At 39.2% G+C, this 72089-nt stretch overlaps 1 protein-coding gene and 1 long non-coding RNA gene across 2 annotated transcripts in view; one reads left to right on the forward strand and one right to left on the reverse strand.

The window, feature by feature from the left end:
• LOC138741976 (lectin-like) overlaps positions 1-4596 on the forward strand; it is an 11305-nt gene extending 6709 nt beyond the window's left edge. Inside the window, exons 3-5 of the mRNA XM_069896173.1 lie at positions 508-648; positions 757-862; positions 4315-4596. Of these exons, the coding sequence (XP_069752274.1) occupies positions 508-648; positions 757-862; positions 4315-4394 (327 nt within the window). The 3' untranslated portion in view covers positions 4395-4596. The remainder of the gene's footprint in view (positions 1-507; positions 649-756; positions 863-4314) is intronic.
• Positions 4597-23771: 19175 nt separating this feature from the next.
• LOC138741686 (uncharacterized) lies at positions 23772-33413 on the reverse strand. The gene is made up of 4 exons (XR_011343661.1): positions 33328-33413; positions 28017-28080; positions 25895-25917; positions 23772-24455 (listed from the first exon to the last, which is right to left on the reverse strand). It is a non-coding gene; the product is annotated as an uncharacterized lncRNA (long non-coding RNA).
• Between the last annotated feature and the right edge of the window lie 38676 nt (positions 33414-72089).

Genomic DNA, 72089 nt, shown 5'->3' on the forward strand with positions numbered 1-72089 from the left:
TTTAGATCAATCATAATTTTATTCACTTCAATTAAATCCCCACCTTTGATCCAAGAAATTAACGCCAGCCTGGAAAATCATTCATGGTCATCAAATTCCCCAGCACTTGTAGGTTTCTTCTGTTTTTCACATCCTGCCTGGAGTGCAACATTTGGAGCTGACCACAGTGGACAGTGATTGAACTAGTAAATTATACAGTTCTTGAATAACTTCTCTACTTTTATATTCTCAGCCTCAGAAGACAAAGACAAGTATCATTGTGTCTTTCTAGTCCCTCTATCTATCTGTCCTGGTTCTTCATGGATCTGTGGGCATGCATTCTATTTCAGTTCCTCTACAACTATAATTTTGCTCTCAATATCAGTAATATTTACCAATTTTGTAATTATGGGGTAGTTATAGTGGCTTATAGAGAGTGCAAATAAACTACTGACAAGTGAAATTTCCTCAGGTTTGGTGAATGAAGAATTGTCACCTTATATTAAAAGAATACATTTCCTTTGTTAGGTGTACTGTCAAAACCTTGTATCCGGTGGCCACCTTGCTTCAATACACAGCAAGAAAAATAACGATTTTGTATTAAACTTAGTGCAAAAGGAGAAAAGCTCATATCAAAAATTTTGGATTGGGAGCTCTGATAAATACAGGGTGAATATAACTCATTGTTACAGAAAATTTAAAACACATACATTTAATTTTTTTAAATTCTGATAAATTTCTTCATTTTGTACCTCTTGTTCCCCTCTTCTAATGTAGGATGGTATACAACTTTGGACTGATGGATCCAGATGGGATTATCACAACTGGCTCATAGGAAGACCCATTGCTGGCTTACGGTGCATTGCCATGAATCTACTTCAGGGTACGATGTTTTCTTGGTAGATTTCAGGTTTATTGTCAGAGTACATACATGACATAACAGACAACCCGGAGATTCTTTTTTTCCTGTGAGTGAGGCACCTCTTATTGGCAGTGCAAAAAAACTGTACACAATATACACATGTAAATAAATAAAGAAATGTAAACAAACTGACTTCAATACAGAGAAACAACAAATAAAGTATAAAAGTAAGAGTAATATTTCTTTTATTGTAATAATGAAACTTGTGTTCTTTTATAACAACTATAATTTATTACCTTTAGAACTCACAACCTCATGGAGGCATCCATTATGAATCTACCCTAGCTGCAACAACTCATCTCTGACTCCCTCTAGTGGTCAGGATTATAATTAGCACTCTATCATTATATATCCTTTCCTTGAGATGTTTTATCTAATAACATCACAAATTAATACAGTATTAATTTCAATTTAAAGTTCAACTCAAACATCAGCAGCACAAACTTTTTAAAGTGTGCTGTTCTTTTTCCTTTAAGGATTCAGTCTGTCAGGTGCATTGATATTGCATGTGGATCTTTTTAACACAGGTGCTTGTTTTGGCTCTGCTGGTCCATTATTTGTTTAGCACTGGTGGTGCTGGAACCTGCCTCAGGGCATGCACTACTGGCTGTACATCCTCTTAACTGTATCTTATAGGTGAATGGTAGAACTCCAAATCCCTTGAAGATGTCAGGAAATTGATCCAGTATTTCCTGTACACGGTTCTGTGCACTGTCACTTTTAATGTGGTTCACACTCTTAACTAGGCTTAATTTTTCACATGCTTTGTCACCAAGCAGTGATTCATGTCCATCTGGGATTACTATGAACCTTAGGTGGTTATTTTTGATTTTCACCTTGAGTTTGCATGTTCCTTTCATGTCAATTCTCTGTCTATTGTATGCTTTGAGCTGTACAGGTTTTACATGGATGTATGGCTTTATCTTCATTGCGCTGATGTCGCACTCACAGATCAAATTGACCTTTGCTCCTGTGTCCAGCTTGAAAGGAATATTTGTTCCATTTGCATGTAATGACACAGACCACTTGTCCTGTTCGACTCTGTCATGCTTGGCTGTTCAGTGTTTTTTGGTTTATAATCTTTCTGCGCTACCATACCAATGAAAAGTATATCACTGAGGGCAGTTTCTTCTATAGTGTGTACAGTGTGCATGCTTTCACTTCTGTTTTGTTTCCCTTTGGAAAAACATTGCTTTGCATAGTGATTCTGCCCTTTGCACGTATTACAGGCTTTTCCATAGGAGGGGCATTGTTTAGGTGTATGTGGAGTTCCATGTCGCTTGCACTTGAAAGTCTCTCCACCTTTTAGTTGTTTCCTATATCTCATTTTTTGTTTGTGTGGATATGCACTGAGGCAACGGCTATGCGTTTGTTTTTGCTGGCTTTTGCACCCTCACAGAGCTAATTCACTGGCGTGGCATATCTTCACATCTCCAGCAAAGGTAAGCTCTGTCACTCGCAACAATCTCTCTCTCACTTTCTTATCAATAACCCCAAACACAATTTGATCATGGATAATTGAATCTTGCAGTGATCCAAAATTGCATGTTCTTGCTTTTAATTTCAAGTCCATTAAAATAGTATCAAAGCTTTCTCCCTGCAGCTGCATTTGCAAGTAAAACATGCATCTCTCGAATGTTTCACTTTTCTTTGGTGAATAGTGTTTATCAAACATCTCGATAACCTTGTCAAATTTCCCCTGGTCTTCTGCCTCAGGAAAAATAAATGTATTGAAAACTCTAGTGCTTGAGTCCCACCAAAGTAGGTAGCAGTGTAATTTTCTGTGCAACCAGCTTTCTATCAAGTCCAATGGCTTGCAAGTTTAGCATGAATCTTTGTTTTAGTAACCTTCAATCATTAATATTTCCAGTCCAATTTACAGCATCAGGAGTCTGCACACTTTCCATTTCTCTGCTGAGTCTCACTCCTGGTACCATGTGGTTTCTTTTATTGTAATAAATAAACTTGGTTTTGTTATTAAAAAAAACTATATTTATTAGCTAGAACACACACTGACAATACCTCATGGAGGCATCCATTTTGAATCTACCCAAAGTGCAACAGCTCATCTCCCAACTCCCTCTGGTGGTCAGGATTAGCACTAGCACTTGCACACTATCAGTACACTTAAATGGGTCCCTGATTGAGTTTATTGTTGACGAGGCTGATGGTGGAGAGGTAGCGGTTGACTTGAACCTGGTGGTGCAAGTCTTAACATTGAACATTACAGCACAGTACAGGCCCTTCGATCCTAGAAGGAAAATGTAATAAACTTTTTCTAACTCATAACCATTTATCTTTCATCCATGTGCCTACTCTAAGAGTCTCTTAAGTGCCCCTGATGTTTCAGTTTCCATCACTACCCCTGGAAAAGCACTCCAGGTACCTACAACTCTCTCTGTAAAAAAAAACACACCTGATTCCTCCGCTAAACTGTTCTTCACTTTGTAGAGATGTCCCCCAGTGTTTGCTATTCCTGCCCTAGAAAAAAGGCACTGACTATCCACTTTATCTATGCCTTTCACAATCTTGTAGACCTCCATTAGATCTCATCCTTCTTCACTCCAAATAGACATGTCCCAGCTATGCTAATCTTGCTGAGTCTCATGGCACCTATACCTCTTTCTTAAATGTAGCTAATCTACATGGACAATTCCACCATTGGTAATAAAATGTCATGCCTGCACCTGTCTCTGTGATTGTTTTCTCAAGAGTTGCCAGGTATGAATGTACTGGAATTAAATATTCATAGCAATGCTGGCAAACCCCTGCTCCAGCTTCAGCAGAAGATTTAAATAAACTTTTAAGAAATTATATTATCTGACACATACTCCATTTGATATGTGGCATATCAAGTTTGAGCTCCATCCTGATCTCTGGCGCTGCTGGTGAGGAGGTTGCATATTTTCTCCATGAGGTTTCCCTGATTGCTTCAATTTCCATCCACATCCTAAAGATACAGTCGTTGGTAGGTTAATATAGTCTGCATGGATGACAGGAGATGAGAGAGAGTGAATTATTGAGAAATGAACAGAGGAATTGTATAGATGGAGCAGGATGATGCCTCCCTATCATCGTAGGTCTTAAGGAAACAAGAAAACATAGGATATGTAAAACTTCCAATGTTTTCATTGACCACAAACTTTATTGAAACTAATACCATTTTTTAAAAAAAATTGCTCTTCCCTATCCAAAGGCAGAGTTCATAGAGGATAAGGTTGCACAACTACAGAAAGCTGCCAGCTTCCCAAATCTAATACAGATTCAATGCTGTTTCATTTTCAGTGCACAGGAAGAGGAGATGCTATTCAGCCCTTTGAACCTGTTAACAGAGAGTAAGCTCAGGGGGCAATTCTGCTCTTGTTTTAAAGATGCATTAATTGGAGATGTTGTAATTCTTTCTTATATTTCAGATTCTGGCTTTTGGAGCGATGAGGAATGTATAATCCACAAATATCCATTCATCTGTGTATCCCACACAAAGTATGATTAGATGCAGAACCAATGTGTGAAGTCTGTTGATCCTGGTTGTTTCCAAATAGCAGTTAAAGCTTCTTGCATTTCATTTGCTATCACCTTACATAATTTTAAAATGAGAAATGTGCACAGCTGTTTAAAAATCATCAACATACCTGACCACTATACAATTATGTCTTCCTTACCTGCTGTTTACCTTCAATTCTTGGTTTAATAAACCAAAAGGTTCATTACATTAAGTTTGTTTCTTATGAAAAGAAGAAGAATATTTACCTGAAAGAGCTTAATCAGTAGCCTTGCTGAAAAGACTGGTCTGAAGTATTTGCTCAATAAACGGAGAAGACAATGTCATTACAATTTGGAAATTCTATTCTCTTGGTTTATTCAGCACAGTAATTAGGAGACTAAGTGTGGAGAGACTTCGTTCGGCCAGGATTGATGGAGCAGTTGGGTGGGGATACAGGGAAGGTCACTAGGAGCATGGGTAATGTTGAAGGTTAATGGGAAGGCAGCAAGTTCACACCGGATTTATTGTTTTTTTTCTGGTCTATGAGCCACATTTTTATCTTTCCTACAATTCCATCTATGGGAAGATCAGAATATTATTTAAATGGCAAGCAATTGCAGTACGCTGCCATGCAGAAGGACTTGAGAATAGTTGTGCATGAATTGCAAATGTTGATTTGCAGATGAAGCAGGCAATCAAGAAGGAAAATGGCCTTCATTAGTAGAGGGATTGAATTCAAGGTTTTGCTGCAATTGTGCAGGGGAGTGATGAGACATCAGCTGGGGTACTGTATGCAGTTCTGGTCTCCTTACTTGAGGACGGATGTACTGGCTTTGGAGATGTTGCAGAGGAGGTTCACCAGGTTGTTTCCAGGGATCAAGGGGTATTTAGAATAATGAGAGGGAATTTTATAGAGACATATAAAATTATGAAAGGCATAGATAAGATAGAGGTAGGTAAGTTGCTTACATTGGTAGGGGAGAGCAGAACTAGAGGACATAACCTCAAGATCCTGGGTCGTAGATTTAGGATAGAGATGAGGAGGATCTGCTTTTCTGAGAGCGTGGTGAATCTGTGGAATGCGCTGCCCACTGAAGCAGTGGAGGCTCCCTCATAAAACATATTTAAGACAAGGTTGGATAGACTACTACATAGTAAGGGAATTAAGGGATATGGGGAAAAGAACAGGTAGGTGAAGATGAGCTCAACAGGCCTACTCCTGGTCCCATTTCTTATGTGCTATGATCTAAGATATTCCCAAGGGAGTTGCAGGTTGGAGGACGCCACTTCATTTGTTGAATGCTAAAAATTGTGGGGTTCTTTATGAAAACCAAATAATGTATATGATGACTTTCCTCCCACCACCCACACCCCAATCCCTCCATGATGGATCACAGTTGACTCATTCATCAACTCCCCGTTGATGTTACTCAAGCTGCACTAACTGTAGAGATGGTGACGAAGAATCACAATGCCTTTGAGCAATCCCCAGATGCTGCAATCGCAAGGCACCATTTCTCCTAGCATGTCTATTTTAATTTCATTAATGTATGGAATTAATTTTATTTATTTTTAAAATATAAATCTGCTTGACTATATTGCGGGTTTCATAAATGGAGGAAACCAGAGGAACCATCTCCTGAAAAGCTCTATCTGGTGTCCCTAGCTGGTCTCCTGAGGCACACAGGTATGCATCCTGCCAAGCACTGTGCTGTAAATTAAGCCAGGGGCTCTCTCCACAGGCTCTTCAGCTTCAGCCTCTTCCCTGGAGGCCACAGTGGAGATGTTTAGAGAAAATATCTTTCACAGATTGATGCACTGCAAACAATTAGACATTAGGTTCAATTCAACCTGGTCTCCACTGCTCCACCACTATCTTCCGGTTTGTGAGACTTGTCATACCCTCATAAGGCTGGTGCAATTAGAGAGCATCCATTATAAAAGAAATCCACATCTAAAGAGTATTTCATCTTTTTTCCTGCAGGTGGCACTGCAATATCAATTTCCTGTCTCACCTGCTGCTGCTCTCATTGCAGACCCTTTCCCAAAATCGCCAATATGAAATTGGAGACCAAAAACTTCCTGTGGTTTCAAGGTCACAGTCGTCACCACATCAGTAAAAAGCAGTTTCAGCCAACGAGAGTGTAAATACAACTTAAATTTGGAGTGAGGGCTTCAATGGAGGAAATAATCCACATTTTAGAGAATTTGAATTTTGATAAACTGCATAATCTAGTGAGGGCATTGAGGGCACAGTATGGTCCATCTGGTGGATGGACAGATCCCCCAATTGTTTGAAAAGTCAAGGGAGCAAGGTGTTTGCAAAGTTGGGAGTAAAGTCGTTCCTGAGAGTTGGAGGATCGCTAAACCCAAAAGAAGATTTTTAATTTAATTTAAAAAAAATTAAAACATCACTGTAACAGGCCTTTTTGGCTTATGCTCCTCAATTATACCCAACCCCCACAGTATGATTTTGAGCAGCAGGAGGAAACCGGAGCCCTCGGGGAAAACCCATGCAGCCACAGGGAGGAGGTACTAACTCCTTACAGAGAGTGGGTGAATTCAAACCCCTGTCCTGATCACTTGCACTGTAACAATGTTGCACTAACTGCTACACTAACTGTGCTGTCCCTTTTGAAATAGAAATATTATTAATATGGGAAGTACGAGAGTGCAGGAAAAGCAGAGTAGAAAGGTTGTATTTTATGTAAAGAGAAGTTCTGCTGGGAACAACTCACCAACATTTGGCTTCCAGCAATGGGATTCTTTCACTTGCTGTTTGAGGATGACTTTCAGAAAGTCATATTGATACCTAAACAAACAGCAAGTATCCTTAGAAAGGTTCTTCATAGTTTGATGTCAAAGACAAGAGCAATCAAGTAGGGTTTACTCACAAGATAGTGCTATTGAGGCCCACCATGCAACACCTCAAAGATTCAGTAAAATCATTAATTGCTGGAAAGTTCTATTTGAATTCCTCGTGCTTTTAACTGGGTAATAGCTTTGTGACCATTAAAGATGGACAATAAATGCTGGCATTCTCCAGTAACTTCCAGAACCCATGAATGAATAACCTTCTAAAAACTTGTCGAAAATTAGAGAGATCTTTTTTAGGTCCTTAAAAATTACATGTTCACAACACCAATAAAATATGTCAATCCCTCTAAATAATAAAAATAGAAATTCCAAGAATACACTCACCAATAGTCTATATTATTCCTGCAAGATTTAATGTTACACTTTGAGAGAAAGGCTAGCATTCCATTTGCCTTACTAATTGTCTGCCGTACCTATGTGCTAACTTTCTTTTCATGGAGAACACCCATGTTCAAGCAACACTCTGAGGTCTCTCTCTGTTTTAAAGAAATCTGCTTTTGTACTCTTCTAACAAAGTGGACAACCTCACATTTCCCGATTTATTCCATCTGCCACTTTTTTTCTAATTTGTTTCACCTTTCCATCTCCTTTTGCAGACTGCATGCCCATCACAATTTGTTCTCCCATCTCTTTTTTATTATCAGCAAATTTGGCAACAAAGCACCAGTTAAGAAATCCTAAGTCCAGACAACTGGGCATTATCAGTCAGTTCTAGTTGCATCAAAGTGTTGGAATTTGCAAAGGTTTCTGTCTTCCTTATGAGTGAGGTGTGGGGAGTAGTGACCAGCAGCTTGGCTGTTATAATTTGGCCCTTGGAATAACATTACATCCTTTAGCTTTAATAAAAGCTGGTTCTTCTGCGTGAACAACAGCTGTTTTTCAAACTAATGTAGTTGAAAATCCTGCCAGTGGCATATTTTAGGCATTCTCTCACTACTGACATCATTTGAGTGAGTTTTGAACCTGAGAAATTCAAAATTCTCAGTCACAGTAAAGAGATGATAGTTCAAGTTCATTTATTTATCATCTGATTGTACCAGTACAACCTAACAAAACAGTGTTTTCCACTCCAAAACAGTGCAAACATACATACATACAAACAAATGATATGAATACATAGTACATATGTTAAAATAAATATTATTAATAAACAGTAGAGTCTCAGACAGTTGTTTTAGTAGTTCAACAGTCATCCATCAATCTCATTGCCTGTGGGAAGAAGCTGTTCCTCAGCCTGTTGATTCTGGCTCTGATATTTCTGTATCTCTCTCCCAGCGAGAGTAGCTGGAAGATGCTGCATGCGGGGTGGTAGGGGGTCCTCACAGATTATTTGAGCCCTCTTGAAACAATGATCCTGGTGAATCATGTCAATGGGGAGAAGGGAAATCCAGGGATCCACTTTGCCTCTTTTATAGTCCTGTGGATTGACCTCATATGAGATGCTCTACTCAGCAACCGTACCACACACTATGATGTAGCCGGCCACATTGTTCTTGATAGAGCTCCTGTTGAAACCTGACAGAATGGTGGCCGGTAGCCTTGCCTGCCTAAATGTCTAAGGAAGTGAAGTTGCTGGGGTGCCTTCCTGACAAGTGAGGAGATGTTATGTGTCCAGGATAGGTCACTTCTTAATTAGACTCCCATGAACTTGCAGCCCTCCACTCTCTCCACTCCTGAGTTTGGTCATCTATTTCCTCCTCTTGTCCAAGTTGAGACTCAGATTGCTATTTTTGCACCATTTCACAAAATCTTCCACCTCCTTTCTATAGTGTGACTCATTGTTGTTATTGATGAGGCCAACTACTGTCATGTCATCTTCAAATTTTTGTCCTTGTTGGAGCTGGATGTGGTAACGCAGTTGTGGGTCAATAGCATGAACAGGAGAAGGCTGAGCACACAGCTGTAAGGTGCACCAGTACTCAGTGTGATGGTGCTCAACGTTCTCTTGCTAACCTGGATTAGGAAGTCCAGGATCCAGTTACAGATAGGGATGTTGAGCACCAGTAAGGTCAGCTTCTCTTCCAGCAACTAGGGATGATGTTGGGTTCTTTGTTGTTCGTCATTTATATTAATGATTTGGATGACAGGGTGGTAAATTGGGTGAGTAAATATGCGGACGATACCAAAAGAGGGGGAGTTATGGATAGTGAGGAGGATTTTCATGGACTACAGAAGGATTTGGACTGTTTGGAACGGTGGGCTGAAAGGTGGCAGATGGAGTTTAATGTAGATAAGTGTGAGGTGCTGCATTTTGGGAGGAATAACCAAAATAGGATGTATGCAGTGAAGGGGAGGGCATTGAGGAATGCAGAGGAATGGAGGGATCTTGGAATAACAGTTCAGTGTTCCTTGAAGGTGCATTCCCATGTAGATAGGGTGGTGAAGAAGGTTTTTGGTATGCTGGGCTTTATAAATCATAACATAAAATATAGGAGCTGGGAGGGTGACGTTGAGACTGTTTAAGGCATTGGTGAGGCCAGGTTTTGAGTATTGTGTGCAATTCTGGTCTCCAAATTATAGGAAGGATATAAATAAGGTTGAGAGAGTGCAAAGAAGGTTTATGAAAATGTGAGGGTGTTGGAGGGTATTGGGCAAGGGAGTAGGTAGATGGAACTAGTGGAGTTTCATGTAGATTGGTGCGGGCTAGAAGGTCCGATATGGCCTGTTTCCACACTGTAAATTGTTATTTGGTTATAAATGCCGAACTGAAATCAATGAACAACAGCCTGACATATGAGGCATTGTTTTCCAAGTGCATCAGGATGGAGTGGATGGACAAGGCTATAGTATCATCAGTGGACCGGTTCCATTCATAGGTGAATTGAAATGGATCCAGTGTCTCTGAGAGGTACATTTTGGTACGTTCCATCACCAGACACTCAAAGAATTTCATAATAGTGGAGGTCAGTTCCATTAAGTGGATGTTGTTGAAGCCTGTTATCATCACCATCTTTGGTACCTGGATGATGTGTCTCTGTCAGCTCAACCACCCTCTGAAGATCAAAAACTTTTTGTTTCAGGAGTCTCTGCATTATGTACCTGTTTGACTCTATGTAAGAGTCCCAGATGAGGTCCTCAGCATTCTGGGCAGTCACACGCTCTGCATCATGGCTTGATTTGGGTAATTTATTAGTGTGAATAATTGGAGTAAAATTCTCACAGGATCCAATGTAATTTTTACTGGGAGATGTTAGACAAATTAAATCTAAGTTAAACTTGAATATGTATCAAATAAAATTTGTTCAAATTTCTTTGGCAATGACTAGAAAATGTATTGCTATAACTTGGAAGTTGGATATTGATTTGGGAATGGATAGATGGCATGCAGAAGCTCGGAGTTGCATTCCACTTGAGAAAATTACTAATAATTTATAAGATAAGTATCATTTTTTTGTGAAATATAGAGCCCATATTTACAAACTGTTGGTATTAACATTTAAATGAATCTCGAACATTCCCTTTCTCCTATTGACCTCTATGAATATGTACATAAATTTAAAATATTGAAAAGTGAAGTGCTCCTGTTGAGCTTTTCTTGTCCCTTTTCTTTTTCTTTTTTTAGTTTGTAGGGGTGATGCATGATCAATTACACAAAGACTGAAGTTGCCAAAACTGAAGGGTTTTGTTTGTAAGAGATGGACAACATCCCTATGTTGGTCGCTCACACTGACCCAGACTCAAACTGGGGGAAGGCTTGTGGCATGACAGCCTTTATGGGGAAGAAAAGAGAGGAGTCATGAGCTCGCCGGTGAAAGCAAGGCCAACCAGGAAAGGTCATGTTATTTATATATGACAAGTATGTACAATAGTGGTTTCACCACCATGGGATTGGGAGAGGGGAGTGGGGGGGGGGGGGGGGTGGGGAATTTAGAGGAGAATTTTTTCTTTCTTTTGTATTTTCTACATCTTTTTTAATATAAAGAACCACATCTATTTGGATTAAGTTTGAAATATTGTGATATGTTTGTTAAGTGGTTTTATATTAAATAATATTTTTTAAAATTAAAAAAAGGTTCTGCTTAACAGCACTGTTGATGACTGTTTCCATAACTTTTTCAATCATTAAGAACTGACTGATTGGATTATAATTTGACGAATTGGATTTAGATCTGATTTTTGTGAATTGGGAAAGCCTGTGTAATTTTCCACTGTAAAGTACATGGTTGGTGAGGCAGATAGCACAGTGCCTTTACAGCACCAGCGATCAGGACCAGGGTTTGAATCCCATGCTATCTGTAAGCAGTTTGTACATTCTCCCCATGTCTGCATGAGTTTTTTCCCGGGAGCTCCAGTTTCCTTTCTCCATTCGAAATGTTCCAGAGGTGAAGGTTAATTGGGTGTAAATTGAGTGACATGGATTTGTGGGCTGAAATGACCTTTTACTATGCTGTATGTCTAAAAGTTAATGCTAGTTTTGCAGTTATACTGGAACAGTAAACCCAGAGCCACTAATCTATCGAGGAGCCTAGGTCTTCCGTATTAGAGCTGAGATGGATCCATGATTTCTTTTATATCCCGTACCCTCAGCTGATTCAGCTCTGCTTCTACAGAAATGTATTCTACAAGGATGGAAATTTTCCAACAAAATAAATTCATGCTTTTTAATGTTACCCATGGAGGCCTTTTTCGGATTGTATTTCACCAGATTCCTCTGAAATTCTTTATTACCTAATTCCACATCAAAATCAATACCATGGTGGATTTTATGCGATGATTCACTGTTCCTTCTATCTTAAAGCCATTAATCTCCACTCGCTGCTGAGAAAACCACACAGCAATTAAAATGCCAGCCTGCAAGAATAGTCTGTAATTCTACTCTGCTAGTAAACACCATGATTATCTAAAGCTAACCCTGCCAAGATTTGGAGCCTATAAATATTTATCAATAACGTGAATGAAAGCTTCTGCAAAATATTTCCTGACTGCATATTAGTCTTTCTTACAGATGTTGCTAGATTAAATATAGGTCATGTTTAGTGCATGTCAACAGAATTTAGCCATTAAGGAAACTATTTTGAAATCAGTTAGCACTAATCTGCAAAGGTAAGGAGCAAGAACAATCTGTTCTGACTTGGATGAGGTTCAGTGAATCGGGAGAAAGAATAGTAAAAGTCTGTACATTGTGGATTTCCACAAATGTTCCCTTTGTTTCTAACCATTCAGATTATAAATTGTTAATTGAAGAACATACCATTCTGCTGATAATGGCCAAGCAGAAACATAATGGAGCAAAATTGCATGGAGTCTGCTTGCTGAACCCAATTGGACCTGAGGATCTTATACTGCCAGACAGCCTGGTGTAACTATGAAAGGTAAACATGGGCTCAGCTAAAATACCATTTCTAGATCATCAAGATACAAAATTATATTAATCTCAGACTTTTTCAAAACTTCAGATGTCATCAAAGATTAGAGAGGAACAGATAGTGTAGTGCTGCTATAGAACCAAGGAACCCAGGTCAGATCTGGCACTGTCTGTAAGGAATTTATACATCCTCCATGTGACTGTGTGGGAATCCTCTGGATGTTTCAGTTTACTCCCACATTCCAAAGATTGTATTAGTTGGTAGGTTAATTGGTCAAATGGGTGCAATGGCACACCACTGGCTTGAGGGACATAAGGGCCTGTTACCATGCTGTATCTCTAAATTTAAAAAGAAATCCCATGGCTATTTCTTAAACCAACTATTGCTCCACCCATACCTCCACCATCAAACAAGCCAATGGTCATGTAGTACATTTCAAAAAGTTGCCAGTCTTGTGATGTACAACATCCGCCTTCCTGCAAATATTCCAGCCTCACACACCCGTGCAATACTGAGAATGGCACATCTTCAGATTCAGAAAGCTTGAACACAACCTTTCTGACTCTGAAGCAGAAACATCATCACTGAGATAGTTATTTCTCTGCTCTCTCCTGCAAAATAATATAATTCATAACTGTCTGATACCCCTATCTTGGATAATGTCTGGCAGTCTTCATTTCATTGCATGTTGATAAACCCAGTATTCTATCATTGTATTTGTGTGCTTTGCTTTAATGTCTTTTAACTATTATATGCAAACATTGAAAGTGATCAGTCTATCATTATTGACTGGTCTCTTTCCAAACTTCCCTCTGACAGCTCACTGCCATTCACTAATTCCAAGGCAATTGTTCTTATTATTAAATTCTTTATTTTTGTTGGTGCTGTTTCAGGCAGCATGTCTGTACAGTTGTTCACTAAACCTTAATCCTCTTTAAGTCTCCTGTGACATCCACTGGCTCAACTGTTGTCTGCAAATCTGGCGTGCCTACTTTTGAGTGAAACACGAAAGTCTCTGGATGCTGTGATTGTAGTAAAAACACAGAAATGCTGAAGGAACTCAGCAGGCCACATGACATCCATACGAGGTAAATATATAGTACCAATGTTTCGGACCTGAGCCCTTCTTCAATGTACAAGCAAATAGCAGGCAGGCGTCAGAATTCAAGACTAGGAAGAGAAGGGCTGAAGAATGGGAGGGGGGAGGAGTACAGACCAACAGGACAAAAGGTGTTAATTGAATATGACAGGAGGAAAGGTGAGAATTGATTTGATTCTGTGAAAGGAGACAGAGGGAAATGGGAAGAGAGAGAAAGAGAGAGAGAGAGAGGAATGGAGACATGGGGAAGAAGATGGGGGTGTGAGCTTAATGAAACCAGAGAAGTCAATGTTATTGCCATCCATTTAGAGGGTTTAGTTCCTCCATTTTTTAGGTGAATCAGTCTGGCAGTGCATGAGACCATGGATAGATGTGCCAGCAAAGGAATGAGACAGGGAATTGAAATGGATGGCCACTGGGAAATCCACGCTATTGCGGTTGATCCATCCAAGGTGCTTAATGAAGCAAGCTCCCAGTCTGCACCTAGTCACTCCAATGTGGAGGAGATCATCACATGCAGTACGTTTGATTTTGATATCTGTTCACTAGAAAATGTATCATCATTTAATGTAACAACTAAAAAATACATATGAAACATTTGTTGCGGTATTAACAGAAATAACACGTCATAGATTGGAAAATATGACAGGCTGGCACCAAAGTGTTGATTGTGCTACATTATTGGAATTTTAATTAATTATATTCAAAACAACAGAGGTTCAGTATAGCAGAATGTAGACAACACTTTTTCAACAGTTTGACGAGATGGGACAAATTTCACTGCACAACGAAGATTTTGTTTCCTGAAACTTTTGGTGTGTTTTATGGAATTTGGACTGCTGATCTCAAAAATCACCTTAGAATTTTCCTATCACCTATCATTTTTTTTAGATTTAACCCATCTTTGTGATTTCCTGTCATATTTTAAGTCGACTAGCATATAGCCACAAAGCAAGCTGTTTTGGTCAGTCCAGGCATGCCTGGACAGGCACTCAGTGCAAGTGCTTTGCAAATGTTATCTTAGGAGGAAATAGCTTGGAAGGCATTTAAAAATGTTGCTGAGAATTTTCTTGGCAACGACAGAGCACCAAATTACATCCAGCTGATTGGCAACATGCTTCAAGCAGACAAAACTATGAAGTGCAACATGTCATTCAAAAATAATTTTCTCCATTCGCACTTGGACTACTTCACTACTGATCTTGGTTCAATCAGTGACAAACATGGTGAAAGGATTCACTAGGACATTATGATCATTGAAAAGTAGTATCAGGGCAACTGGAATCCATCAATGTTGGTCGACTATTGTTGGACGCTGACATGAGAGGCATCAGATGCTGAGTACAAATGAAAATCAGCAGCAAAATATTTTGAGGTCAGTTGAACTAACGCAATGTGTCAACATCGTTACGCAATTAAACATGCTAAATTCAATAAAAGTTAATTTAATTTAATGTTTCTCCAATTTCCTACATGAGACAGCAAATCTGAAATTATCTTTGCATTCAGCTTGAAGTTGTCTATTATAATTCACAATTTTTCTTCAGAAACAAAACTTTATTTGTCAGTGGCATATATGTATGAGAGATTTAAGTGACATTGTCCTTCCCTGCGACTGGCATTTGTGATCCATTTTGAAGCCAACTTTCATCTACAGCATGCAACATCCAATTTTGGTGCACTTTAATTCAAGTTCAAATTTATTATCATCTGACTGTATATATACAATCTGACAAAACGGCATTTCTCTGGGCAATGGCACGCACACATACATGAGTGCAAAAGTCTGCAGTAAAAACACAATGAAACTCATCAGGTCGAAAACCTTTTTTGTTCAGGCTCCTGCCCACATTTTGCCTGCACCTTGATGAAGGGCTCAAACCTAAAACATTGGTTACGTATCTTTATCTTTGCTCTATAACCTGCTGAGTTTCTCCAGCATTGTGTACATATATATAAAATGCACAGTGCATAATAACACATTATATACATGAAGATATTTTAAAAGAATATATAGAAATATTTTTGGATGATTTATTTGTTTTCAGGATTCTGTTCATCAGTCACACAGCTTGCAGTAAGAAGGTATTTCCCAGCCTGGCAGTGCTCATATTAATGCTCCTGCGCCTCCTTCTTGATGGTAGTTGGTCAAAGATGCTGTGGGCTGAATGGAAAGGATCTTCTCTAATTCTTTGAGCCCTCTTTAAACAATGCTCCCAGTAAATGTCGTTAATAGAGCAAAGGGAGATCCCATTGATCTTCTCAGCCATTTTGATGATCCTCTGATTTGACTTCAGGTTTGATGCTTTGCAGCTACCACACCACACAATGATGCAGCCAGACAGGAATTGTAGTGTAAAAAAGTTGTCAAGATGGCAGCCAGTAGCCTTGCCCTCCTTAAACTCCAAATAAAGTGTAGGCATTGCTGTGCCCTCCTGACTAATGAGGAGGTCCAGGATAGATAGTCTTTTACCAAGGAACTCAGTGGTCTTCTCTCTCTCCATGATGGAACCATTGATGCATAATGAACAATGGTCGAGCTTCATCCTCCTGAAGCCCACAATCATCTCCTTTGTCTAGTCCATGTTGGGACTTGGGTTATTGTTTCCACTCTATTTTTCAAGCCGCCCAACCTTCCTTCTGTTGTGATGAGGTCAATTATTGTTGTATCATTCATAAACGTGAAGATTGTTGGAACTGAATCTGGCAGTGCAGTCATGAGTCAGCATCGTGAACAGTAGCAGTCTGAGCATATCAGCCCTGAGGTATGCCAATGCTCAGTGTAATAAGACAAGGTTTTGCTACTAGGCTAGACTAAATTGGTCTTTTGGTCAAGAAGTCTGGGATGCAGTTGCAGAGAAGGGTGTTGAGAACCCGTAAGGACAGTTTATCCACTAGCCTCTGAGGTTAAAAACACCCCTGCTCTGCAACAATGTACAGGTGGAGTTTCTGTAAGGGCTCCTCCATTACTGCTTCCAGCTTGTATGTAACTATAATGCTTGGATACCATCCAATGTCCCTGCATATTCTTGGCAAGACATGCGTCTATATTTTGATTATTCAGGTTATTCTGCACTTGTGCACATTCTTATCAATAAGAGAATAAAAAATCAATGAATCCAGTTCCAAAGTTAAGAAGATCCCATAAAACCAGATAATGCACAGGAGTGTAAATATATCTTATTTGAAAGTTTGTTAATGTATCAGCAAGATATTTTAAAATAGAGCTTGAGATTTTGTCAATTATGCTGCATTTGCTTGAAGAATAAGATACGGAGTATGATTTACAGTATGGTACGATTTATAAATGCCAAGAAAACGTTCATATACTTCTCTTTAGTTGCATGACATGTGTCTTACAAAATCACCTTTTTTAAGCAGAGGGAATATCCAATGATGTTCACTAAAAATGATTCTTGATTACAACATGAAAATCCTTTTCATCAAAATAAATCTAAACCTGATCCTTGTCAGATTTGTACCAATAAAATACAGCATAATGAATTCATAGAGACACAATTCTACAAGATGGAAAACTGCAATGTTTAATTCCTTTAATTCTGGAAAATCATTTTAATAAAGGTACAAGACACTGCTCCCTACTTCTCCACCAATGGCTTCCAGCTTCATTCTTTCGTCCCTTTGGTTTATATTATATTCAGACCATCAATGTGTTTAACGGGTAAGTCACTTGATTCAAAGAGCGATTATGAATGAGCAAGGTTGGCATTCCGTGGACCAAATACATATAGCAACATGGGCAGATAGATTTCTCACAATCAGTGATCAGCAAACAAAACTTACGAGGGTTTTCCACTATTGGGTAAGACGGACAAGAACAGAATAATTTGGGTCATTAAAGTTTTACAGTCTATTAAAAGCAGCAGAAAAGGTCAAGAGCATGGCAATGTTCTAAATCCCAAAATAGTCTGTGCTTATATAGGAATCAGCAATGTGGTTTTTAACTGTGGTAAATTTTACTGCACAATTATATTTGTTGTCCTCTATATTCAGGAAGAACATGCAATGCTAATGGAATATGTACCAGTCAAGAGAAAATTAATCATAGATCTGAGAAGAAGGATTCACTAATGCCCCTTATTATGAGCAGCAAATAATCTGCTAAGGAACTCTGCAGGTCTGGCTGCATCAGTGGAAGGAAAAGAATTGTTAATAACTTGAGCCGGAATCCTTAATTGAAGGATTAATACTTATAAAGAATCACTTCTGGATAACCCCTGTAATCCAGAATTTAAGTAACTGGCAGCCTCAAAAGTATCGCAGAAAATGAATAGGTGAAAAATATATAAGTTTAAAATTGGCGTGCCTCGCTGTTAGTTCGCCAATCATACAAGCCACCATCTCAAGTCACTGGCATCTAACAATCCCCATAGATGCTGGATACCAGGGTTTTATTGTACAATGTATGTGATGTTCCTGAATTTATAAAAGATTGATTTAATATTTTAAGTTGCAGCACTGATTTGTTCTTTAGTCAGTTCTGTTTAGTTTGAATATGTTGATATTTATTCCTGTTACCATGGTGCCTCATTCTATCATTCATTGAAGTCAACTTAAATGCTAATTTAGTTTGATGAGAGTCTTTTTTTAACCTTTTGGAAGATTCACTTCCCTTTCTCTTTTGAACATGCTTATAATATGTTAATTACTTTGGACTGACATTAAAATCTCTCTGGAGAGCAAAGTGTGTTTGCATGGTGATTCAGTCTCAGCGGTTATTCAGAAAAGTAGAAATTTGAATAGATAATGACTACGTCAGCCTTCCTTCTTCACTCTTGCCCCAATCCGACTTCAGTGTCTTGCATTACATTTTTGACATGTCTATACTTGGCGTCCATTGGTCCGTCCATTTTTGTATTTCCTGACTTCTGTGATTTATATCTGTTGATACAAAGCAAAGTCCCACCTTAGAGTTGATGGATTGATACCAACTTAAGCTATTATGTTATATTGTTACAAAATATAATATCTTAAAGTGGTACTAAGATGCAGACACAAGTTGAAGAGGGATATCACAATAAAGGCTAAAATGAATGCGAGTTAAATTCAGCTCTGGAGACCAGTTCAGAAAAACCCACAATACACTAAAGCTTGTTCCTGTCTTTATGGATGTTGCACTCTGTGAGGGTTTATATGTTTTTAATGATGTAATAGTATTGTGTATATTTTTGAATTGGTTTCCAAAGCACATTTGTGCCAATAAAAATATCAAACCTTCACAAAAAACCTATTTGTACAATAAAAATTGGAGAGGGCTTTGTACTCAAAAAAACCATGTTTGAAATTGGAACTTTCTCTTCTACATGAGAAAACATCAAGAAAAGATTTAAGTTGACCCTATTATATGATCTTATCATTTCACATTTGTCATCAGGTATCTTTAAGAACTTTGCAAATTATAACTTTGACCATATTATTAGTGGCTCACCCAATTAAAACTAATTGATTGTGGTTCATGTGGGAGGTGATGCTGCGGCTTTTTAAGGCATTGGTGAGGCCGGTTTTGGAGTACTGTGCTCTGTTCTGGTCTCCAAATTATAGGAAGGATATAGATAAGGTGGAGAGGGTGCAGAGAAGGTTTACCAGTATGTTGCCTGGCTTACAACGTCTAGAGTATGGAGAAAGATTAAGGAAACTGGGACTTTAGTCATTGGAACGTAGACGGTTGCGAGGCGATTTGATAGAGGTATTTAAAATTATGTAGGGAATAGATAGACGAGACGTGAGTAGCCTCTTTCCCCTGAGGGCAGGGGAGGTTGGAACAACGGGGTATGTTAAGGGTAAGGGGGAAAAACTTTAGGAGAAATGTTAGAGGATGCTTCTTCACTCAGAGTGGTGGCAGAATGGAATGATCTTCCAGAGATAGTGGCGGCAGGGTCCTTTCTGTTATTTAAGAGAAGGTTGGATGTGGATATGAAGGAGTTGGAGGGTTATGGGTGGAGAGCAGGAGCTAGTGGAGTTGTTCAAGTGAACTGGCACGGACTCGAAGGGCCGACATGGCCTGTTTCCGCGCTGTAAACTGTTCTATGGTTCTATGGTAATGATGGATTGTGATCATTACTCTTCAGAACTATGGAAGTATAAAATATAGTTTTAAACTCATGAGTGACCAATAATCTTATATTCCAAAACTGATATTTTTTCAGCCAATATTAAAGCCAAATTTTGATTTAAATATATGTAGTTCATTCCACAGGAACAATTATTCACAAAATAGACTACATATGCAATTGGTTTAAATTGGTTTATCTGTTCATTTATATTTAAATTTTAAATGCAAACATACAGCATGCTACCAAGTCCTTTTGGGCCACAAGCTCATGCTGACCAATTACACCCAATTAACCTAACTCCCATGTGTTTTGAAGAGGGGAGGAAACTGGAGCACTCGAAGACATCTCAGGCAGACACAGGGAAAATGTATAAACTCCTTACAGACAGTGCCGGATTCGAACGCGGATCAGTGGCGCTGTAACAGCATAGTGCTAACCGCTAAGCGAACTGTGCCACCCCTAATATGATAACAGTTACATTCCAAAGGAAATTTAGAAGTAGAAAACTTGACTGACAGTGAGCTATTTTATTGCTGGAGGTTAAACAAATAAAATATTTACATTACAACATATGTGCAGCAAATGATGTTGTCCAATAAGGCAGGGAAATAAATGTTTCAAAAGCAATGAAAACAAAAAGACTAGAAGCACTCAGGCTAACCTGCATCTATGGAAGGCAAATTGGAGTTGATGTCTTAAGTTGATGAAGAAATCAAAATAGTTTTTAAGTTGGTGACAGTTTACTTATGATAACACAAAGACTTTACGTTAATTATTTGAGATTGATATCCTTTTCCTTAAACAAGTGATATTAATACAACAAAAAAATATCCTCAGCTCTAACAACTGCCACCTTACCACTCCAGTGATCCAGGTTCAATCCCGATTTCTGGTACTGCCTGCGTGGAGTCTTCCTGTCCTCTCTGTGACTCTTGGGTGCTCTGGTTTTCTTCCATGGTCGAGAACCATGCAGGTTGGTATGCTGCTCCAAAAGTGTAGGTAAAATGTAAAACCTGGACAGTCAGTGGAGTGTTATGAGAATGAAGTGGGGATATGGGTGCCTGATGGTTGGTGTGGACGGGATGGGCCAGAGGTGTGTTTCCACACTGCATGAATCTATGAAATAGCATGAAATGGGACCTGCTGAGGATCTGCAGAATTTTCAGTTTTATTATATTGGAACGGCTCACCGGAGGCTTAATTGAACTGGCTTGGGAGGTTCCAAGTGATGTCATGACATTTGAATGTGATGACGTCATTTGGAACATGGGGGTTCTCAAAAGTTGCAGGTGACTGTTTGAGTAAATTACTTTTATTGAACGCGGTGGAGGTCCGCGGTAGGACTTCTCTGTTGTGTTCCATGTCATTAAGAATCATATAGAAAGGGAAGTATGATATATTTTAGGACAATGAAAAATAATTTTGTTTAGCTACTATTGTCATAATTTAAAGGTCACCATCCAATTGGCCACAAAATTTTTATTTAAAGTATTTCCCAAAGGAATTCTGCAAGTGGCTAGTGGAGTTCTTCTAGTGAACCGGTGTGGACTCGAAAGGCCGATGTGGCCTGTTTCCACTCTGTAAATGGTTATATGGTAATATGGATGTCCCAGGCAGGAAATAAATATAAAGACCTTGGACAAGGCTGGGATGCAACACAGAGTGGAAAATCTGAGTTGGAAGGAAGAGTGAGCTGCAGGATGCAGAGCCTGAGGTTAACTATGGTTTCTGGGTAAATACTTCAGCATTGTATTTGATAAGTGGACAGCATGGGAACTGCTCTGCCTGCTGCAGAAAGAAAACCCACCAATCAGCTGCAAGGAAGCAGGTCATTAAAGATCTTTCTTTCAGTTTCCTCATGGAAAAATGTCTAATTATGGGGATGAAGAGGAACAGCTGAAAAAGTGTTGTTTGTACATTAGCAAGGCAGGGTCCTTTCTGCCAAATTGCCTTGTGATTTCAAAGAACAATGAATGGAAATGTTACTAAATGTCAGTATTACCCTCATCCCCCTCATCAGTTGGGGCCCACCCTTACTGCAGAAGTGACAGGATGTCAACGAGTTGACGGGGTTGAAATATCCCTGACTTCTTTTAACTGCGATGTATGAATTTTAAACTGAAACTCATTTCACTCACCAAAACTGAATTATCGGGATCTTATTCACAGGTAAAACAATCTGATATTTTGTTAGCACAAGCTAGAACAGCTTACAATTAAAAAATACATTTCTTCAGCACAGTTTGTTTCTTATGAAAGAAGTTAAACAAATTGTAAAGGCCTGGGATGCAAGTGGAGAGAAAATAGTCTGCACACGCCAAAAAAATCCTTGGCTTACTGAAGAACGATTGTTGACCAAGAGACAATATGTGGTGTGACATACATGCTGATGGATTGGAGTACTCTGAAAATGAAACCGGAATGACATTCCACGCCGTTTGTACATTCTCCCCATGTCTACGTGGGTTTCCACCCACTGGTTGAAACCTACCAGGGGTTATAGGGTGTAAATTGGGCGGCATGGACTTGTGGGCCAAAATGGCCTGTTGCCATGCAGGATGTCTAAATTTTTTTTAAAAATTAAAATGCATTAGTTCTGGAACAGATTTAACAAACGTGAATGCAGTTGTAAAAAAAAAAGCTGTGAAATCACAATAATGTGAACGTTGCATTAAAAACGTCTGTTCTTGGTTGTTTATTCTGAATAGAAGATCGTCAAACCGGGGAATTACAGCCCTTATCCACACTCGAGTATTCGCTCGAGTTCAGAAGAATGAGAGTAGATCATATAGAAACATATAGGATTATGAAGACTGTGGATAGGATAGATGTAGGAAGGTTTTCTGAGCTGGCCGGGGAAACTAAAACGAGAGGACAGTCTCAAGATTCGGGGGAGTAGATTTAGGACAGAGTTGAAGAAAAATAGTTTTTCCCAGAGAGTAATGAATGTTTGGAATTCTCTATCCGGAGAAGTGGTTGAGGCTGCTTCATTAGACATATTTAAAATTTGGTTAGATAAATTTTTACATGATAGAGGAATTAGGGGATATGGGGAGAAGGCAGGGAGGTGGAGTTAGGTCATAAATTAGATCAGCCATGATCTTATTGAATGGCGGAGCAGGCTTGATGGGCCATTTTTGGCCTACTCCTGTTCCTACTTCCTATGTTTTGTTTTTTCTCAATCATTATATAGCAGAGCCATCAGACAGGGATGCTGTTGATAATGATGATGAAGAGCTTAGGGCATTATTGCTCTTGACACTTCATAGCATGATCCTGGGCATTAGCAAGACAAGATTAGATTTGAGGGATAGGTGTCACGAGACTCTAATGGTTGACTGTGTGGCTCCCAACACTGGGAATCTAGTGCAATGTTTCCATGGAGTACAGGCCACAGGTCAGCACTAAATTTGAGTGCTCATTTAAGGGCCACAAATGGATCAAGGCAGAATCAGGTATACAGTAAGATGATGGATACATTGTCAGCCTGCTTGACCAAATGCAAGAGCCATCAGAGAGCATTAAGAGCTAGGAGACCATGACTTGCACTGAGGAGACCATACACATTTCTGCAACATTTCCATGCCATGCTGGTGCAGATGTCATCTGATACAGAGGGACAGACGTGGAGAGAGATGCTATTTTTCTGCCTTAATTCAGGCTCCAACTGATCAAGTAGAGGTCTGGTCTCTGCCAGGAGTGTGCGATAAGATGCCGCTCAAGAACAGATCACCTTTTTCCTTTAAATCGCCTGATGCTACAGATTGTTCACATCGGTGATCACAGAAAAAGGTCTCCAACTTATATTGGAAAAGGAGAAAAAAATCTCCAGTTTATGTTGGGACTTATCTTTCATGGTGTTATTTCTGGTGCTTTAATGCTGCTGGACAAGTTGTGCCATTATTTAGAATGCAAGTTTTTAAAAAGAAATTATTGTTAATTAATAACTTTAATTTCCAAATTTTATTAATTTTTGAAAACTGTCATTTAATTTTATAAAATGTTGGAGAATAAAATTAAGTACCTTATTTAAGAAGAATTTTACTTGGTGATTTCCTGCAACTTCTTACTCCTCTGGATATAAAATAAATGCTACTTTCCTTTTCCTTCTGTACATCTCTTTTGCCGTGCTTGGAAAATAGATGATTGAATGATGAAGAGATGATCCAGTTTTGACTCTTCCTGAAGCATGTCACATCAGTGATCATTTCCAGCTGCCATCACACTGAATGTGAAAATGGACAAGGTACTTCTGTTCACAATCCATATCAATCAATGTTCCTAGACTTTCTCTGCATTCTGGCACACTTCTAAGAAAGTAATTATTCATGCAAGGACCACTTCCAACCATAGTGAGTGAAAACTCCTAACTACAAATATTATGGAGCAGTTTCAGTGAAACACATTCTTCTAGCTTTTTTCTCAGTATTTAGAGACACATTCAGGAAAGTCACATTGTACTCCTGAAAAAACTATTGCATCTACTTTGATTTTAATGAGGATAAGGACTTGCTGAGAGTGCCAGATCAAAGCAGACATTGACAGTGTTGATGTATCCATGAAGGCTGTCACAAATAACTTGGCCCTCTTAATGAAGAGGAAAGGTTTCCTCTCCCGCAGGATTGCAGATCATGCAAAATATTTCCTGTTGGTGAGTGTGTTTTCATTTGGTATTCTTGACACCATCTGCTGGCACTGCCATTTGGAATGATTCCTGAGAAGACAAAAGTGAACCTTTATTCCCAGACTGCTCACACCATTGCATTCTCCATCTAAGCCAAGTGAGTCTCGATATAGCCACAGCTGCTAACATTTTAAGATCATCATGAAACTGCCAATGGCCTCCTGCAGATGAGTTTTCATTCTTTGCTTTGGTCTAGGCATTTCTGGCCTGACAGGTGCACTATCAGACCAAATGAAGATGGCAACTGATGCACAGTTCGTGTAGCAGTTAGTGCAACACTATTTCATTGCCAGTGATTGGGACCGGAGTTGGAATCCCACGCTGTTTGTAAGGATTTTGTACGTTCTCCCCATGTCTGTGTGGGCTTCCTCCAGGGGCTCAGGCTATCTCCCACCATTTGAAATGTACTGGGGGGTTGTAAGTTATTTGGGTGTAGGGCAGCATGGGCTCATGGGCTGAAATGGCCTGTTACCAGGCTGTATGTCTACATTAAAATGTAAAAATTTAAAAGGAGGAGCAGAATGGAAATGTGGTGCCTGAACACCATGAACCAGAGCCTGGGAAACAGTAGAAACAAGCTATTGAGGAGATGACCTTGAACAACACATACAATGTCATCTCTCAGCTGAATGGAGAAGAAAAGCAGTGTTGTACAGGAGGTATTAGACTCCATCTTAGAGGGGACAATTCTCACAGGAGTCCCCTAATTCCCAGCATGATCTGAGAGGCCCTTCCCACAATCCAACCATGACTGCCTGAAGAGTACTTGTATAATTGGACAGGAAATCCTCTCTGAAACATAATCCCTCTGCTGCTACTTCACGTGTAAAAATAATAAACTCATAACAAATTAATTGGTGATGTAATTACTGAAGTGGCCCTCGGAAAATGTACCTTGTGGGGACGTGATATTTATTTCTGCATTGTTCTATGGAATGGCCATTCTCATGCCTGGAAGAGACAATTGGAGCCACTTCCTGACGGACATTATCATGTCTGCTGGCCCTTTTCACATACAAGACTTCACTCCTGCAATCCATTCCATTGACCAGGATAGCTATGTCTTTTTGAGAACATATGGGAAAGCTTTCCTTTTGCCTGCCCTCTCTATGCACCATGGCAGCCATAGAGTACTTTGCTACTAACTGGCTGCCTTGCATCACACCTGATTGGCTTCAGCAGAAATGGACTCTTTTGCACAAACTCACTGTTGATTTACTCCATTCTCTTTGTTGGGACTGTGATCTGATGCATATCCTATTGCTTTTCATCTGATTTCAGACATTCGATTTCTTCTCAGCTTCATTCAGTGAAGAACCAACCCAATAGTGAATGCATCTAATACCTCAGAACCAAATTCTGTCTAACCAGCATAAATTTTGAAAGATGATTCAAAAAGTGATTCACTTAAACAAATGATGTTTTCATTCTATAATTGGTATTAAGAATATGAAAGGACCTTAACTCACCATCCGATCTCCATTGTTCATAGCTGTGGGATTAACACAAGACAGGCAAATGAATCATACCTATATCACCTGGTTGCTATTATAATCTCTCAGACTGAGTCAGTGAATCATCTGTACACTTCACATAAACTTTGCATATCCACAACATTTGACAAAATTCCAAAATCATTCAGTGTGTTTCACCTTTTATCAAACATAAGTGTTTAATATACTCACTTTCTTAAGTTAACAAGAAAATTTTTTACTCTCGCAGTAAACAGATAAGACAATAATGTGTTGAAAATGAAGATTTTACGGACATCATACAAGCCAGCTAATTAATTTCTGCTCCTGTAATATAGGTTTCAGTACAGGGGGATAAACTGAATAGCAGAGCTACATCTGAAAAAAGACATAAAAGAACTGGTCCATCCAGTCTGCCCAATCCAGACAATGTGTTGATTACAATCATATCATCTCCTGAGGACAACACAAAATTGGGAAAGAAAAATACTCATGTTAACTCAGAAAGAAAGACTTTGGGAAATTTTGTTCGATCCCCTGAAGGCAATCAAATAAATTTCAGGAAACTGAAATGGTAATTGATATCCTTACTTGTAACTACCCTCCACCAATCTTCTTGAACGAGAAACATACACTCCAAAGGACTGAAATAATCCTGTTCTAATTGATAATATATTTTAGTGGCTTTGTACAAGGATTTTTGTTACTATATATTAGCTAGCATGAATGTAGATTGATCACTTATAGTAACTGGCACATCACAGTACAAAACATGTCATAGAGGTGAAGAACTTTTGTTTTACGTTTACTTTTGGAATCTGAACATTTCTTGTAATCATTCCAGAATTTCTGGTACTCTTGGCTATGTTTTTCCAGGATATCAATCCATTTCAATAAAGAGCTAGCACCATAGGTCCAAGTTGAAGTGGGATGAGATTTGCAGGAGAAACTAAACAGTTCCTATGTACCTGCTTCCTTTATCCTTTCAGGTGGGAAGTTGTTTTTATCGAAGTAACCGGGATGTGTAATTGTAGAGCATTTTGTAAATATTGTGTACTGCAGTCACCGTGTATTAGTGATGAGGGGAAGAAAGTTTTCGGATGCCAATCAAGCAGCCTCTCTCTCTTGGATGCTGTGGGTATCTGCTGCACTCTTCCCAGCAAGTGACGAGTATTCCAGCGCACTCCTGATTTTTACTTCATAGAAGAGGGAAAGGTTTTAAAGTACAGTAAAACCCCTGGGAACTCGCACCGTTAGATGCCAGATAGGTGTACTTTCTGGTTTCTTGAGACTTACTTTTACAATGCCCAACTAATACAGCTGCATTAACCCTTTGGACTCCAACCATTTTTTACCTTTTGCAATATATACTCCAGACTGGATCCATGGGTAAAATTTCATAGTAGTAAAGTACAGTACAAGCCAAAATGGAGTATATGAGCTTGTTGGTTGTATTGGAAAACTGGGACATAGAGTCCAAAGTGTTAAGAATAAATAGTTTAAAAGACAAAAAATACTATACTGTACATACACTGAATAAACTTCACTTGCATGTATATATAAATCTTAAAGCATTTTACTTTATTTTCAGTCACATTCTTTGAAAGCATTTAATCGTTGCTGTATCTACAAGTTCCTCTCCCTCCATGGAGCCAACTGAAGGACGAACAATAACATTATAGATAATTAATCCCCCTCCTTCAAGTTTACAGATAAAGCCTCTGAGCGGAGCATCTCTTACTAAACAGGGATAAGGAAACACTTTAAGAGAATCACTCCAATGGTGAGTGGCATCAACCAATTCTTCATCCTCGGTGATGCCATTGCTCCTTCACACGTTTATTCAAACAGCTGCTATGAGCAAAGCATGACCAAGGCTCTCCGCTGGCTGAATATTTGCCCCCATCTTCACCAAAGGTTAGGTGTTACTTCAGAGATCATTTACTTATATAATTTTAAATGTACATTTTTTCCTATCATCATATTTATTTATCTGTTTGTTTGTCTATCTATTTATTTATTTTTTTCTCGCGCTTTTTTTGCCAATTGCTTGAGGCTCCACTTGCTTGAGTTCCAGATACCAGGAGTTTTCACCTTTACTAGAGGTGGGAAAACTCACCACAACATATCCAAACTCTGATCCTTTCTCATTGCCTTTATCTTCTGATATGACGATCCTTTCCCTTGAAAGCCAGAAAAAAAAGAACAAAAACTATTAAAAATACCCCAAATTTCCATTTATATTTTTATTATCAAAAGCCAATACAAATTTGACTCACTTTGTGAATATTGTTTTTAGGTATTGGACAATCATAATGTGTACAGTTTGTTTAATTTTCAGATTTTTAAACCTTTGCTTGTCCTAGATGACTGGAAGATGGCAAATATGGTATTTTCATTAAAAGATAGCAGAGATAAGCCAAATAATTACCATCTAGAGAGTCTACTCACTTTACACTTACGACTGTATGGCTCAACATGTACAAATTTGCCAGTGATAACATGGTAGTGGGTTGTATAAAGGAAGGGGATGAGTCAGTATACAGGATGAAGATTGAGAACTTGGTTGATTGGTGCACCACAACAACCTTGTACTCAATGTCACCAAACCTAAGGAGCTGTTTGTTGACTTCTGCAAGGGAGAGCCAGAGGTATACAATCCAAGGTGACTGGAAAACAACAAAGGTGGTACCTCTATTAAAAGACAGCAGAGATAAGCCAAACCATGCAGTGTTATCATAGGATTACTAGACTAATTTTACAAATGTTCTTTGAACTATAGGTACTCCCTGACTTATGACCATAATTGGGACCAAATCATCAGTTGTATCATGATATGGACATAAGTAGGAATTTTGGCCATGCGTATGGAGTACTGAAATCTTAAAGCAAACTTTAAATCCATGCTTATCTTGTTAGTTGGTGTCCTGGGGGTCTGTAGGCTGGGTGCGGTCATCTTGATTCCTGTGTGCATGCACGAGACTTCAAATAGCAGATGCGCGATGGGTTTGCAAGGGTTAAGTGTCCTAACGATATTGAATTCACGCCCTTAACTCTCCTGCGTGTGCCCACCGAACTCCAAAACATGAACTCACCACGCAAGTACCAACCAAAGACTAGCACCCGTGCAGAGGAATAAAGCTGGCCATGCCCAGCCTACAGACCCCAGGGCACCAACTAACAAGGTAAGTGTGTGCACATTTTGTCTCTTCCATGCTCTGTATCTTTGTTACACTTTGTCAAATACAACTTAATCTGAGTAAATTTTATATTTTTTCTTTATATATTTAAAAAAGATTTTTGGTCGTATGTGCGGATGGACGTAAGTTACATAGGTCGCAAGTTGGGGAGTATCTGTACTTTAATAGATGTGAAAAGTGAAATTAATTATGGTTATTTAAAAAGCTCTTGACAGGACTGCACTGAGCAATTGTACAATATTGTTGCCATCAACTGAAACTCACTGATTATTTTGTCACTTACAATTTTATTTGAAATTTGGACCTGGCTGACAATCCATGGCAAACAATAGGCAGTTGATGTTTCTCATCTCAACACTCCTAATGAAAGGCTGAGGCTCGAAAAATCAACTGCCTATTCGTGGATCCCACATGACCTGCTTTGTCCCTCCAATACTTTTATATGTCTTTCCAGTTCTCCAGTATTTGAAAATTCCTTGTTTATATCCTGCATTTACTCCACCAATTACCTCCATCCTGCCTGAAATTCATCCCCAATCTTTGATTTCTATGACTGTTTGTTTTCAATCCATTCTAACAGACCTTCTCCAATACCTCAGGCTTTTAATTTATCCACTAGCCTCCTGTAAGGCACTTCATCAAATGCTTTTTGGATATCTAAATGCTCTATGTTGACATTTTGTGATAGTACAGATCTATCACTAATGTACATAGTGTATATAGTTACTGTATCTAGACTGTGCTTACAGCGATTGGCTGAGAGCTAAGCCACGCCTACTGTCTGGGCCTTAAAGTGTTGTGTCCCTAGCCAGGTCGGATCATTCCGGACTGGTCGGCCACCTGTGAAGAGCTCCTGTCTTTTGCTAATAAAAGCCTTGGTTTGGAACAACAAGTCTTTGATTCTTTCGACGAGCTCTACACATTCCACCTAGCAACTTTCCCTGCTGCAGTCTCAAAGAATTTGAGCAAATTTGTCAAACATGATTTTCCTTTCATAAAGCAACATTAGGTTTAGTTATATTCAGTTTCCTTAATGATGAACTATTTGCTCTTTGATTTGTGTCTCCATTGTCTTGCCCACTGTAGCTGATTAACTCACTGGCCCATCTATCTGCCTGCCTTCTACCTTTCTCCTTTTGCGTGTATGCATCAGGAATTACATTGACTTTTTTCTAAATCTCCTGCTCCCCTCCTGGAATTCAGTGAGTTGAGTAAAAGTTCAACCAATGGGTTCAACCAATTCCTTCAAAACCCAGTCCTTTGAGTCCTGACGTCTTAAACCCTTGAGTTTCTCTAATATTTATCTCTCTTCATTTGGAAGTTTTGCATTTTCTACCTCATGACTTGAAATTAGTGTGTGCCATATTTTGCCAATGTCTCATCAGTGTAAAGACTACTCCAATGTATCTGTAACTCTTTATTTAATGTTACTAATTCTCTAGACAAACTGCATTTGCCTCAGTCACCCTCTTCCTAGTTGTACATTCACAGAAACCTTACTGTTGTTCTTGTACAACAAGCAAAGATTCTATCAAATTAACTTTCTTTCTTCCTATCAGTTTTTTGAGCTTCTGCTGCTGGGTGGTGAAAGCTTCTCAGTTCTCTGGTCTACCACCAGTCCTTGCTACTGTTCAACTCAACATTATCCTTTATTGGCCTTGTTTTCATGAAATCTCTCTCTTGCTGAGTATCTACCACTGAGCTGTCTCTGAGGTTGTTTAGCCCATGTGCTGTGCACCTTGGTGCCATCAGAATTGCCTTTGTTAGATGAAAGACACTGGTCTCAAAAGTATTTGCATAGTTAGTAGATGGTGCCATAACATGAATGGTTACAGATTGAGAGCTGAGAACTCCATATTATTCTGTATTTCGTATTTTCTTACAGTTTAGAAGGGAGCTATTGTGTCTATGCCAGTCACCATAGCAGTCCCAACAATATCATTCCTTCATCTATTCTCCCACCCATAATCGTCATCTCCTCTGACTCTCATAACACTCAACTATCCAAGTGTAATTTATTTGCAAATATGAATATTATGGACTGAATCGGCTTGTTTTTGAGCAGGGAATTTTGATAATTCCCTTGCAATTGCTGTGTTTTGACATTTTATTAAGAGCTGTCTTCTCGCTGCTCCATTGGTGGTCACAGTACCTTAAAATTTAGTGAACTACATTGTTTCTCAGACCAAAGGAGCCGATGGTGTTTTTAAATGAAAATACTTCAACCACGGGTCTGTGCTCAGCTGTGTCCATGAGGGGTTGCAGACTCTGGGGAGCAATGGAGCAGCACAGGGCACCAGAAACAGGGAAAACAGCCCCTGTTAAGAAACAGAGGAGACAACTCTATTGGACAGTGACCATGGCAATGGACAAGCGAGGGGCTCAGTGGCTGAGGTACCCACACAGTCTGTGGATGACCTACGATTGGGGAGCCCACATGGGGGCTGCTGGAGAACCAGGTACCAGAGCTGGCATTCGAGAAGGTTCTGAGTGTAAGGAGGACTCCCAAGGGCCCGTGGGCACTGAAGGCTTCCTGATCGTATTCTAGGTTTTGATCTGGATTGTCAGTGAATCAAATAGGAGTCTGTGCGGCTGCAGAGGCTGCACGAGCCCTGGAGGCAAATCCAAGGACACTCCGTGACTTTTTTTCTTCCTGTAAGGCATACCAGGTGACCCTAATGGTGTCTATTTGCCTTACAGCAGGCAGAAGGCAATTTTGTGTAATATTACATGTTCTGTACTATTTCATGACGATAAAGGAATCTTGAAGCTTTAATCTTGAATTTATTTGAAATGAAATAATATGAATCTTAATTGCTTAAAATATACCAAACAAACAAAATCTGGTCAAGAACCAGTTAGAACCCAACTGACTTTAAATAACAGTGATATAAGTGTGTTTAGCAGGTTATGTGGCAACATGCACATGAATTAAGGATTAGGCTGTTATTTTCTGTCACTTTAATTGAAGTTGCGTGCCATTGTGTGTATAGCTGTATTTGCTCCAGGCTGTAGATTCATTTAGATTTTCTTGTCAAGACATGTTCGCCATACTTTGGCCCAGTTTCCTCAGAAGGCACATCCCTTTACCTACCTACCCAAGTTAAATATGAAAGAGAATAAGAGACAAACCAAAGCAGATCTCTTGAAAAATTCATTGCTTTTGATATTCTGATTAGATGTAATTTGTCGAAAGTTTCTCCCAGTTTCAATGAATTCCATTTTGCAAAAGTGAAGCTAATTATGCATATTTAATTTTAAATATGATCTTTAACATTATAGGCCTTATATTATAATATTATAATTATATAATAACAATATAATTTAATACAATTATGATGAACTTGAGATCATTTATTACACACTAAACTTCACATGAAAAAAATTCTGGTTTGTTTTTATAGAAGCAGGTGTTTGATAATTAATGGGTAAGATCAATTTTATCAGGGTTTTAAAATAGTCACTTTTTAAAAATGTTCAAAGATGTAATCTTAACGGTATGTTTCATTGAAATTTGTAACTATAACCATGTCAGAATGTCAGCACTTGATGTCATTGCTCGAATGATGACAACTGGTCTTTGCATAAATGCTAAAACTCAACTCAGTTGTGCCATCTATTCCCTGCTTCCCCACAGGCATAAAACTTTAGTCTTTGTAGTCGAGACTAGCATAGAATGACTGTTCTGACCTGAACGTCTTGGTGTAAATATCATTGAAGATGCTATATTAGCTTTTCATTCCAGACAATTTGATCAAATTTAAATTCTTCTTCTGGATTTGTCCCTGTACCTTGTCATCAATGCAGGCATCTAGATTGCTCAGCCAACATTTCAATGATTATGCCACCATAATCCTAGAGTAATTAAAAAGATTGAATGAGGTAGTAGTTAATTTTCTTAAACTGCGTACTGAAGCACAATGGCTGAGATTCCCTTACAATAACTATTTCAAAATTCGGTTTTTAAAATAATAGTAATTTTTATAATATTTATTTATTTTCATCTCATGAGATTTTCATCTCATGTAAATCCTAGTCTCTATATTTTTCTCTAAATTTATAATACAGATACTTTCCAACTTGTGATCCATGCGACTTGCTTCCATCCACAAATACGACCAAAATTTTTTTTTAAATAAAGAAAAATATAAAATTGACACGGATTATTTTGTATTTGACAAACTCTAACAGGGATGCAGGGCATGCAAGAGCCAAAATGTGCATATTTACCTTGTTAGTTGGCATCCTGGGGTCCATAGGCTGGGCATGCCCATCGCCATCTTGATTTCTGCATGCATGCGCGAGTCTTTGGTTGGTGCATGCGCAGTGGGGTTGCATATTGAAGTTCAGTTGGCACATGCGCAAGAGCTAAGGGTGCAAAATGAATAACGTTAGGGTGCTTAACTCTCATGCATATGCCAAGCAAACTCCAATACACAAACCCACTGTGCATGCGCTAACCAAAGACTCACGTGTGCACACAGAAATCAAGATGGCCACGCTCAGCCTATGGATCCCAGGATGCTAACTATCAAGGTAAGCATGGACCAGAATGTGGAAATATTCACCAAAGTTGATCGACAAATTCAGGAAGCTTTAAGTTGATGTTGTTAAATCTACAATGAAAAAAAAATTGATTAAAAAATTTGATTTAAGACTTCGGTACTCCACGTTCATTCTGCCCATTTTGAAATACGACCATTCCTTTGGCCCCAATTACAGTTGCAAGTAGGGGAATACCTGTAATTCAAATTTTTCACTTTCTTTCTGCTGGCTTCAGATTGTTCTCTCTGATGAACTGTTCACCCGCCATGAGATATCACAGATGCTGTGTGTGGTAATTTCCATAAGGAAGATACCAAAGAACAACTCACATTGTAAGAAGAGAAATCTACAGCACTGCTTTTTGAAATTTTGTCAACTGGTTTCTTTGAGGTAGAAATCAATGTTCGGCATGATCTTAAAATAATTTTACATGATAATTTCTATAGTTATAATAAATTTTACAGGAGCCACGAGTTATCCCTGTTCCTCACTGCCAGCAAGCTCAAACTTATCCAGAGTAGTTTGCCAGTAGCAACTTGTAGTTTAGATCTAATTTTTTCCCTATGGTAATATTTGATATGGTAGAAGGTTCTTCACATGTGGTGGAGTCACATGTGGTGGGAGGAGGGGTTGGGCAGAACAAGCTCCATTCACAAAATAGTTTGACACCTTATGGAGCCAGGGCCCGTGCTGGGCCAGCTGTTAAAGTTGCCAAAAACTTTTAATGTTTCTGACATGCAAATTATCTAGTGGAATCACTAAAATCTTTAAAAAATCATAAATTAAATGTTATCAAAAATAATTATAAAATTAAATTAATTATGTTACTTTCCCTTTTTACTTTCTCTTTCTTATTTATTTAATTTTATATTGACAGTGGTATAGTATTTGAAGTAAAGTTTATTTCTCTGAGTAACAAATTTATAAAACCATAAGGGGCTGATTCTGGCCATTTAAACCCATGCTGCCCAATTAGACCCAAATTATTTTGCAGGGCGGGAGGGTGTATAAACTTCTTACAGACAGCGTTGGATACGAACCTGGATCACTTGGGTAAGCACCTGGGTGCTTACCGTGGTGATCGTGATGCCCATCTTTTTCTATAGAGAAGTCTAAAATGAGAGGGCATAGCTTTAAGATGGGCTGCAGAGTAGGCACAGTGGTTAGTGTAATACCTTTACAGTGCCAGTGATCAGGACTTGGGTTCGAATCCCATACTGTCTGTAGGGAGTTTGTACATTCTCCCTGTGTCTGTGTGGGTTTTCCCTGGGGGCTTAAGTTTCCTCTCACAATTCAAAACATACCAGGGGTGCAGGTTAATTGGGTGTAAATTGGGCAGCATGGACTCATGAGTCGAAATGGCTGCTATGGTTCTGTATATCTAAATTTTTTAAAATGATGTGGGGGTAAGTGGGGGAATTAAGAGGCATCTTTTTCACACAGAGGATAGTGGGCACATGAAATGAGCTGCCAGAGGGATCTGTTCACATGGGTACAATTACAAAATATTTAGACAGTTACAAGGACAGGAAAGTTTCTCGGGGATATGGGCCAATCTCAGGTAAACAACTTGTTCGCCAGGGACAGACTGAGCTAAAAGATCTGTTTCTGTGCTGTAGAATTCTGCATCTCTATAAATGGGAATACAGACAAAGCACAGAGAGTTACCTGATATTAGACTGGATAGCAAAAGTTAAAAAAAACAATGGAGGAAATTGCATCCCATTAATTTTAAAAGGTGTGATTTACGTTAAAGCATTCTGAAAATCAAGTCAAGTTTATTGTCATCTGATAGCACAAGTACATCCCGACGAAACAGTGTTCTCCAGTCCTTGGTGCAAAACACGCAGACCCAGAACCAGAGATAACACACATACAGACAACAGTACATATGCAGAACAAATATTCATATATACAAATAAATATTGTTTTATAAATATGAGTCTTGGATGGTTCGTGCGAACAGTCATTTGGTTGTTCAGCATTCTCTTCAGCGCTTGACGTCCTGCTTTGCGGAAACTGCCAAAATGTTTGGCCTGGAAGTCAGCCTGAAGAAAACTGAGGTCCTCCATCAGCCAGCTCCCCACCATGACTACCAGCCCCCCCACATCTCCATCGTGCACACAAAACTCAAAACAGTCAACCAGTTTATCTATCTCGGCTGCACCATTTCATCAGATGCAAGGATCGACAATGAGATAGACAACAGACTCGCCAAGGCAAATAGCGCCTTTGGAAGACTACACAAAAGAGTCTGGAAAAACAACCAACTGAAAAACCTCACAAAGATAAGCGTATACAGAGCCGTTGTCATACCCACACTCCTGTTCGGCTCCGAATCATGGGTCCTCTACCGGTATCACCTACGGCTCCTAGAACGCTTCCACCAGCGTTGTCTCCGCTCCATCCTCAACATCCATTGGAGCGCTTTCATCCCTAACGTCGAAGTACTCGAGATGGCAGAGGTCGACAGCATCGAGTCCACGCTGCTGAAGATCCAGCTGCGCTGGATGGGTCACGTCTCCAGAATGGAGGACCATCGCCTTCCCAAGATCGTGTTATATGGCGAGCTCTCCACTGGCCACCGTGACAGAGGTGCACCAAAGAAAAGGTACAAGGACTGCCTAAAGAAATCTCTTGGTGCCTGCCACATTGACCACCGCCAGTGGGCTGATATCGCCTCAAACCGTGCATCTTGGCGCCTCACAGTTTGGTGGGTAGCAACCTCCTTTGAAGAGGACCGCAGAGCCCACCTCACTGACAAAAGGCAAAGGAGGAAAAACCCAACACCCAACCCCAACCAACCAATTTTCCCCTGCAGCCGCTGCAACCATGTCTGCCTGTCCTGCATCGGACTTGTCAGCCACAAACGAGCCTGCAGCTGACGTGGACTTTTACCCCCTCCATAAATCTTCGTCCGCGAAGCCAAGCCAAAGATTCTACTGCAATACCAGTGATAATCAGGAAGCATGATGCACCTTCTCGTTCAGGGCAGTGAATCATTAATTGTGATGGATAAGCGAAGGCAAAAATTTACTGAGAACCCACGAAACCCATTTTACTAAATTAACTGCAGTGAATTGTGGAAGGTAACATTCCATCACAATTTCTAACATGGTTTTTAGTGGTGGTGGAGTGAAATACAGTATTGCAGCATGATAGCATTCTTGCACAAGTTTGAAAGCTTTGTATGACAAAGGGAAGATTAACTATAGATTACCTTTCATTTGAACCAGTGTGGAAAGTTACTCTGTCAGATGCCACAAGAAACTAGTTCATCAGGTCGTCATGTCATATAGCATAAAAACAAGCCCTTCTGTCTGCTAAGTCCATGCTAGTCATCTAGTTCCGATCTATACAATACCTATTTTCCAATAACCATCCTTCTTTAAGGGTTTAGATTTCTTGCTTTTTCAGTGCTAGTTCATTTGCTAGTTCTCCACCCATCTTACCAACTCATCAGTGGCTACCCTTCACATTATCAACAATATCACCAAATTTTATATCATCTGTGCATTTGCACATCAAACCTCCTATATTCTTAACCAAAGTATTCATTAATGTAACATGCAGTAAGAGTCCCAGCAGAAATCCCTGTTAGTAATGCACATAAACACACATCCTCTGCCAATTTCAAATCTAGTTTACCAAATTGTCCTCAATATCACTGGATTTTACTTCTTGGGTCAGACTCCCAGGTGGGACCTTGTCAAAGGCCTTACTGAAGTTCATATAGATTACATCAACTACACTACCATAAATGACACAATTTATCACCTCCTCAAATGAAGTGTTGAACAGATGTCACTTAATTAGGCCATGCTGTCTGCACTCTGCCTTTTCAAGAATATTTAAATTCTGTCCCTCAGAAAGTTTCTCCATCACTGATGTAAGATTCACTGCCCTGTAATTCCTGGCTGCTTTTCTTGAAAACCTGCACCATTTTAATCATTTCAACAGGAGGAAGATTCCCAGGGAAATAAGTACATTCAGAGTTAAGTATGAACTTAAATCTATTTTATTGTATGCTTTTTGAGATTTTAAAATATTTAACACTTAATTTAAATTTAAATGTAGACATACAGCATGGTAAAAGGCCCTTTCGGCCCATGAGCCCAATTGACTTATAAACACTGTACATTTTTGTAGGGTGGGAGGAAACTGGAGCCCCTGGAGGAAACTCATGCAGACACGGGGAGGACATACAAACTCCTTACAGAGGGCGCTGGATTTGAACCCTGATCGCTGGCACTGTAACATTATTGTGCTAACTGTGCTACCCTTAATGTTGTAATTGTTCGTATTTAATTTTTTTAAATTTGAAAATAATAATATTTTTAATGTTTGGAATGTGATATTCAAACTTGCTTTAAAAAGATATGAGAATTCTTATCAACATATTTTGAAGACAAAAAGGGACACTGTCCCCATATGCAAGGTGGTTTTTATCCCTCAAGCACCATCACTTATTTTCTCATGAATACCCCTATTGCTTACATCACGTCCTTGAATACATTTCAAATTTTTTAGTTGGTTGTAAAGATGTTTTGACATAGAGGTGTTCTGAAAGGTATAATATAAATGTAAATGATCTTAACAGGATTACAGTGAGTTCCTGTCATTGAAATAAAATTTGAACAAAGAGAAGGTGGGAGGACTCAACAATCAGACAGCATTGATATTTGCTTGTTAATTGCCTGAGCAAGAAGTAGCTAGTTACTCGAGTTAAATTAGATTTTCATGAGACAAAATATATTTCTTTCCATTATTCATGGGGTTCCACTTTTTACTGTTCTGTATTGTTAAACTTGTCTTTTATATGTGTCCCTTCCCACTCCCACTTCCTCTACCTTTTATTCCCTTGAAACATTTTACATTTTTGACGTCTCCATGATTGCTCCCATAATTTTTACATGAACAAAATTTACTTCTTTGTTTGAGGATTATCTTTAACGACACATCTGAAATCCTTCTTCCAATCCATTGTTGGACTGTTAAAGATGATTACACTTTTTCCGAAATCTGAAATCTGAAATCTGAAATCTGAAATCCCAGTTTGTAATGAAACACTGCAGAGCAAGTGCTACATTTTCAGAGGTACCATTTACAGTATCTACAGGTAGTGTGGCCCATATGTGCAACTTTCAATATCAAAGATGTTATGCCCCAAACATATAAAATATATTGCAATGCTGTCTTCATATGAGGGGGAATAATTCATTTTAAATGTTCTAGTTGGAACAAAATTATATTGTTGCTTAAAATCTGCTATTGTATTTAATAGCATGCAGTTCAATTAACTGTCCATTTTATGCAATTGCTTTGGTATTGATGGCGTATTCTTTCTCCAGAATACTCATTATTTACGAAGGTCCTCATTTAAAGAATACATAGTTCAAGACATATCACAAGATATGACAACTGCTGTTAGTGAACCAAGGCCACTCCTGACATGGTGTTCTGAACATTTCTGTGATAGCAAAGAAAATCTGTTTCTTCATACATTCAAATCTCAGTCAACTCATGAAATCTTGCAGATGAAATTTAATGATTATTATTGTCAATGCAGTGACTTTAAAAAAAACAATCAATCACTGAACTCACCTAAGGAGTTAAAAATCAGAAATTGATGAAAATGTTCAGTCCGTCGGACTTCAATCATTTGGGGAGAGAAACAGTTAACATTTTGCTAACCGTTGGCATGGGCAGCATGGCTAGTGTAGCAGTTGGTGAAAAGGATGTTGCAGCGTCAACAATCGGATCCCAGGGTTCGAATCCCGCACTGTCTGTAAGGAATTTGTCTGTTCTTCCCATGTCTGTGTGGTTCTCTAGTTTCCTTCCACCATTCAAAATGTACGGGCGTTGTAGGGCAATTGGGTGGCATGAGCTCATGGGCCAAAAGGGCCTGTTACCATGCGATATGTCTAAATTAAAATTTTTACATTTTTTAAAACTTAAAAAAAAATTTCAGAACAAAGAGTATTTGTCAGAGCTAGATAGTTCTAATGAAGGGTCTTTGACCAGAAGCATTAACTCTGATTCTGCTCTCATGGATGCAGCCTGACCTGTTGAGTGTATCCAGCATTTTCTGGTTTTATTTTAGATTTACAGCATTTGCAGTCATTTGATTTTTGCAAAGTTTCTTCGGTGACTTTTTGATATCTGACCCAGTCATGCCACGTATAAATCATTGTTTGGACATACACGTCGATAATACTGGACAACAATTTTTTCAAAAGGTTTGCTTCCTGAAGAAAAACTGTGGATTATCATGGGCATCTTCAAGCCGATTTCAAAGATCATTTCAAATTTTATGTGTCACGTAGGAAGTTAGAGAAACATTAAATAAACTTTTATTGAATTTAGCTTATTTAATTGAATAATGATGCTAGTTAACTGACCTAAAAAATGTTTTGCTACTGATTCTTGTTTGTATTCAGCGTCTGATACCTCTCATGTCAATGTCCAACAATAGTTGGCCAGCACAGATGGATTCCAATTGCCCTGCTTTTCAATGGTTGCAATGTCCTGGTGAAACCTTTCACCATGTTTTGTCACTGACTGCACCAAGATCAGCAGGGAAGACGTCCAAGTGTGCATGTTGAAAATAAATTTTCAATGGCATGTTACACTTCATGGTTTTGTCTGCTTAAAGTAGACTACAATATGAGAAGAAATCACAAAAATACGTTGTATCTAAAACATGGTACATGAGAAGAGCATTTTAAGGTCATTTTCATGATCAGCTGCTCCAAATCCATAAGATACACTCAAAAATCTTCATTGTCAAGTGTAATTCTTAGATATTGGCACTGATATTGAATCATTCAATATTGAATCATGTCTGCAACATCTTGTATTCTAATTTTGATTTTGGTGTAATGATTTTTGTTCTCAAATTAAAAACATTTTACAACATAATTGGATATGCCTGCTAATACTCAGTTCACTGAATATTCTTTCTAAGTTAGTTTTTCACGGAAATTACTCAGTTATCATTTAGTATTTGGTGAGCAGGTTGGATGTATCATACTAAGTTGGTTAATTATCCAAATGCAATGTGCTAAGACATCAAAACATTATCCTGCTTGAGGAAATCTCCTTAACATGTCAGGTAGTCTCAACAAAAGTTGTAATCATTCAGGTCGATCTATATTTCTGAATACATAATAGAGTTACAAAATTTTACAGCATTGAGTGAACTGCTCATTGCTCCTTATAGGGGTTATTTGAATCATATCTGATATTTATCTTATTATACAGGTGTGTCTTGTTCAGTTTCAAATTGCCATCAAGTTTTCTCTAGGAGGCCAAGAATGGGTATTTGTGTCTTTATTTATGCAGGGTTCTAATACTTCAGAGAGCACCACCATCAATGTTAATGTGATGGTACCACTATCTACAATGCAAATTGTACTGGAGAGTTTGTTTCCCACATTTATCCATTTACCACAAAGCAATACCTTATGTTTAAAATTATGTTTTATGTTATATAAAACTTGATACGTGCTTTCATGGTAATGGGAAGAGACTGAACCTGAAGATAAAGCCAATTACATCAGTTTTGTGTCAAAAGAACAATGTTTTGATGTGGCAATCAGGCCTGTATTTTGATGATAGTTTTACTGCTCTAAGTTTGAATATTCTCAGCCCGAAACTAGACAAGTGAGTTTAAAGTGATTACGTGATTAATGTGTATTTTACACATTGCATACCAAAAAGCACATTTTTGTCTTATCTGGGGATAAGTCACATAATGTTGTTTGATTGAAGGTGAGGCTTTTGCTCCCCTGATCTCATGCAAACTTGTGTGTATGTGAGAGAGAGAGAGAGAGAGAGAGAGAGAGAGAGAGAGAGAGAAATCATACATTTTGCTATTCAAGAAAAGATGCTAAGATAGTCTGCTTTGCTATAAATATATGCCTCTAAGTTTATTCAACATGAGGATTCTGTTCAAATGATCGTCCCTAAGCTATCTGTTTAATTTCACTTGCTAGTCATTTCTCCAAAAACCCTTTCTACCTTTCCTCAAAGATTTTGCAAAACCCTTTAAATTAAATGGTATTTTAAAAACAACAAATGCAAACACACTGTACATGTATATGGTAATATATGGTAACCTATGACCATGTCCTCCTTTGGAATGGCCACCCTAATTCTCACCCCCATACCAGACAGTTATGTAGCCTGTCAGAATGTTCTCCATTGTACATCTATAGATATCTGCAAGAGTTTTTGGTGACATACCAAATCTCAAAAAAACTCCTCATGAAGTATAGACACTTTCTTCATGATTGCAATGATATGGAGACCAAAGGACAGATCTTCAAAGATGTTGACACCCAGGAACTTGAAATTCTTAACCCTTAACACTGCTGACTCCTTGATGAGGACTGGTTAGTGTTCTCCTGTTCCCCTTCCTGAAGTCCACAATCACCTTTGGTTTCACTAACATTGAGTGGAAGGTTGTTATGTCACCACTCTCCTGTTCACTTCCTCGTTGTCATCTGTGATTCTGGCAATGATCATGGTGTCATCAAAGATGACATTTGAATTGTGCTTAGCCACACAGTCATGGACGTATAGCAAAAAGACCGTTGACTAAGCAGCATCCTTATGGTGCTGGTATTTAAGTGAGGAGGAGATGTTGGCTTCAGATTCATACTGACTGTGGTCTTCCAATGAGGAAGTCAATGTTCCAGTTGTAGAGGGCAGTGGAGGCCCAGGTTTTAGAGCATGTTGACCGGTGTTACGGAGTCCAGAGGACCCCCAAAACCAGCAGCAATAGATATGCACCACAACACAAAGGGGTACTTAAACGAAAGTAGTTTTTAATTATATTTGGACAAGAAAACAATTTAAGTAATAAGTTAAAGTTTGAAATTCAGTAAACCTATAAGAGGACATTTGAAACTGCTAATAACGTACTGTATTGATATTCCCCATATAAGTTAATAAAGGTGCTGTCAAAGCAGTTTGAAATTCAGTAAACTTGCTTAATCTACTTAATCCTCCAATACTAGCGCAGGTGTGTGTAATGTGTATTTAAGATTAGAAAAATTCTTTGGATCACAGTCCAATCTCACTGGTTGCAGGCAATTCTTGTACTATGCACAGAAGTTAGCATTAACAAAGTTCACCAGTCTTTGGTGCTTAACAGGCAAATGGTTACCACTCAGGAGGGTTCTTGTTGGTCTTCAGAGATAGATTCCTTTTGTTCTAGGACATCCGCAACTGATTCCTTCCATCAGTCTTGCTGACAAAACTTGCCCCCTTCAGGGTTCTCCAGATGATCCTCCTTATTTCAGGTCACCTTTCAGACAGCTAGCCTTCTCCTTTGACCAGACAGTCTTCTAAAGTTTGCCAGCTTTGTCCTTCTGGAACTGATTTCTGTCTCCTCTCTCTCTCTGTTTTCACACCCTCCCGCTCTGAGAGCCAAACTGTTCCCCTCTGCCTGCAAAAAAAAATCACATGCTCTCCCAGGCCAGCTGTATGTTGATACGTTGTTGCTCCTCTGCACTCTGCAAAAACTCTGTTTTAAAATGACTGGCTTATTGTTTCCTACATTCTCTCTTCCTTTTGAAAAAGCATTATATTTGGTATTTTCTAGTCTAATGGAATGTTCCTCCAATCTTTGGAAAATTAAAGCAAACAGATTAACTACATCCTTAACCATTTTTAAGCCCCCAGTGCATCTGGATCTGAAGATCTTATCATTATGCAGCTCTATCAATTCATATGTTACCATTTTCAGATGATTGTAATCTTACAATCATATTCCTCCCTTCCAATTCTCAATTACAACTATTTCTGGCATGTTATCTGTATTCTCTAAAGTAAAGAATTGCATTGAATGTGTGTTTAATTCATCTACCATCACCATGGTTTCCATTTTAAATACCTTTTTGCTTTTTTCTGAACCAAAGATCATTCTTCTCTTTTTTTCCCCAAATCCTCATGACATAATAATGGATAAAGAGAAGGCTGATCCTGTCATTTGCAAATATCCAAGATGCATAATTGCCCTCTCCACTTTGGTATCAGCTTACATTCAGAAGGTTACAGTGCAGCAATTTTTGAATTTAGAGGGTTTTATTAGCCAATACTGTAAGTGTCTCTGATCCAACATGATCTGACCTTTTGTGTCAATATTACTTGTTTTCCCCTTTGAAAATTCTTTCATGTCTCTGAAGTTTTTTAGGATCTTCTGAGGAACTTTAGAAGAGATCATCTCTGTTACTCTTATGTAATCTATTTGTATGACGTTGAAACCGTGGCAAACTTCTGCTGATGTGCAGTGAGAGGTGTGCTGACCAGCTGCACCATGGCCTGGGCACTGATACCTCTGAGTGGAAACCCTTGTAAAAGGTAGTGGACTCAGCCCCAGTGCATCATAGGCAAAACTCTCCTCACTATTGAGGAAATCTACATGGAATCAAAGATCCACACCACATAGGACAAGCTCTAATCTCACTGCTGCCATCAGGAAAGAGGTATAGGTGCCTCAAGACTTGTACTACCAGGTTCAGGAACAATTGCTACCCCTCCACCTTCAGACTCCTAAACAAAACACTCAATCAGACAGAGACTTATTTAAGAACTCTTACTTTACACCTTATTTTCTGTATTGATCAGTTTGCACTTTTGTTTGTTTAAATTTCTGTCTTTTGTATACATATCTTTTCTTGGGAACAATTTTTTGCATTATCGATAAGTAGAAATTCTGCCTGGCAGAAAAAAGAATCTCGGGGTTGTATGCGATGTTATATATTTAGGACAATAAATCTGGTTCAGTTTCATTACCTGATGATTTGAAGTTCAGTAAACAAGAAATTGTGCAGTTGCTAGCACGAAGTGAAGGTCTCAGGCCCCAAGTGTTGGTTACCCTTTACATCCTATGGCTGCTTTGTGACCTGCTGAGTTTCTCCTGCACCTTTGTGTATTGTACTTGCATTTCAGTATCTGACCTCTTTATGATCAGTTTCAACAATTGTTACTTCTTCCATGGCTTAGATCAGGGATGGCTAAACCGCGGCTCATGAGCCACATTCTCGTCTTTGACATATAATGTCCAGCTCAAGGAAGTATGTCAACTGAGACAGAAATTGTATGAGCCAGAGCTTACAATGGTAGTTTTAGTGGATGTGGCTTGGGATTGTAGTTTATCGTATGTGGCTCTTACATTAAGCAAGCTTGCTATTTACTTGGCTTAGATTCTAATTCTCTTTGGCAAATTAATATCTCCTGTTTTACCCCTTTAAGGCATGGAACAGTTAACGGTTCTAAATACTTTGGCCTGATCCTAAGGCAGTAATAAACTGCTTTGACAGCATCTTTATTAACTTATATGGGGAATATCACTACAGTATGTTATTAGCAGTCTCAAATGTCCTCTTATAGGTTTTCACTTCAGGATTTGGAGTTCTTTAAACATTCATAATTCTGTGAACTCTGTTAATATGGCTGGTGCCTAAAGCTATTTCTGTTACAACATCGCAGAAATCAGATTCTGGAATGTGTGAATTCAATAGAAGTTGTCAACAAGAATGCAATTAACTAAGATAGATAGATAGCTACTAAAGAAGGGGAAATGTGATAGACCATCATGTGGAAAGAAATTAGATGATGAAGTAACGATCTCTCAACTCCAAATTAAGCCATCTTTGACTAAGCTAAGAAAGCCAAATAATACAAAACCGTAATTTCAAAAATGTAGTGAAATTTTGTGACTGAAAACCCACTCTCTATGAAACAAAATAAAGTAATTACTATTTCCAGTCATTTTGTGTAATTCCTCTTCCTAGTCTGAACTTCTCTTGCATGTAAAGTTGCAGTTATAAAGAGGTACAGCATGGAATCAGGCTTTTCTGCCCACAGGGTCTAAGATGTCCATCAACTACCCACATATACTAATTTGACATTAATTTTCACTTTTTATTCTGGACAAATTCAAATCAAATCACCTCAAGATTCTACCTTTCTCCTATGCTCTAGTTGCAATTTATAGTTGCCAATTAACTTATGTCTTGGGGGTGTGGGAGGAAACCAGAGCATCAAGAGGAAACCCTTGGTCACAGAGAGAAAGTGAAAACTTCACACAGACAGTACTCAAGTTGGGAATTGAACTTCCATCTGTGATGGTGCAAGGCAGTGCCACCAGGTGCTGCATGGCTGTGACACCTGAGAACTGTGCCTCTAAAACTATCTGATGGGATTTCCGTGTTATACCAGATTAAATTATGCAAATCCCCTTTCAATCCATCATCCACTCTGATTCTTGCCCCTTCTACCAGTGGAAAGAGTTGTTTTTCATTCATTTGTTAAGACCATTCCTGATTTTGAACACATTTTTCAAATAAGTGTTCAAGCTTCTCTGCCCCTAACGGTCATGTTCTCACTGTTGAAGAACATGAGGTGAGATGGGTGCTTAGAGGAGTGAACCTAAGGAAAGCCACCAGCCCCGATGGTGATGAAGGAGTGTGCAAAATATCTCTCTGAGGGCTTTACAAAGATTTTCATTTGGTCCCTATCATTCCGCCAAGGCTGCTACGAAGAAGGTTATCAAAAGCCTCAACAACTATTGTCCTGTTGCTTTGACACTGGTTATTATGAAGTACTTTGAAAGGCTGGTTTTGCAGCACATTAAAGCCAGTCTCCCACCCACCTTCGATCCACACTAGTTTTTTTACAGGGCTAATAGGTCTACCGTGGATGCTATTGCCACTGTTCTTCACTTAACATTGACACACTTAGAACAACAGGGATGCTATGTGAGGCTGCTTTTTATAGACTTTAGTTCTGCTTTTAATACTGTTATTCCAGGCAGACTGGTTGGTAAACTTGCTGACTTAGGATTTTCCAAATGGATTTGTCTATGAATCAAGGACTTTTTAACAAACCGTTCCCAACTTTTTTTTGTTTTTATTGTTTTATATGTTCTTGTATGTTGTATTTACGAGTATGGCGGTTGCGTTTTTAAAATTTTGTTGCATTTTCTTAGGCAATGGCAATAAAGCATTTATTTACATAAGAAATGACCCCACTGGACAAATCACGATGGATTTTCTGATTATAACCAAAATAAATCTATTGCAGAATTTACATGAGATATAGAATTAAATTCAAAGTTACTCCAAGAAAAGGCACATTTATTCTTTAAATATTTCCCTTTCAATTACTTAGTAATTGTTCACAATATATTGAAATTTATCTGCAAGGCTTTGCTGAAAGGGCTGGTGGATGGATATAGCAATTTGTTCTGTATGGAGCAAGCACAGATATGATGGGCCAAATGGTTTCCTTCCTTTCTGTAACTATTCAATGATTCTAAATATATTTCTTGCTCTGTCTACAAAATGTGGGCTTTGCTTTATGATAGTACCGAAAATAGTTTATACTATGTCGCTAATCTATATTAAATCAAGAAACAATTTAATGCATCAATTCACAAAATCAGGTACACCTGCTGTGTGAATATGTGCAATTTCTGGATTAAAGAAAGTAGGATCTATTTGCATGAACACTTCTTGAAAGAAAGACATCATACTAGGCCCTAACGTAGTTAGACATTGAATTATTAATTACCAGGAACCGTCCAGGTGATACCAAGTTTGGAAATCAAGTACATGCATTTGGGAATATGGAAGTCCTTAATTAGCTAACCACTCTCTGAAAGACTTTTATTTTCTTCTGCACTTGGATACTGGGCAATTCATGAATTTCATTAACACCCCATTAAAATGTGGCATTTCCAAGACCATCTGCAATTTCAGCAACTCCATTCATTTGAAAGCAATGTTGTGCGGGAAAGAAGCAAATGCTGGTTGTTTATATTTTTGAAAGAATTGACTTTGTGCTTTAATTTAAAAAAAAATAATTTATCAAATACAGTTATTCACTTTACGTCTTTTGTTGAGTGGGTAAAATTTTACCCATAACTCCATTTCAGGCTTGGGTTTCAGTAGTGGAGAAGACAGTAACATTTGAAGTTCAGAAATCATCCAGACACAATTTCCTAGAATGCAAGTGAGAGATTATCTAGTTTTAATTGTTCAGTTTCTAGTATATCTCAGAGATGGTGAGCATATTTATAGCATAGATGCTGGCTGCTTATGTTCTGACTGAAATGTCAACCTGGTCTTTGTGGCTTCAGTTGTCACCTGAGGAATGGAACAAATGTGTCATTATTCTTAGTGTCAATGACAAAGTGCATTTCCTAATCAACTAGTCAATTAGTGCTATTATTGGCTCTATTAGGTTCATGGTCAGTGAGAGAGCAACTTCAATTATTCTAATATATATCATGGAAGCCCTGAGAGTTAGCAAAGTTAAGGGAGGTAAAGCAGGAAGTAGTAAAAAGATGTTGTAGTGAAAATTGTGAGAATGGAAGAGAGGAGGATATGCAGAGGTAGGATGTAGGAGATCCCTGAGATGTATTTATTTTACTGTGAGGATCGTAATAAAGAAGCTGGATGAGCTAAAGGTGTGGATTAACATGTGGGATTATGATGATGTTGCGAGACTTGGTTGAAGGAAGGTTGTGACTGGCAGTTAAATGTTCCAGGATTTCACTGCTTTAGATGTGACAGAGTTGGTGGATTAAGAGGGGGAGGTGTGGCATTACTTGTCAGGGATGATATTACAGCAATGCTGAGGCAAGGTAGTCTGGAAGGCTTGTCGAGGGAGGAAGTGTGGGTAGAGCTGAAAAATAAGGGTGAGGTTACTATTATAGGCCTCCAAATGGGGAATGGGAACTAGAAGAGTAGATGTCCAAGGAAATAGGTGAGATGTGCAGGAGAAATAGGGTGATGTTGGTTGGGGATTTCAATTTTCCAAACATAGATTGGGAAACGCAGTCAATAAAAGGGCAGGATGGCTTAGTATTTATGCATTGTGTTCAGGATTGCTTTTTTGCAGCAATATGTTGAGATGCCAACTAGAGGGGGAGCGGTATTAGATCTGTTGTTTGGGAATGCAATGGGGCAGGTGACGGAGGTAAGCGTTGGAGAGAACTTTGGATCCAGTGATCATGGGTCCATTAGCTTTAGCTTAATGATGGAAAGGGATAGGTCAGGTCTGAGGTTGAAGGTCTTCGAGTGGGGGAAGGCCAGATTTGGAGAAATGAGATGAGATTTGCAGAGAGTTGTGTGGGCTGATCTTTTTGCCAGAAAGGATGTAGAGGAAATTTGGGGGGTTTTTAGAGGTTTAATTTTGAGAGTACAAGATCTTTATGTTCCAGTCAGGCCGAAGGGGAAGTCTAAAGGTTTGAGGGAGCCGTGGTTTTCTGGTGAAATTAAGAAGTTGGTTCAGGACAAGAGAGAGGCCTATACCAAATATAAAAAACAAGGGATTGAGGAGATATATGGTCATTACTTAGATTGCAGGAAGAACCTTAAGAGGGAAATTAGAAAGGCAAAGAGAAAGTATGAGGAGTCCATTGCTAATAAGGCGAAGGTGAATCCTAAGGGTTTTTACAGATATTTGAACAGTAAAAGGAGGATTAAGAATAGAATAGGTCCACTGGATGATGGGACCGGTGTACTATGTCAGAAACCGTATAAAATGGGAAAAATATTGAACAATTTTTTCTCATCCGTAATCATGAGGGAAAGGGACATTGGGCTATACAAGATAAGAGAGGCAAAGGGCTTAGTTATAGAAAGGATAGGGATTAGTAAAGTGAGAGATTTGGAGCTTCTAGGGTCAATTAAGGTGGTTAAGTATCCTGGTCCTGATGGGATTTTTCCTAGGACTTTAAGGGAGGTCAGGGAACAAATAGTGGAGGCACTGACAGTGATTTTTCAAAGATCACTGGAGGAGGGTGTGGTATCACAGGATTGGAGGATTGCAAATGTTGTTTCATTATTCAAAAAAGGCAGTAGGTGTAGGCCAAGCAATTATCGGCCAGTAAGTTTGACTTAGGTGGTGGGGAAGGTTATGGAGGGTATTCTTTGAGATAATATATATGCCTATCTAGATAGGCAGGGATTGATTAGGGACTCCCAGCATGGGTTTGTAAAAGGAAAGTCATGTTTGACGAACTTTGTTGAGTTTTTTGAGGAAGTGACAAAAAAGGTGGATGAAGGTAGAGCGTGGATGTGATCTATTTGGATTTTAGTAAGGCTTTTGATAACGTTCCACCTGTAAGGTTAATAAGGATGGTTCAGTCACCAGGAATTAGTAAAGATTGTGACATGGGTTCAGAGGTGGCTGGGAGATAGACAGCAGAGAGTCATGGTGGACAACTGTATGTCAGGTTGGAAGTCTGTGACAAGCGGGGTGCCTCAGGGATCGATGCTGGTCCCCTTGTTTATCATTTATATTAATGATTTAGAGGAGGGTGTGGTTAACTGGGTAAGCAAATATATGGATGATATGAAAATAGGGGGAGTGGTGGATAGTGAGGTAGATTTTCTTGGATTACAGAGGGATTTGGTTTGTTTGGAAGAGTGGGCTGAAAGATGGCAGATGGAATTCAATGTAGACAAGTGTGAGGTGTTGCATTTCGGTAAAAATAACCAAATAGAACATATACAGTTAAGGGGAGGGCATTGAGGCACGCAGAGGAGCAGAGGGACCTGGGGGGTTATGGTACAGAGTTCACTGAAGGTGGATTCCCATGTAGGCAGGGTGGTTAAGAAGGCATATGGTATGTGGCCTTCATAAATCATAGTATAGTGTTTAGGAGCTGGGAGGTGATGCTGCAGCTGTTTAAGGCATTGGTGAGGCCAGGATTGGAGTACTTTGCTTAGTTCTGGTCTCCAAATTATAGAAAGGATACAGATAAGGTGGAGAGGGTGCAGAGAAAGTTTACAAGGATGTTGCCTGGCTTACAGCATCTAGATTATAAGGAGAGATTAAGGAGACTGGAATTGGAATGTAGACGACTGAGAGGGGACTTGATAGAGGTATTTAAAATTATGGAAGGAATAGATAGACTAGACATAGACTCTTTCCCCTGAGGGCAGGGGAGGTTGGAACAAGAGGCCATGAGTTGAGGGTAAGGGGGCAACATTTTAGGAGAAATATTAGAGGTGGCTTTTTCACTCAGCGAGTGGTGGCAGAATGGAATGAATTTCCGAATGAGATAGTTGCGTCAGGGTCCCTTCTGTCATTTAAGATATTGGCGGTGAGCGGGAGGTTTGAGCTAGTGGAGTTGTTCTAGTGAACTGGTGCAGACTCGAAAGGCCGACATGGGCTGTTTCCACTCTGTAAATAATTATATACCAATCTGGTCTTGAATTTTAGCAGTCACTTACTGTCCACAGATTCTTCAAGGCTCCAATGGTCATTTATTTCTTCAATGCTATAATTTACCAGTTCCAGGGTTAAAATGGAACCTTACAAAATTCAAATGATGGTGCCTCTTGCTGGACATAGAAAATGGGATAAATTAATGCATGTTTTACAAATCACTTGAATGTTGTAAAGTAAGGAAAATCCCATAGTAATTCCAACTTCAAAGTGGTTTGAATCATAGCCATAGGATTGCTCCAAAATTGAGTTAAGTGGGTTAAATTGAATTAAATTGATAAGGTGAAGTGGTTTTGAATTGGTTTCACCTGCCATGGCATGTTTTCAAATAACTTATTGTTGCTGGTTTTAAATTTTATTAGATGTTTTATTGTGTTTATTTTAGAACATATTTTAATTACAAAGAACATATGTTATTTGGCAGATAGCTGCAATAATCCCAGCTGGAATTGTCAGTTAAAATATGTCATCACCTTCAAAATATGTGTGTGATGAATATTGGACTCGTGCCAGTTCTGCCTATTACCAGCTCAGAGATCATATATTACAGGAAGAGGCATTTTGGCCCAGTGTGTCCCTGTCAGATTTTTAGATATACAGCATGGTAATAGACTCTTTTGACCCATGGGCCCGTGTCACCCAATTGACGTTCAACCCTGGTACGTTTTCAAACAGTGGAAGGAAACAAGAACACCCAGAGGAAACCCACACAGACCTGAGGAGAACAAACAAACTCCTTATAGACAATGCCAGATTAGAATCCAAGTTGCTTTTAAATTTTGAATCTAAACATACAACATGGTAACAGGCTATTTCAGCCCACTAGTCTGTGCCGCTCAATTTACACTCAAACAACCTATAACCCTCGGTACATTTCGTACGGTGGGAGGAAACCGGCGACCCCAGAGAAAACCCACGCAGACACAGGGAGAACATACAAACTCCTTACAGACAGCATGGGATTAGAACCCTGGTTCCGATGGTTGGTGCTGTAAAGGCATTGCGTTAACGGCTACACCAACCATGCCATCCTTACACCAATGGTGCTACCCATCTGGTCTTTTCAGATACCTACCCTCTGCCCACAGGAAACATTTCAAATTTCATGTATGAACTTTGTAAAACTCAAATGCTTCTTTCACTTAGTACCTTTACAAGTCACCATTTCACAACAAGAAATCCTGAGTCATTCAGTAACAAATATTGTGGGTTTACAATCACTTCTAATCAAAAGAACCTTCAGGTTAATAAGAAATACATTCACCTGGACAAAGAAAGCCTAGAATTTTACACATCGACATTCAGTCTGCATATTGGAAGAGTAAATATCAGCTAATTGTTTGCTCCAAGATTTGTAATATGACCTGAGACTTCCCTGGTTGGAAATTACCCCCATCATCCAAGAGACGATATTTTACAGACGTCTTTCGGCAATCCAAAGTGATATCAAGCCTGAAATTGTTCTGATTCAAGCCAGAGGGCAGTTTCATGCCATGTCACAAAATGTGACTTAATTACAGAAGCCTGCAAACATTGAATGCCATTGCCAACAATTGGATTAAGTTCTCCCAACAGTATCAACACTCTAGCATCAGTTGCTTTCAGATTTCTTGGATAACTCTCTCCTCAAAAGAAGTAAGTCAAAGTCAGGTTAAGAAAACAAAGTTAATATTAACATTTGAAATAAACCAGAGGTTTTGGAGTCAGGGGAGGAGAGGGTGAACAAATTTAAATTCTGGGAGTTACTATCTCGGACAACTTTTCCTAGACCCAACACACTAATGTCATCAGGAAGAAAGCACATTAATGCCACAACTTTAGAGTTGGTGGAAGTTGGGTATTGTAATGATAGAATTCTAGTGATAATCTTGACCACTAGAGAGAGTCAGAGATGAGTTGTTGCAGCTAAGAGTTGATTTAAAATGGATGCCTCCAAGAGGCACTAGATAATAAAACATAGTTGTTATAAAAGTTCATTCATTTATTACAATAAAAAGAAATATCACATGGTACCAGGAATGTGCATGACAGGAGTGGAAGAAACACCAGGTGTGTGCAGAGTGAGAATCAGATGATAGCAACAGAAAATAGAGAATTCAAAAATTTCCTGACACTGTAAATTGGACTGGAAATGATGACCACAGGTGGAGATTGTTCAAAAAATGATTATGCTATACCTGCAAGCCATTGGACTCAACAGCAAACCTGATGTACAGAAGATTGCGCTGCTTCTTACTGTGGTGGGACCTCAAGCACCAGAGGTTGTCAACACATTTGTTTTTGTCAAGACAGCTGACCAGAGCAAGATCAGCAAGATTATCAAGATGTTTGACGAACACTGTTCACCAAAGAAAAATGAAACATTATGCTCGCACATGCATTTACAGAGAGAGAGCTTTGATACTTTTTTTTTAATGGATGAAATTAAAAGCAAGAACATGCAATTTTGAACTGCTGCATGATTCAATGATCCATGATCAAATTGTGAGTGGGACTATTGATAAGAAAGTGAGAGAGAGGTTGCTGTGAGAGACAGAGCTAACCTTAGCTGAAACTGTGAAGATATGCCACACCAGTGAATTAGCTCTGCAGCACATGAAAAGGTTTGGTGATAATGCAAAAGCAAGTGAAAATGAAGGCATAGTCGTAGCCATAATGTCTGGACACACACACATAAACAGAGAACGAGACATAGAAAACTGCAAAAAGGTGGAGAGACATTCAATTGTAAACAATGTGGCACTCAACATGCACCAAAGCAATGCTCTGCCTATGGAAAAGTCTGTAATAAGTGCAAAGGGAAGAATCATTATGCAAAGCAATTTTTTTTCCAAAGAGAAACTAAAGAGAAGTGAGAATGTGCACAGTGTACATGCTATAGAAGAAACTGCCCTCAGATAAGCACTCTTCATTGGTGGTGCAGAAAAACTATAAACCAACAGACACTGAGCAGGCAAGCATGAACAAAGTCGATCAGGATAAGTTCACTGTGTCATTGCATGCAAATGGAACAAATATTCTTTTCAAGCTGGACACAGAGGTAAATTTGATCTGTGAGCATGACATCAGGGTAATGAAGATAAACCCTTACATACATGCAAATCCTGTACAGCTCAAAGCATACAATGGACAGAGCATCAACACAAAAATACATGTAAACTCAAGGTGAAATTTAAAGATAACCACCTCAGTTTCACAGTAGTCCCAGATGGACATGAATAACTTCTTGGTGACAAAGCATGTGAAAATTTAAGCCTAGTCAAGTGGGTGTATCACATTAACAGCATAGAGGAAATACTGGATCAATTTCCAGACATCAAGAGGTTTGGAGTTCTACCATTCACCTATCAGATACAGTTAAAGAAGAATGCACAGCCAGTAGTGCATGCCCTGAGGTGGGTTCCAGCACCTCAAAAAGAAAAGCTCAAGCAGGGATTCAACCGAATTTCAGCACTAGGGGTCATAAAGAAAATGGAGGAGCCCATAGAATTTCCTGTCAAAAAGAGGAACAATGACCTCAGCTTGTGCATAGATGCAAAAGGCTTGAATGCCAATATAAAGTGGGAACATTGTCAGATTCCAACCGGGGATGAAATTACAAGTGAGATGGCGGGTGCAGTTTTTCACTAAATTGAAAGCACCCAAGGCTTCTGGCAAATAAAACTGTATGAACATAGCACAAAATATGATACATTTAATACATCTTTTGGCCAATACTCCTGACTGAGAATGCCTTTTGGAATTTCCTCACTTCTGGAAGTGTTCCACTGGGCAATGGACCACAACATAGAAGGCATTAATGGGGTACGCGTGCACGTGAATGACATGATCCTACGACAATCGACACAAGAATAACACAACAAAAGGCTCATCAAAGTGCAACAATGCATCCAGAAATAGGGATTAAAGTTAAATAGAGAAAAATGTCAGTTTGGTAGGAAGGAAATCACCTTTAAGGGAGATAAACTGTCAGAGGCAGGTATATAGCCAGACAAGAGCAAGATTAAAGCAATTTTAGATATGGCCAGACCCACTGATTTAAAAAAGGCATATTAAGAGTGCTGGGAATGATCAATTTCATTGGTAAATTCATACCAAACTTGTCTTCCAAAACTATGTAGCTAAGGAACTTGTTACAGGACAAATGTGAACAGACAAACACGAGGAAGAATGGGATGACTGAAGACCATTCTAACTTCAGAACCAATGATTTTGACATTCTTTGACGCATCCACAAATATGAAAATATCTACGGATCCTTCAAAAGATGGTAACCGTGCCATACTACTTCAGGCTGTAGGAGAAGATTAGAGGCCAGTCGCATACGGTTCAAGGATGATAACAATACCTAAATGTAGAAATACACAGATTGAGAAAGACCATGTAGGTCTAGCTAAGGGCTCGAGAAATTCCACAGTTTTGTGTATGGTCCACCAACATTCATGACAGAGACAGACAACAAGCCATTAATAGCTATAATCAAGAAAAATCTCAGTGAAATGTCGCCAAGAATCCAAAGACTGATGATGAAGCTACAATGTTATGACTTTGAATTGGTGTACACAACCAGGGAAACTTATTGTGTTGGCTGATATGTTATCTAGGACAACGACGCAGAATGAAGCAGGCAATTGAAGTTCTACAGAGACAAATATGAATCTCCACATGAATCTGATCACTGAATTTCTTCCCATATTTGACATGAAATCCAAGCAGATCACAGCTGGAACAATAAAGGACACAGTTCTATAGAAGGTCATCCATAATCTGAATGAAGGATGGCCTAAAGGTGAATGTCACACATACTACAACATCAGAGCTGAGCTGAGTATTGTCAATGGGCTTCTACTCAAACAGAGAATAATTGTCATTCCTTAATCACTGTGACAAGAGATGTGGAAAAGGGTGCATGAGGGGCACCTTAGAATGGAAAAATGCAAGAGGAGGGCCAGAACTGCTGTTTATTGGCCAGGGATAAATGCTGACATTGACAGGATGGTTTCCAGCTGTGAGACCTGTTTGAAACATCACAAAGCAGATAAAGAAACCCATAATCATAACAGTCTTACCAGTGGATCCATGGCAGAAAGTTTGGATTGATCTGTTCCACATGGATGGAAATAATTACTTGCTGGTTATTGGCTATCTATTGAAATATCCACAGATTACATTGCTTCCTAACATGGCTGCTGCTTGTGTGATCAAATATATGAAATTGATCCTTTCAAGACATGGAATTCCTCACATTGACTACAGTGACAATGGACCATGATGCAGCTGTAGAAAACTCCAGAACTTTGCAGAAGAATATGTTTTTTGACATGTGACTTCTGCATCCACAATCAAATGGTAAGAGAAAGTTCACATAGTTAAACAGTTGCTTGATAAAGCACTAGACAGTGGCTCAGATCTGTATCTAGTTCTATTGAGTTATAGAGCTTCACCACTTGAACATGGCATGTCATCCACTGAGCTTCTGATGGGATGTAGACTACACACCACACTTCCCTACTCTGGAGACCCAAACAAGAACAGAGATGCTGAAGATGTTGAACAGAAACAAAAGTATCTGCAATGGAGACAAAAAGCAAACTATGACAAGTCAGCAAGCAGCTTAGGCCACTGGCACAAAATGACACAGTGAGACTCAGAGATTCCAACACTTGGGACAAAAAGGCCACTGTTCTGGAGGAAGTAAATCCAAGATCCTACACTGACAAAACAGAGAATGGTCAAATACTGAGGAGGAATCGAAAGAGCCTGCTGAAAATGCAAGAGACCCTGCAGGATCAGACAAATGTAGAGGATCCAGCCTGTGCAGCAACAGTGGAACCACCACTAATGCTAGGCAGTAGTGGACCAGCAGAGCCGAAACAAGCACCTGTGTTAAGAAGATCTATTCACATTATCAAAGCACCTGGCAGATGGAATCTTTAAAAAGAAAAAAAAAACTGCACACTTAAAAATGTTTGTGCTGAACTTTAAATTGAAATGAATACTGTATTAGTGTGTCATGTTATTAGATTAAACATATCAATGAAAGGGTATGTAATGATAGAGTGCTAATTATAATCCCGACCACTAAAGAGAATCAGAGACGAGTTGTTGTAACTAGGTGTAGATTCAAAATGGATGCCTTCATGAAGTCATGAGTACTAGCTAATAAAGCATAGTTGTTATAAAAGAACATATGTTTCTTTATTACAATAAAAGAAACATCACGGGTATGACATCAGAAACCTTGGCAAAATTCTACAGATGTGTAGTGGACAGGAGGCATCATTGCTGGTAATGGGAGCACTGATAACTCTGAGCAAAAAGCCTTTTGCCTGTGGCCATTGCCTATTTACATAACCGGACAAACTCTCCCCACCATCAAGAAAATCTACATGGAACTCTGTTGTTGGAGAGCAGCAGCAATCATCAAGCAACAACACCACCCAGGGTAAGCTCTGTTCTCGCTGCTGCCATCAGGAAAGAGGTATAGGTGGGCCAAGACTCTCACCACCAGGTTCAGGAACAGCTGCTACTCCTCCACCATCAGACTCCTCAACAACAAACTCAATCAGAGACTCATTTAAGGGCTCTTACTTTGCACATTATTAATTACTGAATAGTTTTTCTTTTGGTATTGCACAGTCAGTTTGTTTATGTTTCCTTTGTTTGTTTACATTTCTTTTTTTGTTGTCCACTTATCTTGTTTGTATAGTTTCTTTTGCACTACCATCAGTAGAAATTCTTCATGGGCTGCAGGAAAAAAGAATCTCAGGGTTGTATAAGTCAGTGTTCACTTAATTAGTGACCTCTGGTGGATACACAACATCTCCTCACTTGTCAAGAAGGCACAACAATGCTGCACTTCCTGAGAAGACTGAAGTGGGCAAGACTACCAGCCACCATCATGTATTCTGCAAGAGCACTATCAAGCGTGACCTGGCTGGCTGCATCACAGCATTATATGGTTCCTGCAAAGAAATGGATCAGAGGACAATCAACAGGACTATAAGAGTGGCAAATAGGATCACTGGAGTCTTCCTCCCCCAATCCCTCATTGATGTGATCTACCAGGATTGCTTTTTTGAAGAGGGCATGCAAAGTAATTTAGGACCCCCTCCACCCTGCACACAGCATATTTAAGCTGCTCCTTTCGGGAAGGAGATACAGGACGATCAGAGCCAGCACCACAGGCTGAGAAACCTCTTCGCCCATGGGCAGTGAGAATGTTGAACGACTAAAGGAACTGCTCACATTAACCATCAAAGACAATCATATTAACTAAACAATATTTATTTATTTGTATATATGAATACTAGTTCTCATTATGTATTGTCTGTGTGTGCGTGTGTTATGTTTGATTGTGTGACTGTCTGTTTTGCACTGAGGATTGGAGAACACCGATCCGTCAGGTTGTAGTTGTGCAATCAGATGGCAATAAACTTGACTTGAACTTTGAAACAAGATACTGAGTTGAGAGGGGGGAGGTGGGTGAGCAAAACAACACACTTCACTACAGAAAGAGAGTGCAAGACACCAAGTAATTCATGGTAGATATTATCATGGATCTGGGTGTTGATATAGGCCATGTTTTTAACAATGAGGTGCAGAGAGGTAGTGGAAGTAGTAGTTCCGTGAAGGATATCCAGCATTTACAATTGGATAGGACTACTTTTACAAATTGTCTGACAGTTTAAAATGTTCTTTTTAAATAGTCCCACCAGATAGATGAATGACCTTGTACAGTAAACTTAAAGGATTGAAGCAGTGCTGGTGAGAAAGCCAGAGACAATACCAACAAGAAAAATCCCATTGGTCCAATTACCATCAGCATCTTCTTTCACTGAAATAACTCTAATTGGTAGGAATATTGTCTTTGTAAGTAAACCTTTGTGTTGCTATGATAGTATGTTTGAAGTTGGTCTCTCTTTAATGATTAGCCTTTACCTGTGTGTTAAATAAAAGTTTGTAAGATCTCTCTTTCTAAGATCAAATTTTGTAAGATCTCTCTATCTTAAGATCTTATCTTTCACCCTCATGCATGCAGACTGCAACCTTTCACCAAAAGGTAGGGGAGTGCTACAGAGGACACAACAATATGGCCTTATTCGGTGAACAAGGATTGAAATAATGTGCCTCAGTTGAGAAATGGTGCAATGATCTTCATACAGTGTTTCAGCAAAATACTGGTAAACTGGTGATTCATATGTTTAGAACTGAGCAAATGCATGAATGAATCCCATCAGGTGTCAGTGATTACAGAAGTACCAACACGTCATATTCCACTTCAGAAGAAATCTATTTTGGGTAAGGTTCATTGATGCAATTTTTGTAATTTTACATGATGCAATAGATCTAATCTAAGCTATGCATTTTTGAGAGATATTTCAACTCATATGTAGAATCTGTCTTTTATTTATTTATATTTTTAATGTTCTTTTATTGTATACTTTCATCTTTCACCTCTGGTAGCTCCTTTCCCTTCAGTTCCATTTGCATTCAGTTCCATTCTGCATTTAGATTTTTTTCCCCTCTTGAGGTGGAAGAGAGAGGGTGATATTAGGAAATGGGCGTTATGCTACATCTGAACAATGCATTGGTGAGATCATACTTGCAGTTCTGGTCGCACAGCTGGAGGAAGGATGTCGTTAAGCTAGAAAGGATTCAGAAAAGATTAATGAGCATATTACCAGCAGTGACAGGTTTGGCTCATAAGAATAGGCTGGGACCTTTTTCCCTGGAGCTTGGAGGCTGAGGGATAATCTTATACAGGCATATACAATCACAACAGGCATAAATAAGGTGAATGTCACAAAATTTTTCCTAGGGTAGGGATGTTTTATTAATATACCTGAGAGAGGAATCAATCCAATACCTGGATTAATCTGATTTTAAATGATTAATAATGATAAACAAACATGCAGATCCATTTACTGGGTGTATTGAATTTTCTTTTTGGTTTGACTGAACTGTAATCTAAGATGTTCTTGTTAATGTTATTTAATATCATCTGTATTTTGTTACAATATTTCCAGATATATAAATGAGTTTTCTGAAACTATCACTAATTCCTTTTCTCTTACTCCATTGAATAAAAGCACAAGCACTGTTTGTAAGCTGCAAGTGTATTGAACACAATACATAGTTTTTTTAAAATATTTTATTTAAACTTTTAAAACCATGATACTTTCAATCAATAATGATTTATATATAATAAGACAATACATGTGGTATATGTACTAATCCCTCCCGTCATCCTACCTCACTCCCAAATACCCCTAATAAAGGAGATTATCAATGAATATATAATACACATCTTATTACAGTTTTTTTTTGCTGGTTGTTTGAATTCCGGATAACAGGGGTTTTACTGTATAAGGATTAACACTGCATAAATAGAGATATTCCAATACAGATCTGAACATTTCTCCTGGTGGCAAGCTTGAAGAACACACACCAATGGCTCTATTTTTTAAGAAGTATGAGGAAATTTGGCATGTCGTCAAGCTCTACAGGAGTACTGTGGGAAGTCTACTGAATGGTCCATCACAGTTTGATCTGAATGCCCAGGAACACAGAAGGCTGCCGACTGTGGCAAACCTAGCCAAGTTGATCTCAGGCACTGGCTTCCCTTCCATTGAAAACACTTAGGCGAGGCACTGCTTCCAGAAGGCAGCCAGCATCACAAACCACTCTCATCACACTGGCTACAATCTCTTCTTGCTGCTCCAGGCAGAAGGTACTGAAGGCTGAAATCCAGTACCTCCAAGTTGAAGAACAGTTGCTTATTCTCTAGCTTGCAGGATCCTGAGCTCTTAACTATTCTCGCTGCTACTATCAGGAAAGAGGTATAGGTTCCACATGACTTCCACCCACCAGATTCAGCAGCTGCTACCCCTCCACCATTAGACTCCTCAATGACAAACTCAATCAGGGATTTATTTAAAGACTCTTACTTTTGCACTTCATTGATTTTTTTCCCTCTCTCTCTCTCTCTCTCTGTATTGCACAGTTTGTTTAAATTTCTTTATTTGTTTATATGTGTACATTGAGTCTGTTTTTTTTTGCACTGCCAATAAGTGATAATTCTGTCTCGCCCACAGGAAAAAAAAATCTCATGGTTGTATGTGCTATCACGTATGCACGTATGCATCTGAATCTGAAATAACACCATAAACTACTCCCAGGACCACTGAAAGATCTGCCTGTATAAATCAATGGTTTTCAAACTGCCCCCTAAACTCAATTCCACCTTAAGTAATCCCTATGCCATAAATTCTCTGTGATTAGTAAGGGATTGCTTAAGGTGGTATGTGAGTGGGAGGGATAAAGTTTGAGAATCACTGCTCTAGACCTAATTGTTACTGAAATATTTTGCTTGAGAAAAATGGTCATTGGCCCATTTCTGTTGGAGTTATGAAACCGTGCACCTAACGAATCAATTAGTGGTTTTCAAACTTTTTCTTTCCACCCACCACCTTAAGCAATCCCTTACTAATCACAGAGCACCTATAGCATTGGTGCTCTGGCTTAAGGAGGGATGTGAATTGTGGGGGGGGGGGGGGGGGGGAGGGGTTTGAAAATCACTGGTATAAATGAAATTGCTGTTCTGCATTACATCTAGAATCAGCTACCCTGAGAAATAAACACTTTATCATGCCCCCTGTGATTTCATAAATCTCAATTAAATCACTCCTCAGCATCCTTTATTTGAGGGAACAAAGATCCAACCTATCCAATCTCTGCTGATATGTCAACCCCTCCAGACCCAGCAACAACCTTATGAATCTCCTCTGTACCCTTCCAATTTAATGATGTCCTTCCTATTGTGAGCAAAAAGTGCCACACATAGCACTCTAAATTAATGATTGTAGAAAGGACATGCACTGTAAATGGTAGGGAACTGATGATTGTAGTTGAACAGAGGGATCTTGGAATACAGACACACAATTCCCTGAAAGTGGCATCACAGATAGTTAGGGATGAAACTAGAGCTTTTGGCATATTGGCCTTCATAAATCAAAGAATTGAGTATAGGAGTTGCAATGTTATGGTAAAGTTGTAAAAGACATTGGTGAGGCCAAATTTGAAGTATTGTGTTCAGTTTTGGTCAGCTAACTACAGGAAATATATCAATAAGATTGAATAAGTGCAGAGAAGATTTATGAGGGTTTTGCCCGAACTTTAGGAACTGAGTTTCAGGGAAAGGTTAGGACTTTTTCCCCTGGAGCATGGAAGAATGAGAGGAGATCTGATAGAGGTATCTAAAATTCTGAGGGGTATAGAGAGTAAATGAAGGCTTTTTCTACTGAAGATAGGTGGGTTAAAGGTGAAAGGGGGAAAGTTTAGGGGAAACATTGGGGGAAAGTTCTTCACACAGAGAGTAGTAGGAGTGTGGAACAAGGTGCCAGCTGAAGTGGTGAATGTGGACTCAATTTTAACATTTTGGAAGAATTTGGACAGGTGCATGGATGGGAGGGCTATGGACTGGGTGCAGGTCAGTTGGATTCAGCAGAAAAAGTGTTTGGTACAGACTAGAAGGGTCAAAGGGTCTGTTGTTGTGCTGTAATGTTCTATGGTCCTATGGTTTTATTTATTTATTTTTAAAATTTAGACATACAGCATGGTAACAGGCCCTTTCAGTCCACAAATCTGTGCTGCCCAATTACACCAAAATTAACTTACAACCTGGTACAGTTAGAATGATGGGAAGAAACTGGAGCCCTAAGAGGCAACTCACGTAGACACGAGGAGAACGTACAAACTCCTTACAGACAACAGGTGGTTCTCGTCGGTATATCTTATGTACAGTTTGGCTGCAGCAAGTATAAGTTTGGTGCTCAAGTACATTGTACTTATACTGTATACAGGACAATAAATTCACTTGCTCACATTAATATGGTAGGTTCCTAAATGAATTTCCTGCATTTTAATTTCAGAATGTTAATTTTCATTTGTAGGTATGGATTTATCTAGCTCATTTCATTGCTAGTTAAATGACCCAAATTCAAACAGGCAAGACCTTGTGCTGAGATTTTACACATGTAACTTCTAATACTGTTTGGAGATTTGAGATGAAGACATACAGAAATGAGTGAACTTGGAAAATGACCAGAGGGACCAGCAGATTAATATTTAATCCCTATCCAACACGAGTCAAATTGCAGATCTTCAGACCTATTCAATTGAGAACTCTTTCCTTTAAATTTGCTGATAGAGTCTGGTTGGATTTCAATTTCACACAAAAGCTTTATTAATATAAGAATGATGTTCCTATAAAGTTCAGGGCTGAGGAATTAGCCTTTGGCAATTGTTGCAATCTAATAGATATTGTAGAACTGGCTTTGACCTGTTCATTTCCAAGTGTGCATCTCTGTGAGTGCCAAGATCCCATAGGATGGAAGTTAGAATTCAAATGATTGGCCTGCTTGGGTTGTGTATTTTGCTGCTACTATTCTACAGTTGGATGTTCTCTCTTTGCTACAATTGATAATATGATGTTGTCACCAATATGGCATCTGTATGTTCAAATGAATTTGAAGTCAGCAAAGGTTGTTGATACAGTCCACTGAAGAAGTAATTGAATAAACTCAACAAACCAGTGTATAAGAGAACAAAGCTGTCAATGTTACCAAGAATTTTGAAAGTAAATTGAAATGGGGCTATCATGAAACATTGCTTTAGCTTCAATCATAAAAGTCTGTTTATCATTTGATCCTTATTCTGCTGATATCCAAAGACAAAAACACATAATAATTGATAAACGTGAAGTAGTGATGTCTAACTGCCATCAATCACATAATCAGACTGTGAGAAAACTGCCCTCAAATGCATAACTATCCCATTGATTTTACTGTTGCCCTTTTATTCAACAGAACTAGGGAGATGGGAACCAAATGCCAGCGAATGAGATGAACATAATTTAGCTGTCACAGACGAATTGGGCAGAAGGGCTATCTTTCCATGCAGTATGATGCTACAAACAAGCAGAACCGGAATTTTGTGAGGAGCCCAAACATTTTCTCTTACAGCAAGAGTAAAGTGCAGACAATGCAGAATCTCAAAATTACATTTGTTTGTTTAAACTAAAAGTATGCAGAGTAATTATTAAATATTAAGGATATATATTGATGGAAGCATTCTAGGAGCTGTAGGTGATGCCGGTAGAGGACCCATGATTCAGAGCCGAACAGGAGTGTGGGTATGACAACGGCTCTGTATACGCTTATCTTTGTGAGGTTTTTCAGTTGGTTGTTTTTCCAGACTTGTGTAGTCTTCCAAAGGCGCTATTTGCCTTAGCGAGCCTGTTGTCTATCTCGTTGTCGATCCTTGCATCTGATGAAATGGTGCAGCCAAGATAGGTAAACTGGTTGACCGTTTTGAGTTTTGTGTGCCCGATGGAGATGTGGGGTTGCTGGTAGTCATGGTGGGGAGCTGGCTGATGGAGGACCTCAGTCTTCTTCAGGCTGACTTCCAGGCCAAACATTTTGGCAGTTTCCACAAAACAGGACGTCAAGCACTGAAGAGCTGGCTCTGAATGGGCAACTAAAGCGGCTTCGTCTGTAAAGAGTAGTTCTCGGACAAGAATGCTCTTGTGTCTTGGTGTGAGCTTGCAGGCGCCATTGGGCACACAAAACTCAAAACAGTCAACCAGTTTACCTATCTCGGCTGCACCATTTCATCGGATGCAAGGATCGACAACGAGATAGACAACAGACTCGCCAAGGCAAATAGCGCCTTTGGAAGACTGCACAAAAGAGTCTGGAAAAACAACCAACTGAAAAACCTCACAAAGATTAGCGTATACAGAGCCGTTGTCATACCCACACTCCTGTTCGGCTTCGAATCATGGGTCCTCTACCGGCATCACCTACGGCTCCTAGAACGCTTCCACCAGCATTGTCTCCGCTCCATCCTCAACATTCATTGGAGCGACTTCATCCCTAACATCGAAGTACTCGAGATGGCAGAGGCCGACAGCATCAAATCCATGCTGCTGAAGATCCAGCTGCGCTGGGTAGGTCACGTCTCCAGAATGGAGGACCATCGCCTCCCCAAGATCATGTTATATGGCGAGCTCTCCACTGGCCATCGTGTCAGATGTGCACCAAAGAAGAGGTACAAGGACTGCCTAAAGAAATCTCTTGGTGCCTGCCCCATTGACCACCGCCAGTGGGCTGATATCGCCTCAAGCCGTGCATCTTGGCACCTCACAGTTCGGCGGACAGCAGCCTCCTTTGAAGAAGACCGCAGAGCCCACCTCACTGACAAAAGACAAAGGAGGAAATACCCAACACCCAACCCCAACCAACCAATTCTCCCCTGCAACCGCTGCAACCGTGTTTGCCTGTCCCGCATCGGACCTGTCAGCCACAAACGAGCCTGCAGCTGACGTGGACATTTACCCCTCCATAAATCTTCATCCGCGAAGCCAAGCCAAAGAAAAGAAGAAACGTCTTAGAATCTTTTCACATTGAGTGTCTAAGGACCATCTGCTGGATTGTTCGGTTCAATAATAGCAAATGTGACTTTGCATCTTGGGATGATGCACATGGGAAAAGAAAAAAGCTGGGTAGAAAGTTGTTCTGGTGCTTTCAACAGTCCCAGCATAAATAAGAGCTAGGATAAGACCCTTCCAGTAGTCAAGGTCACATTTTGCCATTTCTAGCAGCTAATATTCAAGGGTAAATTCTCCAGGTAGGATCAGAGCAGGAGCATCCATGTCACAACCTTGTGAATCCTTCTGCTGTACAACTCATCATGCAAGTCAGAACCATTTTGCTTGTATGTGAAAAGAGTCTACGATGTTGGTGGATGGACACTTATTGTTCGCCAACCTGCTCTTTAGCCATTTAGTTAATGTGAAAACCAGAGTAAGCAAAGAAAATAATGTCATTTGTTTGATTGAGAAGCTTCTGATGAACTTTATTGCAATAAGGAAAGCATGTGTGATTCCACCCACAGAATTTCTTAGTGGAGGCATATGGGAGCAGTGGGTGCTAAATGGTGTGTCCAACATCTGATTATAGGAGTCACCTTTGGAAATGCTGGGCTAGCTGCTAGTTCCTGTTGCCTCCATTTTTATTCCACCATCTTGAAAGGTTCTTTTGTGGTTCAGCAGCAACAAAATGGAGAGCTGAAAATAGAAAGAGCAACTCCTAATGAGCTGTGTAAAAGATTCTAACCTGCATTATTTTAGCCACAGATCTCCACCAGCCACTTTATGACCATCAAACAGTTGGGAATAACAGAAGCAACATATGCTGGGTTCATTGCCAGTTTATAGTAAAAGAAGAGGTTTAAAAAAAATGTCTATCCTACTTTTGAATGTTATGAGGCTAATGGTTCTTATAGACAAAGTTCCAGTTGCCCATCCTATAGTGTACACAGTGCCAATCAATTTCTAGGACGTACTGTGATATATTCAACAAAATGAAATATCATGGAAAATCTGTCAGGACTGAAACATAGCAAAAGTGACCTTCATACTGGCTTCTTTAAAGGGAGTGACTGCAATTTCTGTAGAAGACACAGGTGTAAACAAGAATCCAAATTTGTACATTGGAGAAAATTATTGATGACTTTTTTTAAAAAAGACAAATTCCATAGCAGATACAATATCTCTTCCAGTGACACCTGCTTAAAGTTAAAATTGTAAGACATCAATAGGCTAGAAACTTTTTGTGTAATGCCAAAAAAAAATGTTTTGAAAGCAGTAGAAGGATAACAGTTTTCACATCTTTCAGTGTCTTAGGACAAATGTGTCCATCTTCTGCTCAGCTTTTTGACAGAAATCTTAGTATTTGCTGTGATATTTTTCCATCATCAAGCTCTGTCACATTACATCAAATGGTCATCAACAAGATTTTCAACCACATTGATTGTCAATCACAGAAGGATTGTGGTTAACTCCAGGGACATCGTAATGGTACAGCAATTAACGCAGAGCTTTAAGGATCAAGGTTCAACCAAGTTTGACTTCAGTGCTTTGGGTTTATATATCTCCCCATGTGACTGCATGGAGTTTCACTGAATATTGTATCCCAGAGACTTGCTGGTAGATTAATTGACTACTATGAATTTCCCCCAATGAAAACAAGTGGTAAACAATTCAAGTGAATGTAGATGTGGGAGAGAATGAGTTGCAATGATGACGTAGAAATTAGAGAAGGGGGAATAGCGTTGACAGGATTGTTTGGAGCTGGCATGGCATCAATGGGTTAAATGGCCTCTTGTGCTTGTAACATAAATAAACCTGCTTTAGAACTTAAAAGCTATTCTATTCAAAAGATTAATCATGTCAAATGTGCTTTTACAGCCACACTGCTGTTCTGCACACTGGTCGTGATGAAGACAGACCCTTCTTTTGCTCTGATTGAAGGTGACAACAATTCCGTTTTCCAGATTTAACACTCCATTTCTTGCATGACATTGATGTGCAGCACTCCACCCTCTCCCAGAGATCATGTCACACACACGCAGTACTCAATCTCAGCCCAATGCTCATTATCATCCCCGTCTATCTGTGGAGCCATATCCTGTGGGCATTTATTCATCAGAGAACACATCTGTGCAGGTTGCTCATATCTTCATATTTGTGACCTTATAAAATGCTAAAGTACAGTTCTGCATTAGTCTCACTTTGGATTTAAGGTTAGCTCTTCCTCAACTCTTTAGCCGCAGGATTGTTCCACCCTGCATTTGTTGACATATGCCACACGTCACATTTTATTGCTTGCCTTGCATGAGGAAGGTTTTTGCTGCTCAACCAGAATTTGTTGATCAGCCCACACTAGCCTTGAACAACTATTACCTTTACAAACCCCCCCCCCCCAACCAAGTGAAGAAAATCAATGACTGTGCTCATGGACCTTTCTACCAGGAATCCTTTTGACCTCCTTGATCAGTGCCCCTTTCGGCACTGTGACCTCACAGACTCTCCAAAAAATCTGCTATAAATCTGAGAATTGGATCACTGACCAAGGAATCGTTAGATAACTGAAAGAAAGCCGATGGCGCAAGTGTGTGCCTTTAAAGGCAGCCTTAAGAGATCTCAGTTGCACCTTGAACTGCTGGAGCAACAGGAAATTCAACTGGAACTTTTCAGAAGCATCTTCTGTTTCTGAAACAGCATGGAATTGCACCACAGATCCAGGCAATATGGCTGTTGTTAAATTGTATTTTTGAACATCATAATCTTCTTTGATCTTTTTAAAGCACAGTTCAGGAGACATGCAACTACACTTCAACATAGATCAAAGTGTCTGTTGTCAACTGTAGCCCTCAAATGCAAAACCACTGGAATACAGAAGAGTTCTCCAGAAATATTTAAAAAAATTGTTTATTTTCATTACTAAGACTAAATATGCAAAGGGGGCTAAATTGGTTAAGCTATTAATTGTAAGCAGTCCAACTTCCTGTTCATTTCCATGGTTGCGGATTGCAGCCAGTTGTGACCTTATTGGTTACATGCGCACACCTCACTTGGGAGACAATGTTACCCACAGCTATCACCACTTAAAGCACTACTTCAAACCAAAACATTTCACTTAATGAGGGATTCATTGTGGCTTTCAGAGCTCATACATGGGAGAGAGCATGTGAACAGTTTTCAGTCACCGCAGTGAAAGAAGAATTAAGTAGAAGACATACCTCATATCTGGAGGAGGTCGGAATTCCCTCCATACACGAAGTAGTGGACGGCGAAGGCTAGTTTAGAAGGCAAAGATGACAAAGGCCTGGATAGCATATGGTAATAATATCAATAACCTCCTATAGGGAATTATATTTGAGCAACTGAATTTACAACATTGCTCAGCAGATCCAATAGAACAAGAATTTGTGCCAAGTCAGGGATCATGATCTTCCAGCACTTGTTTTCTTAATTGATCCAAGGCTGTGGAGTGATCTTCCTCATCACTGCACCCTGCATTTCTTTTTAAGTTGTTGCATGAAGATCATGTTTATTGCACTTCTTGATGTATAGAATGCTCATCAATTCAGGGAGTAGCTCTTTGACTATTGGGAGGAAAAGTTTGAGGGAAATCTTGGCAATCACATTCCATGTGATGTTTTGAACATCAAACAAACTAATGTCAGCATTGGGGTCCTGGTTACCCTGAGTCAGCCACATTGAATAAGTCTTGTTATTTGCATTCACAGCACCAGAATCCTGAAATGACTACTTTATCACCAGGTGCATAAAGAAAAGTCACTCAAATCTAAGCACAAGGCTTCCTTAAAGAAGTGCAATATGCTCACAAACTCCTGAGAAACTCTCCCTCCTGACTACTCAAAGGAGCATTTGGAAGGTGTTACAAACCAGATCAGCAGCACTGGAAATACACCAAGACAATGGTATTTTCAAAAACAATCATTTTTAATATTAATAACATAACACGTCATACTTAACTCTAAACTTAACCCCACTATGTGCAAATGTAGGTAAGTGTGTGTTAAAACCCAAACCATTAGAGTTTAAGCTCGATTCTGAAGAGATTATTTTAAAGTTCAGTCTCAGAAAGCTTTTGTGTTGAAACTCAAGTCTTTCTTGCTGTTCTAACTGAATTAGTGAGTAAATTTGAGGCATCAGACTTCTTTAAAACTCGCAAATTTCTTGTAGAGTTGTTTTTAGAGAATTGTTCCTTCATATGAATGACAAATTCCCTTCTTTTTCATGGAGGTTTTAAAATCTGTGTTCCTCATGATGAATCTGTCTTCTTTTCAAAGTGGCTAATTTCTTCCATGATGATTTCACAAACCCAGGCATGGGGTGAACAAAGTAGCCATTTAAAAATGGTTATGTTTCAAACGCAAGATTACTTTTGCTTTCTTAATCACAAGTGACTATTTCCATGGACACAATGAGGCTGCCTTCTTTATCTTAAAGAGACAGTCAGAAGTGATCTTTCTCCTTCAAAAGCCACTTGTTCTGTTTTATCCTTTGACTGGGAGTAACCTGCAAAAGTACCTTTTCTGGCAATTGTATCTTCAATCCGGTCTTCCCCACAAGATGGTTAATGTCTTCAGGTTTCAAATTAACCCTGGTTTAATAATATGTTCCCTGAAATGTCTCATCACATGACTTTGAACATCATTTCTGTCTTTCAAGTTCATAATATCTTCTTCAAAAGTACGAATCATGATCCAACAGACTCTAACCTGTCTACATAGGTCATTGAATCAAGAACTTGCTTTTTTGAACAGCTGTCATCTTTCAGCAATCTATTGTTCCAGCAATTCTAATTTTTATTGCTCTGTTTCCAGATGCTGTGACCCTGAAAATGGCTTGCCATCTATCATCTCAAATAATTATGTGTGTCCGTGTGTGACTCTGCATCCAACCCACAAGCACAAATTAACTTTACTAAGATATATAAAATAATTAAAGATTAATAACACAATTCCATCACAAGGGTATTGAGTAGCTCAAGGCACTATTTTGGAAGCACACAGAAGCCTTGTGTACATGCCAAATGGGGAGCACCACCCACATATCAACAACCTTCTCACTCATCTACAGTTGAGATAACCTTCATGAATCCAATGTTCTCAGTCTGCCAGTTTCAGTGAATTTGCATATCAGCCAGGAAGCCTTGACAACTGTTATTTATACAATTACCATTCAACCCACAGCACGTTTCTGAATTCGAGCTGATCTCTCTCATTTTAGCCATGTCCACTAAAAGCCATTGTTCTGACAGGCCTGTTGCAGCCACAGGTAAAACTGTGTGACTCTAATCAGACAGGCACAGAAAATTGGCATGAAGGGAATGCACTTGCATGGTTAGTTTAATGCTGGAGTGTCCGGAGGAAACCCACGCGGACACAGGGAGAACTCCTTTCAGACAGTGGAAGGTTCAAACCTGGGTCACCAGTGCTGTAATAGCATTGTGGCTACCGCTGCGCTAATCATAAAACTCAATTAGTTTCCTGCGTAACTAGGCATGCTTTGCTTTACATATTTGGTTTGAATTGTGGCCAAATGGACACCGTGATGATCAGTAGGTGAGAAAAGAAGTAATTCGTGTTTGTTGCTAAATGAGGAATTAGACTTGTGTTCACATTTGAATGGATCTTTTAAGGATAACTCAAACAGAAAAGTTGCTCTTTTCTTTCTCTTATCAACTCCTGCCATATTCTTCCACTCTTGACTTCCCAGTCCTATTTCAAAGATACTTCATGTGGCAAAAGGTAGAAGCATTGTATAATTTTTTAAAAAGTACAAATCCTTAAAGCTACAGTGCTTCTGCAGACCTGTCAAGACAGAAGGTTAGTTGTTTCAGCATGCCTATATTCTGCTCTGTCACACTGTTTCTGGCAACAAGACACTTTATATGTAAAACCATGGGTCATCAGCCAATTTACCAGCTGCCAAGTTAAAATGCAGGAGACTCAACAAACAGCCAGAAAGGAAAGTACTATGATCAGCTACTGGACTATAATATTGACCTCTATGATGTGCCTTGGGGTTAAGTTCAGAATAAAGATTGAGGAAGTGGATCCCTTTCAGCTGTAAACATTGTCATCTTGACACAGTACTAAGAATGTGAGACACATGCTGATATCAGTACTGTGCACCACCAGGACCTGCAATCCTTTCTCAGCAGCTTATGTAATATTTATGACCCTCATATTAACCCAAAGCCCTTTAGAGCAAATTAAGTCTTTGTAAATCCAATGTGTTATGATATGAAAACATAGCAAACAGATGGCAAACAATAAAGTTATAATAATTATTTTGCTGATGTTTACAGAGATAATAAATGGCCAAGATACTGTGGTCATCTTCTCTAGTTGTCTTTGAAATGGTACAACAGATTTCTATGTTCATATGAGGGGAATGTTTACATTTGGTTTAACATTATCTGAAATTTGTAGCAGCGCATCATGTACCCAGTACATGTCTTTTTGTGCTTTAGTCTCTGGAGAGAGTCTCGAGTCAAATTTATTCTGACTGTTACCAATCAATGCAAGACAGGTCCCTCAATTACCTCTCTAATATAATCCTAAGTAGCAAATTGTGAGATGTTGAAGCTCAGGACTGGAAGTATCCCAATGTATGAATTCCTTATTCCTCTGAGGTTGTAGTTTTGCCTGGAGCAAGTGGTAAGTATCTCAAGGAAATCCTTCCTGAAGCACAGACATCTCACCCATTGTTCATTCAAGCTCATAGAAACATTCCAGGAATATCTTACTAA

Source organism: Narcine bancroftii, chromosome 8, assembly GCF_036971445.1.
Source record: "Narcine bancroftii isolate sNarBan1 chromosome 8, sNarBan1.hap1, whole genome shotgun sequence".
Taxonomy (NCBI): domain Eukaryota; kingdom Metazoa; phylum Chordata; class Chondrichthyes; order Torpediniformes; family Narcinidae; genus Narcine; species Narcine bancroftii.